Genomic DNA, 60948 nt, shown 5'->3' with positions numbered 1-60948 from the left:
CTCTTCTCTAATTATTATAGTAAGGATCATTTTAACACCCAGCTCTGAACAAATGCCCTCTTTATTTACGACCAAGCCATGGCTTATTCCTGTTCACCTTTCTGCTTCCTTCAATCACTCCCTAGCCCCTCCCCAGCCTTTTTTGTTTAATCCCAAGGATTATTTATCAAGTAAATCTATCATTAGGTAATGTTTTAATAACATGTTTCCCATCAGATAAATGGATATTACGTATTCCCTATAACCAGCCATGTTCTATGGTAAATATTACCCTAAAAAGGAAATTCATGACTCATGGTCAACTGAACACCCAACTGGGAAGCTGGGGAGCTCCCATCTATGAAAATTATTATTGTTTGATAGATTTTTAGCCCACCTGCTCCCTGAGGGTCCTCTGAGTCATGCTGTACACATGAGTAGCATGCAAACTGGCAGGGGCTGGTTAGTTAGGGATGAAGTCAGGGTTATTTAATAACCTGTATTTATGGTATCTACTTACAAGGGAAAAAAATCTCCTGTTTTATGCAGGTACCTCTAATCAGGAATTTGCTGGCAACACACACACACACACACGCACACACACACACTCACACTGGAACCCACACTTCACCTGCCCCGGCAGGCCAAGGGTGATGTTTCTCTGTTGCCTTCCTCCATCCCACTAGGGAGCTGTGGGAAAGATGCTCAGGTTTGGCAATGGTTTATGCCTAGTATGAACCCCCCTCCCATCACTTACTTGCTGTGTGACTCCAGACAAGTAACAAACCCTCTAAGCCTCAGTTTCCCCGCCCACAGAGCTATCATGTGGGTTAGATCAAATAAAACACTTGGTACATAGTAAAGTGCTCAAATTTTGGTCCTGCTTAGGGGGACATAGAAGAATGTGAGCCTTGGGGAAATTCTGCTCCAGGACAACAGCAGCCATATTTTTGAGATCATGTCTGGAGAGAGATTAGGGTCCAAACATTCTAGAACCATCGGTTGTCTGTCTACTTTGTATTGATAGGACTGGAAACATCCTCTCCTCCATCATCAAGTCTGAAATTCAAGTTACCTCTCCTTGAGCACTTACTGCATACCAAGGACTGGGATCGATAGGTGTAGGGTCATTTAGAGATGAATATCATAGTTTCCTTTCTACCACAGAGCTCACAGGCTAATCAGTGATTCCCTAAGTTATGTGTGATGTCTGGATCACCAGTGTCAGAGTCACCCTGATTCCTGGGCCTCTACCCCAGACTTCTTGAATTACAGTCTCTGGAGGTGGAGCCTCAGGGTCTGCATTCTCACAAGTTCCCCCAATTAATTTTATGTACACTAAGGTTTGCGAACAACTTGCCAGCAACTGGCAGCATCTAAGATTTATTATGCATTGACTATTCATTCCTTCATTCAACAAATATTTGTTGAAGGTATTTCTGTCCTAGGCACTGTGTTAAGTGCTTTATGTGCATTGATTCATTTAATTCTCTCAACATATCTATACAGCAGGTGCCATTAACTCTATTTTTCTAGCCCAAGAGCTAAGAAATGTACATACTTAACCTGACTATGTTAAGTATCTTAACAGAGATACATAAAATGTGCTCTGGAAATTCCAAGAAGATAGAAATTGCACTTAATTAAGAGAGGTAGTACAAGCAAGGAAGATTCTGAAAGCAGGACAGATCAAATGTCATTCCAGCTGAGTGGCATGGTTTTAGATTCCTTCAGGATGGGTAAGTCGCTACCTCACAAAAAAAGCCAATTTACTCACAGGCACAATGGTTACAGGTGCCTGTGAGCCATTCCACAGAGATTTCTATGTTCACAAGGCCTTTCAGTATCAGGTAAGCTTCTCAGACACATTTGAGAGTTGAATAAAAATATTCATATGCACTGTGAGGGAAGTATTTAATTCTTCCTTTTGATTATGAGGGGAAGTGAGGTGTTTTAAAAACAAATTGTCATTCTTCAACTATTTTAAATAAGGGAAATTCATTTTCTTTAAATAAAACTAGGTAAGTACCACATTTGTTGTTACAGAGCTATAAATGTGATATCAGGTAGACAAGGATTAAAAAGAGAGAAAGAATGTTGGTAAGGGTGCGGTGAAATGGACATTCTTAAAACTGCCGAAGTTGATGGAAGTGTAAATTGTTACACCATTGCTAGGATTTATTTAGCAATATGAATCCAGAACTCAAATGAATATTCATATTCTTGACCTTTATAATTTCCATTCTGTGAAACTCTCCTAATGAAATAAGCAGAGACTAGGATACATCAAGATTTACAAATCAGAATGCTCTCCCTCACACTGTTAATATTTTTTTATTTTTTAAAGTCATTAAATCAGAAGCAGTTTAAACATCCTACAACAGAAATTTGTTAGGTAAATTATTGTAAATTCACATGATAGATGTGAGACAAAATGTAAGCTCCATCGGAGCAGAAATCTTTGTCTCTTTTGGTTACTGCTTTATCTCCAGAGCCTATCACAGTGCCTGGCACAGAGTAGACACTCAGCAAATATCTCTTGAGTGAGTATAACACCATAGTCAGGCACGAGTACTTTGAAGTTGGACCTTCTGTCTCTCAATCTACAGTTGTGGCAACTTTTCCTCAGTAGCCTCATTTGCAAAATGAAGGTGAACATACAACCTTTTTCATAGGATTGTGTGGAGGACTGAAGGGCATGATAAATACATAAGGTGGCATGAACATAGAGACATTAAATAAATGTTAGTTGCCATTATTATCCATGGAGTCATAACATTCTCATGGCTAGTAAAAACTTGTATGTCAACTGTACTCAGGGAGATTCAAAATTTGCAATAGAAAAGTACAAATATATTTATATTTAAAAGACTAAATGGGTGCCTATTAAGCATGGTTATCTGTGGGCCATGAGGATCACCATAATTTTCATGAGCAGATAGACAGTGTGCCTCTGAAAGGTCTCTGGCTAATGCCTAAGTTTAATACATCTATACCTTAGTCTCTACAGTCATAATCTCAGGAGGAATCAAAGCAATTCAACAAAATCTGGAGGAAAAAAAAAAGAATTGTGCCGTAAGCAATTATTGGAATGGAAAACAGAAGGGCTTTAAAAACTTTATTTACATCAAGCCACATGTTTAGTGTTGATTCTTGATCTTTGTCTGCTCGCTGATAAGAGACCCATAAAATGAAATTTCATCCTTGGCATGCTTCTAGCATTTGTAGATAACATCTGCAAACCTCAAGGAAAGTCTTATCATTTGCTATTTCAAGGTTTTTCCTGAAGCAATTCTATGGCTCTAGACAGAGCACACACCCAGACCACCTTTCCAGAACTTTGTCTAACAACTTTAATTAGATCTTGCCAATCTAAAGATTCCAAAGGATAATTTGCGTTTTTAGGACTTGCCACAAAACTTCCTGGTGGCATGAGCAACTTATAGTAACCTGTAGTTCAGAGCAGTGGTATTGTCTGCGGTGGCTTAGGGCTTTAAGGAGTTACAGACAGACATCACACTATGAGGTTATGTTTCCCAGGCCACCAGCTTTAAATGCAATCTGGGAACCCCAAGGAAAGCCTATGTCAAAACTGTATTTTTGTAATTCTGCCTGTACTGCAGCATTGTGGGGCTGGTGATCCAAACTTTCCTTGTGCTCCAAGTGTGGGCTGTGGGGATAGATCGGGAGACAGACCAGTCCTGCACAAAGAATTCAAATATCAATTACTGAAATCAAGGGTGAGAGACCTGTGGCTTGAAGGACATTTATTAGAATATACCTAGATAATTTAGTAACCACAAAACAAGCAGCATTTTTTTTTTCTGTCTTTAGCTGTCTAAGAATTCAAAGTAGGGAGAGTTTGGTGAGGGGACATGCTAGTTGAAATACAGATTACCAGGTCCCAAACCAAGCCATTCTTCTTCACTGGATTTGGTGTGGGCACAGTTGTTTGCATTTTTAGTGAGGGTCCCAGGTGAAACCCACAAATCTAGGAAAACTTTCTGTAAGAAAGTAAATGTTCTGCTAAAAAAAGTTACTCCAATTGGCTTTTGGGGCTATGCAATTATAGGTGCTGGGGCTCCTCTTGATGGGAAAGGGCAAGAAAGGATGAGATTTACATTTTTCCTTTTATAACATAATAGGACTAGAGAGTTTTCCCACCGTCAGCCCCTGTCAGAGTCTTATGTCCTTGAATTAGGGAAAGGAACAAGGGCCCAGCCCCATGGAAGGAGGCTGCAGCCAAGAGCAAAGGGGGCAGTGAGTCACTGCCTTCAAGGGGCGGAGGATGAATACCACTGACATGCTGTCTGACATTTAGTCTTAATTTTTTCCTCTCCTGTGATGTGACTTTCCGCTTTTATGACCAAAACTTTGGTAAAATGCTCTATACAGAGCAGTGTCGTGTTGGTGGTGCATTGGGAGATAAAGGAGAGAGGCGCATGCAGGGATTTTCTGGTGAAACATGCTAGAGAGAACTGGGACAGCCATGAGAAGCAGGGATGAGGGAGTGAGAGATGGGTGAGAACTGAGATGGATGAGTTCATAGGGTGAGCTCCAGAAACTTGAGTGCACCTCTCTTGGGAACTCTTGGGAAGGCTTCTGGAAACTTTGGGTTTGTGGAATATCATTTATATACAAAAAAGTGTTCCCATTTTAAGTGTATGGTTGAATCATTTTTGACAAATGTATATACCTATGTAATCACCACCACAATCAAGAAAGATATCCACCATTGTCACCTAAAAATTATCTTTCTACCTAGCCAGTTGATCAACCCCAAACACCCCTAGCCACAGACAACTGCCAAACAACTTTTTGTCACTGTAGATTAGATTTGTCTTTTCTAGAGTTTCATATCAATAAAATTATACAGTATAGACACCTTTGTATCTAATAGTATTTCAGGTTCGTCCGTGTGGTTGCATTTTTCAGTAGATTGGTTGGTTGAATTATTTGATGAGGAGTAATGTGTTTACCCATCCACCTGTTGATGGTCATTTGGGTTGTTTCCAGTTTGGGAACTGTATCAATAAAGCTGTTATGAACATTTGTGTACGAATCTTTGTGTGGACATATGTTTTTATTTCTCTTATGTAAATAACTTTAAGTGGAATTGCTGGGATGTAAGATAACCACATGTTTCACTTAACAATTTCCCAGAGTGGTTATACTGTTTTAGTTACCACCAGTACATATCAGAATTTTAGTTGCTTTACATCCTTGTCAAAACTTGGTAGTATCAGTCTTTCTAAGTTTAGCCATTTTAATGGATGTGTCCTGATGTTTCACTGTGATTTGAATTTTCATTCCTCTGATAACTAATAATACTAGGCACCTTCTTATATGTTTATTGGCCAGTCATATATCTTCATTTGGAAAGTGCCTGTTCTCAGTTTTTGCCCACTTAAATTTTTTTTTCAGTCTTTTGATGAGTTGTAAGAGTTCTTTATAAAGTTTGAATACTTGTCCTTTGTCAGATTTATCTATGACAAATATTTTTCCCAGACTATGAAATGCCTTATTATTCTTTTGATTCTGTCTTCGGAAGAGCAGTTTAAAATTTAAAGTCCAATGTTTTCATATTGCATATTTTCCATTGAAATATTTGCTAACATGAAGATTGTAAATATCTTGTTCTGTATTTTCTTCTGGTAATTTCTAGTTTTAGATATAAATTTAGATTTAGAGATTTAGATTCAGATTTAGATCTATGACCCATTTCAAGTAATTTTTTGTGTTGTGATGTAAGGTAATAAGTTGATGGTCGTGTTCCTGATCTTAGGATGAAGGCATTTATTTGGTCATTCACCTTTTTGTATGTTAGTGGGTTTTTCACAGACACCCTTTATTAGGTTGAGGACGTTCCCTTCTATTTTTAGCTTTTGAGTGGCTTGCCTTTTTAAAGTAATAAATGGATATTGAATTTTATAGAATGTTTTTTCTGCATCCATTGCAGAAGTTTTCTCTTTTTTCTGTTAATATGTAAAATAACATTAACTGATTTGTAAATATTAAACCAACATTGCATTTCTGGAAGAAACCCTAGTTGGAGGCAGTATATTACCCTTTTTTATATATTGTTGGATTTTATTTACTACTCTTTAAAAGGATTTTTACATCTAGTTCACAAAGGATATGTTTGTAGTTTTCTTTTTTTCATAAATTCTTTGGTCTTGATAGTAGAGTAAGGCTAGCTTCATGAAATGATTTGTGAAGTGTTCCCTCCTCCACCCTTTTGTGAAATAGTTTGTGTAGGACTGGTACTATTTCTTCCTTAACTGTTTCATAATTTACCTTGGAAGTCTTTATTATTATTTATGGAAAGGTTTTAATAACGGTAACAAATTCTGTAATAAATTTAGAGCAATACAGATTTTCTGTTTTATCAGGAATCAGTTTTGGTAGTTAGAGTCTTCCAAGGAATTGATACATTTCATGTAAATTGTTGAATTTTTGGCATAAGGTTGTTTATAATATTACCTTATCATTTTAATTTCTGTAAGATATGTAATGATGCCTCCTTTTTAATTCCTTTTATTGAACATTCATATCTTCTTCCTCTGCTAGTTCATGACTCTACTGGAAATGTATCAATTCATTTATCTTTTCAAAAACTCAGCTTTAGGATTTGGATTCATTGATTTTTTTTTCTAAGTTTTATAATCTCTTTTTTTTTTTTTTTTTTTTTTTTGAGACAGGGTCCTACTCTGTCACCCAGGCTGGAGTGCAGTGGTGTAATCATGGCTCACTGCAGTCTCAACCACCTCCCAGGCTCAAGCCGTCCCCCACCTCTGTCTCCCAAGTAGCTGGGCTGAGACTACAGGTGTGCACCACCACACCTGGCTAATTATTTTTTATTTTTTATTTTCTGTAAAGATAGGGTCTCACTTTGTTACCCAGGCTGGTCTTGAACTCCTGGGCTCAAGCGATCCTCCAGCTTCAGCCTCCTAAAGTACTGAAATTACCATGTGAGCCACCATGCCCAGCCAATTTCTGTTCATATATGTATTATTTTCTTCAAATGTGTAATGATACACACTTGAGTTTAAGTCTATCTTCTTTTTCTAGCATCTTAAGGTTGGTCATTGATTTTGGACATTTCTAATTTTCCGATATAAACAAAGCCATAAACTCCCTGGTCACTGTCTTAGCGGCATCCCACAAATTATAAAGTGTGTTTTCATTTTCATTCACTACAATGTGTCTTCTAATATTCTTTGTGATTCATTTTCTGATTATTAGTTATTGAGAACTATCTTATATAATTTCCAAATATTTGAGAATTTTTCCAGACATGTGCCTAGAAATAGAATTTCTGACATATTCTTACTGTGGCCAAAGAGCATACTTTAAATAGTTTTAATACGCTAAAATTTACCGGGACTTCTTTTATTGCCTTGCATATAATATATCTTAAGTGCTCCATGTGCACTTAAAAAGAAGGTATATTCTGATATTGGTGGAATTTTCTATAAATATCAATAATATCAAAATGGTTAATAACTTTGTTGGAGTCTACTACATTCTTGCTGATTTTCTTTATATCTATGATATCAATTACTGAGAAAGAAGTATTGGAATCTTCCAGATATTATTGTAGATTATCTATTTCTTCTTTCTGTCAGTTTTTTTTCATGAATTTTGAAGCTCTGGGGTGGGATTTAGGATTATTTTATCCTTTTGATAAATTGATCCCTTTATCATTATGAAGCATCCTTCTTTATCTCTGGTCATGTCATTTATGCTGAAGTCTACTTTGTCTGTTATTATTATATCCATTCCAGCTTTACTATTATATTTTCACAGTACGTTTTTTCCACCCGTTTATTCTAAGACTTTATATTTCAATAGATTCCTAATAGACAACATATTGTTGAGCTTTGCTTTTTTATCTGATCTTAAAATATCTGTCCTTTGAGTGTTTCAACTAGGTTTAACTGAATTTAGCAATACTGTGGTGCTTCACATTTAATATATTTAGCAATATTATGATGCTTCAGTGTACCACCTTGCTTATTTGTATTTTTATTAGTCCCATCTGTTCTTTTTTCTTTCCTTGTTTTTTCCCACCTTCCTTTGGATTGAAAGTTTTTGCATTATTCCGTTTTATCTCTACTACTGCCTTATTAGCCCAGTATTTTATTTTATTTTACTTTTAGTTCTTGCTCTAAGGCAGGGTTAGCAAACTAAAGGCTGTAGTCAAGTCTGACCCCTCACTTGCTTTTATAAAGTTATATTGGAACACAGTTGCACTCATTCATTTATGTATTGCCTATGGTTGTCTATCTAGCTGACAAGTTTCATGCTGCAATGGCAGAACTAAGTTGTCACAGAGACCATGTGGCATGCAAAGCCTAAATTTATTTATTTATTTATTTATTTTTTAAATTTTATTATTATACTTTAAGTTTTAGGGTACATGCGCACAATGTGCAGGTTAGTTACATATGTATACATGTGCCAAAAGCCTAAAATTTCTACTATCTGGCTCTTTACACGTTTGCCAGTCTCTGCTCTAGGGTTTACTATAGGTTTCCTTAACTTATTACAATCTACCTTCAAATAATATTATACCACTTCACATATAAAAACCATAATATACTTCCATTTTCCCTCTCCTGTCTTTTGTTCCACATTTTACTTCTGCATATATTATAAGCTTTCAAATATATTATTATTTTTGTTTTGAAGGGCCCATTTTACATTTCCTTGCACATTTACTATACCTTGCATTCTCCATTTCTTTTCTACATCTAAGTTTCCATCTGTTGAAATTTCCTTTCTGTCTAAAGAATATTCTTCAATATTTCTTATAGTTTAAGTCTGCTGGCAACAAATTACCCCAGCTCACATTTGTCTCCAAGTATTTATTTAATTTTATTGCTGAGGAATATTTTTACTGGATCTAGAAATCTAAGCCAACAGTTTATTTTGTTCTTTCATTCAGCACTTTAAATAACATGGTCCATTGTCTCCTTGTGTAGTTTCAGATGAGAAGTCTGTACTTATGTTTTATCTTTGTTCCTCTATACATAATGTGTCTTTTTTTCTTTGATTACTTTTAAGATTTTCTCTAAATTGTTTGTTTTCAAAAATTTGGTTATAATGTGCTCCGGTGGAGTTTTTGTTTTCCTATTTGAGGTTCATTGAGCTTGTATTTTTCATCAAATTTGGATAATTTTAGCCATCATGTCTTCAAATATTCTACTGTTTTCCCTTGCCCCAGCCTCTCCTTCTGGAACTTTATGTTACACCACTCCAAATTGTCCCACAGGTCACTGAGACACTGTTCATTATTTTTTGGATCATTTTCTTGCATATGATTCATTTTGGATAGTTTCTATTACTAGACTTTGAGTTTACTAATATTTTCTCTTGCAATTATACTTTCAATCTTTCCAGAAGATGTTTCATTGGCATATACTGTATTTTTTTAATTTCTAGAAGTTTCATTTTGTCTTTTTAAAATATATCTTCCATTTATCTCTTTACTACATATATGTTTACTTTTTATCATTTCGACAGAGCTTAACAGCTGTTTCAAAGTCTTTGTCTGCTAATTCTATCATTTCTATGATTTTCTGATTGATTTTTCTTCCTGATTATAGATCATATTTGCCTACTTTTTGGCATGTCCAGTAATTTTTTATTGGATACTGAATATTGTGTTTTGAGCATCTGGATTTTCGTGTTGTCTTTTAAAGAAGTTGAAGTGTTTCCTGCCAGTTAGATAAGTTACTTGTTGATTGGTTTGATCCTCCCAAGGCTTGTTTTGAAGATTTTTAGGGCAAGTCTAGAGAAGAAATGACTCTAGGGATAATCCCACCACCCATTCATGACACTTCTGTGGTCTCTACTGAAGGTCCAGGTGATCCGTGAGGATGTTCCGCTCCTGCTGGTTGGAGTTTACATGTCTCTCACTGCTGTGATTTTTGGGGATTGCTCAGTCTCCAGCTCCCCATTCGTTGCCTGGCCTCATGGAGTTTTGCCCTAGGCATGCATGACCTAATATTCAGCAAAGACTCTGAAGTGTTTTTTCTATGGAGCTCTCCTCTCTGAAACTCTGCTCCACAATTTTGAGTCACCTCAGCCTCCCTGAACTAAATCTCTGTCCTCAACTTAGTGAGACTGCTGAGCTCTGCTGAGGATTCCTCAACCTGCCATGGGGTCCAGAATGAGATCCCAGGCAGAAGGCCAAGGGCTTACCTCACTTTTCCCCCTTTTCTTAGGAATCAAAATATTGTACTATCTGTTGTTCAATATCTGAAAACACTTGTTATGTCATTTTTGCCCAGTTTTCTTGTTGTTTATGATGGGAGAATATATCTGGACTTTTGTCATTCCATCATGGCCTGAAATGGAAGTTCCACTATTACACTTTTATTTATACATAAGAGAGAAGGGCAAGCCTCAAGACTGGAGGCAGAGATAATCGTGTTACAACAACCAAACAAGATGAAAAAGCTAGGTTGGTCTGCATTAATAGAGTATGGTGTCTGAAACAAGGAAGGTGATCATCCCACTGTTCTCCACACATGACTGGACTTGTTCATTTATTCACTTATTCCATAAGCATGCTTTGACCACCTCCTTTGTCAGCTTCTGTGGTAGGCACTGAGGATACTATGTTGCATGAGACATAGCCTTTGTCATTAAGAAACTCATAGACCAGAAAGGAATAGGCAAATAACATGGAAATAACAATGCATCATGTTAAGGAATGCAGTAGAGATAAACCCAGAGGTTATGAGAACCCAAAGCGGGGGATACCTATTCCAGCCTGAGCAAGGCTAGGGGAATCAAGATGAACTCTGTGGGTAAAGATGACTTATGAGTAAAGTCCCAGTGGAAGAGTAAGAAAGAAATCATCAGCTGAAGAAAGTGAGGGGAGTTGGAAGTAAAGCACACGTATTCAAAAGCTAATTTAATTTCTTCTGGGAATTGGAAGCATTTCAGTGTGGCTGAAGTGCCACAAGGGTAATAGAGGAATGGGGTGAGATTAGGCTGAAAGGAGATGTAATTGATGAATAACATAAGGTCTCATTAAAATTTTAAACTTTATCCTAGGAGAACTGAGAACTATTGAATAGTTTGTCCAGGTAAATAACATGGTCTCATTTATGTTCTGGAGAGATGTCATGGAAAGATGTTTGGAAAATGGGGCTCTAGGGGGGAAATAATAATCCATCAGGCAGCAGTAGCATTAATGCAAGCAAAAGATGACATGGGCCTGAGCTATGTTATTGGAAATGGGAATCAAGAAAGGTAGATGAATGAGAGATATTTACAGCATAGTCAACTAAGCTGGAAGACTGATTGGATATAGAAATTAAGGAAGAGGTAGCCATCATAGATAGCACCCAGGTTTTGACTTGGAAAGCTGGAGTATTCTATTAAGAAATATCATATTCCTTGGTTTTGTTAGGATTGACTCTTGTCTTGCCATCTATGTGATTTCAGGCTCTTTGTTGCCTGGACCTATGCACTTCCTCTGGATTTGTGAGTTTGTTTCCTGTTCTTAAAGTTGCCTTCCATCTCTTGCCTCTTCTCACAGTCAGAATCTGTGTGAGCCAAGCTCATGGCTTCTCTCGTGGCTCTGTCTGGGTCACCATGTCAGGTTCCTTCTTGGGTCTGTCTCCCCGACTGCGTGCTCTGGACTCTAATCTCCACTGTTACTATATTTCTTTCTATGACTCATGGAATATTGTGACATAGAACTGACAAAATAATACTTGGAGATCAGAGCTAGAAGGGAGTTAAACCTTTTTGTGGTACAATATACCAGTTTTTCAATTGAAAAAAATGAAAACATAGTTTCATCATGTCATTCATACATTCACTGAGCATATGTTGATTTTACTACCCTACCTGGGTCAAACAGGACTAATCAACAATTATAACTCTCCCATATAGAGGTGGATCTGTAGGTTCCTACAGTCTTGTATGAGGTAAGAAAGATGGTGATTTCCTTCTATTGTGGATATTAAGAGTAGGGAATAGAAGGTGCAAGCTATAAAAAGTAGACATAAAAAACAGGAGAACTTATCATGAAAGACTGATGGGACTGTGGCAAAGACTGCTAATCATCCTATAATATTGGTCCTCCTCTTTTTTAGTAACGGAGCCTTCAGTTTTTAGGTTGAGTACATGGCCCATAATACAATCCTTATACTTAAATGGATGTGTCAAAGTCCCCACATAATATAGATGATATATTCAAAGTAAAATAACTCCAAGAAAATTGATTTATAAAGGGGCTAATGACTGAGATTGGGTATGGAGAAACTTTAAGAGTAGTGTAGTAAGCAAAGCTCATGTCAGCCAGGCTGTTGTTAACTCCTTTGGGGCCTCATGGGATGGAGAGAAGGAAGAGTTACCAGAACCTGGAAAAAGAGAGAGTCAAGTAGTGTCATTCATTTTGCAAGGATCAGTTATCTTGAGTTGAGGGACACAGCCAGCCAATGCAACCTTGATGGGAGGGATCCAGAAAAATAAATACCCTGATCTCACTCTTCTCTTTTTCTGATCTCCTGCTAGAATCCCTACTGTCTGAGCTAGAACCATAGAAGCCAAAGGTTACGATAGCCCACTGATGTGGTTGACACATGCCAACCCACAAAGACAGACAGCAGACGATGAGGAGTAGGCAGTGCATTTGGGGAGGCAAATGGAAGATAATTGGCATATAGGAGTTATGTAACTAAGCAGAAATGGTGTGTTCAGCTTCTGGGATACATCTTTAGAGGGAGGAGCATGTCTTCCTCCTTCCTGTAAGCTAGAGTAATGACATGATGCCTGAAATTTGAGCAGCCATCTTGGTCCACGAGATGAAAGCTCCATCCTGAGACTAGTGGAACAAGAATCCCTGAGGGAACGTGAATCCCTGAGAACCAGGCAACTAGACCTGGTTGCCTACATTCCATTGAGAGAAATAAACTTGTACTCTTTTTAGGCCGTCGTTATTTTGGATTTTCTATCACTTGCAGCTGATGCAAATCCTAACCAACTCAGAGACAAAACAGGAAATTCTTTTGGACTACATTGGTCATAATTTTTTTTTTTTTTTTACTTGTAGGCATCTAAAATGGACTTCTTCTGCTTAAGCAAAGGAAACATTTATTGGAAGAATGCTGGGGGTGTCTCAGAGAATCAAAGGAAATGCTGAACTACCAAGATAGGAGGACCCAGGGCAATTCCGGTTTCTTGAAATTCTTCATGGTCTTTCTTTCACCCTTGAGGACTGCCACAAACATGACTCTTTCCCCAGCAACTCCCAATCTCTTCAGCAACTCATTCCAATTTTCATATTTCTATTAAAGAGAATCTGACTAAGGTAGCTTGGGTCAGGCTCTGGTGTCTTTGTGGGTTAAGAGGTCACAATACAGACAGGGCCATTGGTGGGGGGCACCTGAAATTCTTAAAACCATGGATGTGTAGTGAGGTCACCCCAGGAGGTGTGATTTAAAGTGACAAAGGCACCAACCTCTAAAACATTTGTGTAAGTATAGTGTATCTCCACAATGAAGTCACAGCTCTTTGAGAGTATATGTTTCATGCTTCTTCTGGAAGCAACTTGGACAACAAAAATGCCTGGTTTATAGTAGACGCTGAATAAAGGATCATTTCCTTTCACTTTCCCCCATAATCCCTGATATTACAAGTCTCATTACAGGAATAGGGGTGGCAACAACTGAAAGCCAAAATGTTTTGTAAATTTTGTGCAACCAGATTCACCAATTCTCAATATCTACCATATGCCAGGCGTATATTGAATACAATTCACAGAAGAAAATAGTAAATGTTTTTAAGAGCTCACAGTCTGGCAGGAAAGAGAACATGTAGATGAATCACAATAATAGTGAGTTATATGCTGTAGTAGAAATAAGTATAAGATGCCTTAAGAGTATAGGGGAGAGAGCAACTGAGAGAGTTGGAAGAAGTGACATTTGAGGTGGTGTGTGTGGATAAGTAGGAGTCCTGCAGGGATAAAATGGATGAAGAGAATTCTAAGCCAAAGGAATAGCATGTTCAATGGTACTGAGGCATAGAAATGCTCAGCTGTGTTCAGGAAACAGCTAAAACCTTCATGTGAAGAGACTCCTAGGCATAGACTAGAACCTTATTTAGTCATTTGATAATAACAATTGAGTACCTGTACTGTGCAGGGTTACTAGGGGGTCAAGGAAAAATGATAAAGAAAATGTGGCACATATGCATAATGGAATACTAGTCAGCCAAGAAAAATAATGAAATTATGTCTTTTGCAGCAACATGAATTGGAGGCCATTATTTTAAGTGAAACAACTCAGACACAGAAAGAAAAATACTGCATTTCTCACTTACAGGTGAGAACATAATAATGTGTACTCACGGGCTTAGAGTCTGGAATAGTAGACACTGAAGACACAGAAAGGTGTGGGGTGGCAGAGGGGTGGATAATGAGAAATTACTTAATGGGTACAATGTACGTTATTCCAGTAATCGATACACTAAAAGCCCAGACTTCACCACTACACAATATATCCATGTAACAAAATTATACTTATACCCCATAAATTTATACACATTTTGTATAATTGTACAAATTTTGTATAAATATCAGTGCCAGGCACTGTGCTATGGATTTTACATGTTATCTCATTTAAACTGAGGCTGATCTACAATTCTTACAAAGAAAAATGAGATGTATTTCTCACCTTCAGTGGGAAGGGCAACCACAATGACTATGATTAGATGAATGCAATACCAGATGGGGACAAAAACTTTCCTGTGAGTTTATAGGGGAGGGGACATTACCTATGGACTCAGGAAGAGGAGCCCAGAGCTCTAGGCATGGGTTGGAGATTTGAATGCCATGCAAAAGCTGCTTCAGTTTCTTTATCTTGCAGGTCATGGTGCCCTCTAAAATTTTTCATACATGTTTGTTAAGCAGGAAGGCTCATTTGCAGAGGTTGCTTTAAAACCTTCTGTCTCAAAAAAAGGACAATCCCATTTGTTTTATACTTGTTTACCAGGCACTGTGCTATGGATTTTACATGTTATCTCATTTAAACTGATGCTGATCTGCAGGTGGAGAGGGCTATGTGGCCAACTTTGGAGGTGAGCAAGGCAGAGAACAGAGAAGAGTGCTGTGTAGTGTCGGTGGGGATGGTTGGGCATGTTAATGCTGTTTTATGTGCAGGGTGCAGGGAATTAAATTCTCACAGTTCAGAGAAAGGTCCCTGCCTTGATCAAAATGGCTGCTATTCATTGAGTATGTATGATGAGTCCAAGCCTTAATTTCTCCATCAGCCAGAAATATGGTGAGCTGCAAATCACTTCAACTACCTACAGTCTACTTGTCTCAAGCCGTGAGAAGTCCAAGAAAAGCAGTCCAACAACACCACCAAAGACCCACTGATCATTTTTCTAAGACAGCCGTTGCATCTCCAGGTCTCTTTTCCCTATTCCAAGAAGGAAGAAAATGAAAGAAAGGCTTTTACCAAAAAGGTTTAGCTTTCTTATTCAGGACTAGATACCCTTCCCTGAGACTTATGCTTACATTTCACTGGCCAGAACAATGTCATGTGGCCACCCCAGGTGCTAGGGAGACTGGAAAATTGAATGTTTTAATAGGGTGTATGTGCTGCCTCCTCCACCCTAAATTAGGCATGAGTCACTAAGGAAGAAGGGGGATATGGGTAGCAAGTAGGCAACATATATAATCTCATTCCATGCTTCCAACAGTTCTATGAAGTAAAGTTATCCACATTCTACAGATAGGAATATGAATGCAGAGAGGAAAGTAAATTGCCCAAAGTCACCCAAATAGTGAGTCATGGAATAGAGATTTTAAAACAGGCCTATATCATTCCAACTGAAAGGATTATTTTATGATATCATCCTGTCTCCCTTAGCTGTGTGACCTTGAAGAATTTACCAAACCTCCCTGAGCCTCAATTTAAGATCTGTAAAATTAGAATAATCATCCCGGTCTCAAAGCTTCTTGAAGCATCAAGTTAGATGCAAAGGGTTGGAAAGGATAATATCAATGGGACCCTAATTATTATTGATTTACCATTTGCCAAAGTGTCTCATCTAAAGTTGACAAGCAATGAAGGTTCTCTGAACACAGCTTGAACGTTGGTATTTGGGGTTGGCACCAGTAAAATCTCTTCACTGGCATTTCCTATTTGGGCCTCATTATGGATTCCCAGGAATTTCCACTGGCTGGATTTCCTTTATCCACCTCAATAGCTGCATATGCAGATGAGTTATGAGCCACATTCCACAGCAGGTCAGATGAAAACAATGTGCAAACTATCCATTGTAGCTTTCTTGCCTTCTTTCCCCATGGCTGCTCCCCAACTAGAGCTAAACCCAGGCTGTTCCTTAGACTGTGCTTCTGGTGCCCCCTCCCAAGATGGAATAAACTGTCTGAACACCAAGGAAGTCATCCTGCTGCAGATGCACCACAGCTCACATGGTTTCGTGCCTCTCGGATTGGGCTCTTGTGTGCCTCTGCCTGGAAGGCTTTGCCATCATTGTTCTCCTAGTTAAGGCCCAGGCGAAATCTTAGGTCTCCCATTTCAGTGACACCTTTCCCCACTCTTCCTGGTGGGATTTTGTTATTGTTACATTTTTTTTCTCTATTACCAAAGGGTTTTGTCCATACTTGTGTTACACATAGCACTGTCATCACATCAAGAGTCTGGCTTTGCTTTTACTGGACACCAGGACTTTGAAAAAGAACAAATAAAGTAATAGTGATAACCCCAAAAAATGTGTCACTGTGGTATGAATGTTTGTGCCCCTAGCCCCCAAAATCATATGGTGAAATCTTGACCTTCAAAATATTAGTATTGGTATTGGTATTAGTATTGTATTAGGAGGTGGGGACTTTGAAAGATGATTAGGTCATGAGTGTGGAGCCCTCATGATTAGAATTAGTGTCCTTATGAAAGAAACTGAAGAGAGCTCCTTTGTTCCTTCCACCATGTGAGGATAGAGTTAGGAGGCGAGATCAATGAGGAAGCATGCCCTTGCCAGACACCAAATCTGCTGGCATTTGATCTTGGACTTCCCAGCCTTCAGAACCATGAGAAATAAAGGTTTGTTGTTTACAAACTACCTAGTTTATGGTATTTTTGTCATAGCAGCCCGAACACACTAAAACATTCATGTACATTATAATAGAAGAAAGGAAGGATGAGATGGGAATCAAAAATATAAATGAAAAAAATTATATTCTCCTTTCCCTTCCCATCTGTATCCCTGACAGCCACTTAGTTATTTCTCTGGTGTGGCACAAGCAAGGACCAATCCAAGCAGGCAAATAGCTAGAGCAGAGTGCTAGAGGCCTCCTGTGCAGCCAAGGTTCATTTTTTTAGGCCTAGAGTCTGGTCATCTTTTTGTGTCAATACATACAGACCTATTCTATTTGTTTTCATTGCTCCCTAACTATTGCATGAATATACCATTAAATTTTTAGGCCATTTTCCTACCTTGGAAGCATCCAGTGTTTCACTGTTACAAATGTTGCTGGAATGAATCTGCTTGAAAATATATTTGTGAGCACACGTGCTGGTATTTCTGAGTAATAGAATCCTAGAAACAAGGTTTGGGTGGAGACTCCAAAGTTGCACTCCCACCAAATAGGACATAGGCATACGTGTTTCCTCAAAGCCCCACTGAAATTAGATATTGTTGATTGTATTAACTTTTGTAAACGTTGAAAAACTATCTCATTACTTAGTTTGAATTTCTTTAATGGTCAATTCAGTTGAGCTTTGTTCTATATGTTTACAGGGGTTTTATTTTTCTCCTGTGCTGCGACTACTAGCATCAGAATCTTGACTGCAATAATCAGGGAGTTCTCCTCAGTCCTGAGGCCTAACTCTAACAATACCCCATGAAATTTTTCAACACAAGAGTATGTGATAAGAACACAAGAATTTGTTAAGAATGGCTGAGCCAGCACTCTGGAATTAGAGCCCCAAGAAGTTGTCCTTTGCCATTCAGTGAGGTTCTAGTGGCAACTTCTACACCAAACACTTTAAACATGTATTAAGGGTCTTCCTCTTAGGTAGGGAAGGGAAGGGTCTTCCGTTTTCTAGTTTGGGGGCTTTTGGGGCTTTGCTGGGTTTTCTGTTATTTTTTTGGTTGTTCTGTGCGTTGCTGTTGTCTGCTTTGTGCCAGTCTGGCAGAGTATCTTCCATGTGAAATGATGTCTAGCTCTGCAACATTCTGATGGGGGATGTCACCTTCTCAATTCAGAGCCTTTTCTATTAAATACAGTCTATTGCCTTTGCATAAGAAGTCAATTTTGTCTCATTTCAGATTCAAGGAGCACCTACTCTGTGCTAAACTTTGGGAATACAAAATTAGATTACACTAAGTCCCTATTTCAGGAAAGCCTCCAGTCTGGTGGAGCTGAAAGGGAAACATCATGGTCATATAATCAAAATGGAGTGATGCTTGGGATTCTCTGGGAAGATAGGACCAATCCCCTGCTTTCCAGTTGCTGTGATCTGAGTGCTTATGTTCTCCCCAGATCCATATGTTGAAATCCTGACCCCCAAGGTGATGGCATTAAGAGGTGGGGCCTTTGGGAGGTGATTGTGTCCTGAGGGCAGAGCCCTTGTGAATAGGATTAGTCCCTTATAAAAGAAATCTGGAAAGATTTCTCACTTCTTCCATTCTTGTGAGTTTACATGAGAAGACAGCCATCAATGAGAAAGCCTTTACCAGACACCAAATCTGCAGGCACCTTAATCTTGCACTTCCCAACCTCCAGAACTATGAAAAAAAAAAAAAAAAAAAAAACAGTTTGTTGTTTATAAGCCAACCCATTTACAGTATTTTGTTATAGTAGCCCAAACTGACTAAGATACCAGTGAGCAGGTAATAGAAACACTATGTGCCTCAGTTTCTTCATTTGTAATACATAGAACATAATAACACAACTGATAAGGTTATTACGAGTACTAAATGAATTATCCAAATAAAGTACCCAGAGCATGTCATGTAGTAAGTTATCAATGTGTTAGTTTTTAGTGTTATTATCACTGTTTCTCTTAAGTATTATTATCACTGTTTCTCTTAAGTATTATTATTATTATGATTACACTACAAAAAGGGATCTCACTCAATCTAGGGGTTACTGGAGAAGGTGCTGGCAGGGTCAAGTTTAGAAGAGCAGAGAAAGTGGATTTAGCCTTGATTGAGAGATGAAATGTTTTATTTATTATTTTGTGTTGCACAGTGACAACAGGTTGGACATTTAATCTCCATGATCTCATATACAAATGACGATGCTCAGACAGAGAGGTCACATAACTTGTCCAACGTTACACAACTAGTGAAAGGTTGGTGTTAAGACTTGAATGTATAGTATTTTTATTTCTTTTATTTTATAGATAACAGTGAAGTGCAGAGAGGCGTTGGGGATCAAAATTTAAATCCATGTTTCTCAAAGTCCTGAATCCATGTTCTTCCCACTACCCTAAGCTTCCCACCTAGGGGAATATATGCATCTTGTTTCTTTCAGATGTTGCAACAAGACATTAGGCTTCTTTATGATTTGGTTTTCTTATTTCTAAATCGGGCCTCTCTACACCTCTCCTCTCTGCAGACTGCCCCTGTTTCAGCCTCCAGGAGAGTCTGTGACAATGAGTGGGCTCCCTCTGCAAGGTGCTTGGATTCCTCTGAAGAAAGAAAGCAAGGAAACATGAAGCATGGTGATGGTGGCATTTTCAAGGGCGGGTGATGAATGGAAACTTCCTGACATTTCAAGCTACGACATCTGAAAGGAAATGGAATTTTCCTGAAGCACAGGCAGGAGGTCTCTGTCACAAGCTATTGATTTGGTGTGCACATCTTGCATTTAATCTGGTGATTAATTTGGAGGGAGGCTGCATGCATGCTGGGCTTTCATTTAGTGAATTTAAAAGCCCACGACTTCTGATTTATTTTGCTTCATTCATGAGGAGCTGTTTTATTGCAAAGGGTTGAATGACAGGTTTCCTGGCAGGCTGTAAAGACAGGTAAAATTTAAATAAGGAACATAAAATCTTTCAAGGCACTCTATTTATCTTTTGTAATTTATTAATCACACCTATTGAAGGCTGGTTGACCCTCTGGGAATAGTTCAGCAAAGAAAAACTATTGAGCATGTTAAGCTTGCCAATCCCTTGCTTTTCTTTTTCTTCATTTAGAGATGAGAAAACTAAGGACCTAAAATAAAACATCACTTGCTAAGTCATACCATGAGTTGGAACTGAAATTAACTCCTAGCTCTGCCCTGTGACTTCAAGACCACCAAAATACAAGAAATATGTTCCTAAAATATTCAAAGTATTTTAATAATAAATTGATAATTAACATAAGCACTCTCTAACTAACATCTTATCAATGGCTCCTCATTGCCTGAAGAACAATCTTTAAGAGCCAGCCTCCACTTACTTGGCAAGTTCCATTTCTTGTCCCCCTTGAACTCACCTCCATCCATATGAAACGTCTTTACCTTTTCCCAAGTAGAATATGGTCCTTCTTATTGCTGGGCTGATGCAAATGCTTTCCACTTGCCTGGATGTTTTTCCTGGAAGGAAGTAAAGAAGGGAGAAAGGGAGGAAGGGAAGAGGGAAGGAATGACCAAGAACATGGGTTTACAGCTCATTTTATTAGCAGGCATTGCCTCTTTGGGTTGGTGCTCATTCCAGCAATTCAAACTACCTCTGACCCACAAGAATTTTAATTTCTCTACTGTGACTTTATCATTTACCTGAGGTCCTCCCATTGTAATCTCTGGGTATGACATGGCTCCACTTATTTCAAGAAGTTACCATATTTCTCTTGGCAAAAGCTCCCCAACTCCTAAAAACCCAAGAAACTCTCTCTCTTTGATGCCTTAGTAGGTTGGAAAAAAATCTCCCCCATCTATAGCACATGGATTCCAAGAAATCAAACCAAAACTATATTGGGAGGTTCTGAAGGGGGAAAATGTAGGTAGGTCTCATTATCTTGAAGGATGGTGCAAACTCAAACAGCAGGCATTTCCAAAAGGGGCTGGGGACACATGCAGAACATGATATAAAAATGTCAGATTATTAAAGAGTAGCTAGAGATAACAGGGTCAGGGTTAAGGGTGAGCATGGAAAACATGTCTTAGACTGTGTGTTGGCATCATGGAAAAGAAAATTCTAAGATAAAGAGTGGAGGAATGGGATATTGGAAGAATTGAAGAACAGGGCACTTTGTTCATTTAATGGCACATTTTATTGAGCACCTACAATGTAACAGGGCCTGCTCTGTGAGCTCAATATGCAGGAGGAAAGAAAATGTGATCAAAAGACAGCTTTTGATGGAATTCAGTCTCATGGAAATCTGGACTTCAACTTCAGTTCTGTCACTCATTACGTTTTTGACCTCACATTGTTTGTTTCGGTTTCCTCATTTGTAAAATATGTGTACTCTTTTCTGTGTCTTGATGGCCTGCTATGCTGTTGTGCCAGGAGCCGTGCTAAACCCTGGACACACAGCAGTGAACTAGGCAGACACAGTCCCTGTGCACCCCTACCCTCACCCGCCAGAAGCTTATTGAGTAAAGGCAGGGACTGACATGTTACCACAATAAAGCATTTGCTGTGGGAGGATCTAGCAGGGCTGAGATGGCATTTCACATACATGGGCTCTTAGGATTCAATTAGATAAATGATTTTAATGGGCCACCATGATTTCTACAAGAGCACAGGCTCTAGAACCAGACAGCATGAGTTCAAATTCCAACTTTGTTAGTAAATCCCAACTATTTACTAACTATATCATGTAAGGAAGTGTCTAAGCCTCTCTTTTTTCTCGTCAGTAATAAGGGGATAAGAGTAATTAATTCATGTAGTTGTTAAAAAGATTAAATTAGTTAATATATGTAAAAAGTTTAAAATAGTATCTGGCACAAAAGTACACAATTAATAATAATAATAATTTTTATCATTATCATTGACACAGACCCTGGCTCATGGTGGGTGCTTACAATTGCTAGTTCCTGTCCTCTGCTACATGGCTCTTCTTAAAATCCCACAGGCCTAGCAGAACAGTGGCCCATGTTTCATATTTCATCATATGTCAAAGGCCCAAACTGGTAACTACAGAAAAGATTGTTCTCAGTATCACTTATAATTTATTCCTGTCTGAGCAAGTTGCCTTGTTGAGCCTTTGAAGAGCACAAGGGTCTTCCCTGTAGGGTGGACTAAAGATTGTCAGGGAATTAGAGCCACAGGAACAAGAGAACCTGGAAAAAAAACTTGGGTCCCAGATGGGTGACAGCTGGCTGTCTTCAAGGAGCCCCTTGGAGGAAAAGGCCACATTTTGTCATTCAACCACAAGCATGGTATTTGGGGTCTTATACACTTGGGGTCACTGCTTGACTCCACACTTACTTACAAAGCCATGTAGTCTTCTGGGTCATTTGAGAGTTGGGAAGGATCATGTCTACATCATATGATTGCTAGGAAGGTTATATGGAATGACTAGTTTTTAAATGCCTAGAAGTTAACAGAACTATTGTCCAGCCTTGTCATCAAATAATGTTGCTGACGTTATCCTTAGCACTGAGTGGTACTTACGGTACTGATGGTCAAACAAACTTCCTCCTCCAATGCTAGTAAGACTAGTATACCCTACAGAAAATAAGGTCTCAGAATTAGGGACCCAAGCTCCACGAATACAGGAACTGGTGAGTCTTGTTTCTTGTTGTATCCCCCAGATGATCCTCAGCATTCAGCAGTAATGCAATAAATGCTTCCTGAATGGATAAACTGTAAGAGGGACAGGCATAAAAATGCAGCATGTTTGGAAAGAGGCCAGCATGGTAATGGGACTCAAAACCACATTGTATAAGGCACATTGGTGGAAGTTGGGCCACACAACTAGTGATGGAAGACTGGGGCATTGAGGTCTTCTGAAAGATGGTTGTATCAGTCAGGGCTTAACCAGCAAAGCAGAATCACAGGAGAGATGGTTGGTTGATTGACTGATTGATTGACTGATAGATGAATGAAAGGATGAATGATAGATAAATGCATAGATAGATAATTAAATAAAATTAAATAACTTATCATTATTATTGTTTCAAGTATTATTAATTATCCTATGCAATTTGGGAAGCTGACTAAGCCACAGGGAAAGCAATCAGGAAGGGAAGACACACAGGGAAGAGAGAACAATTGCAAGTCCAGCTGCACTTGACACACTCAAAATCAACTGAATAGGAACTTTGATTACATCTGCAAATCCCCTTCACTGCAGCACCTAGATTAGTGTGTGATTGAATCCCTGGGGGATGGTGTGCATATGCTCTAAAGTGGCCTCTGCCTCCCATCCAACCTGCAACTCTCATGGAAGACTATCTCTTATGGCCCACCCTAACCAGAAACAGACCAGAGAGGGAATTCTGGGGTGGGTGGCTCGGCCTAGCCAAGTTGATGTTTTTCCTCTATGTCCCAAAACGTTGATGCTTTTCCTCTATTTCCCAAAGCCCTCACAGTAGTCATAAGGAAAAGGGAGCAAATTCCTATTCCTCAAAGACAGAACAAGGCTTAATGGGTGGGAATTTTGAGGAAAAGATATAGACCCACTTGAAGAAAGAACTTCATAATAAGTGAGAATAGGTGGCTAGAAGAGGTGTGTGAGCAGAACTGAATCCTTGATATTGGCAGAATGGTTGGGAAGGTGACCTGTAAAGAATCCTCCCATTCCCAAGACTCTGAGCCCACAAATCAGAGACATAGGCTCTAGGGCTGATACCACTATTCACAGGCAGGCTCAGTCACAATTTTATGACCCTCTGGATTCCAGGCACGGTGCTTGGCACCATAAGACCTTAGGCAGGAAGACCAGATGATGCCTGAATCACTTGTTTCAACATCTAATGAATCTTTTCCTAGGGATTGAGAAGGTGCTGCCCACACTCTTAAAATTACATCTCAGCAAAGGCACGACAGTTAAAATCATGTACACCAATCTGAGGCAGCACCAAATTGATGGGTCACATGGCCTAGGGAAAGAGCTTAGCCTGCACCTCTTGGGTAAACACACAGGCAGCCTGATTGCACGTGTCAGTCTGCAGTGAAGCAAGACTTCTAAATTCTGTGTGAGGATATTGATTCTCTCCAAATTTCAAGAATAGTTTCTACGCCCCTTTCACCACTCAATACCTTTGCACCTGCTGTCATTTCCTCTTCCTAAACTGCTCTTCTAGCCTGTTCTAGGTGTCTACTGCTGTGTAACAAGGCACCCCAAAATGTAGTGGTTTAAAACGAACAAACAAAAAAAGCCATGTATTTTGTTCAAAAATCCGTGGTTCAGGCAGGCTGAGAGGGAACAGCTGACACTCAGTGTCAGCTGCGGTGGCTCAAAGGCTGGGGGCTGGAATTATCCACCATCTCCGTCTATTGCTGTGATTTCTCCATGTGGCAGCTACAGGGTCGCTGGACTCCTCACATGTTGGCTCAGGGTTCCAGAGGGGTATATCCTGAGAGAGAAAGAGCCAAGCAGAAGCCTTATGGCCTTTTGGTGACCCAGCCTCAGAAGTCTCATGCATCATTTCTGCTACACTGTCTGGGTGGAAGGAGTCACACGCCCCCACCCAGATTCAGGAGAAGGGAACACAGACCCCCACTTCTCTGTGGGAAGCATGCCAGTCCCATTGTAAGAGCATGTGGGATGGGAGATATATCTTGGTGAGTCCATCTTCGGAAAGTACAATCTGCACCTACTCTTTTTCTATCTGAAAAACACTTCTTATGTTTCAAGTCCTAACTCAAATCTCCCTTCTTTAAAAAAAAGCATCCCTAGCTCTCCCAGAGCAAGATACCTCCTCCCTGCAGCCCTATAAGCACTTTGTATGTCTGCTTTCAAAGTACTTTGTACCCTAAAATGGCATTCTTTGTCACTTTCTGGAGACTGTGAACCATGAGCTCTTCAAGGTGTGTGGTGGTATTTCTATATCCCAAGCTTTCAGCATTGGGATAATGCTTACTTAGGAAATAGCTGTTACTGCAGGCTAAGGTTTCTTGTACACCCTGGACTATCTACATCAGAATGCCTGAGTGCTTGCTCAAAATGCAGACTCCTGGGCCCACATCAAACCTCGTGGATCAACTCTTGGGAAGAGGGCTTGAGAAGCTGCATTTGAACAAACTCCCCAGATGATTCCAATGAATATTAACCTTTGCAAGCTATTGTGTCCCCAGTGCCTAGTACAGTGCCTGGCACATAGCTGGTACTCATAAATACCTAATGAATGAATGAATGAGCGAGTGAGTGTGTGAATGAATAAATATTTTTAGAGTGGATCAGGCACATAAGAGTCAGTTTTCTCTTTTGGCTAATGTGATGTCCAGTTCTGGCTCCAGAGTCAGATAAGCAGACATCCCTCTAGGTCAGACCCAGGTGAGACTCAGTGCCCTATGTCTCCCTTAAATGGGTCAGTCCCCTGGAGGAGGTGGCAGAGGCCATAGAAGGGAGAGAATCCTGGTGGTTGCAAAGTTGGTACATTATCTCACCCTCTACCAGCAGGCTCCTTCACCATCCCCACCTCCTCCTTGGCTCCCCCCACCCCCTCCTTGGCTCCCCCAACCCCCACGCATCCTGTCACATCCCAGATCAGAACCATTCTGGAAGCAGTATTTGCTAGTTTGAAATTTCAAAATAGCATCAAGGAAGCTAAAGATAGCTAGGTTACAAGGGAGGTTAAACATCTTGCCAAATGACACTGAGCAAATTAGGTCTTCTCCATGTTGATCCAAAGAGTACACTGATGTTTCTCCTCTATTTGGAGGAGTAGAAGCATTGGACGAAGAGGAGAAAAGAGATTGAACCAAGAACCAAAGCGCAGAACCTGTCTCAATTCAGTGGACAGTAAAGGAGTGCATGTATTTCAAAGTCTCAGTTACCAGACTCTGCTTTCTCTAGTTGTCTGAGACAGAAAGCCTGACATAGTAAAACCCTGCTCTCCGGACTATCTATACAGCCCCCGTATTCTCTTGTGCATCTGGTTTCTGCTCAGACAAACACAGCCAAGAGTTATTTGAGTTGAGGAAGCAGTTTGTGCATCTGAGACAGTTAAGAAAAAAAGTCACTACCCTTTTACTTCCTTTTCTTTTCTTCCTGTCTCACCACATTTCAACTAAATTTTCCAAAGCCACAAACATATGACTGTGGATGTGCAGAGTTGGAGGCCAGAGCCTGGGGTCTATGGAGAGACACGGTGTTCCCCAGAGATCAAGCATTTACGAAGATGTCAGCTTGTATAAATAATAACACGTACCATTTAGGAACTGTTCACCATTTGCCAAGCACTCGGCTAAGCCTTTCACATACTTTACTGCATTTACTATCACAATAACCCTATGAGTTAGGTAGCATTGTTCTCCCATTATAGAGGAGGGATTGAGGGTCAGGGAGGTTAAGCAACTTGCTTTGGGTGCCATAGCTAGTAGACTACAGAATTGAGATTCAGCTCAGCGTGTCAGACTCCAAAGCCTGCTTTCTTCCCAACCATGTTAAATCATCTTCCTTTAAAAACGTAGACAAGGGGCTGGGCGTGGTGGCTCACACCTGTAATCCCAGCACTTTGAGAGGCCAAAGCAGGTGGATCACTTGAGGTCCAGAATTCAAGATCAGCCTGGCCAACATGGTGAAACCCTGTCTCTACTAAAAATACAAAAACTAGCTAGGTGTGGTGGTGTGCACCTATAGTCCCAGCTACTCGGGAGGCTGAGGCAGGAGAATCACCTGAACCAGGGAAGCAGAGGTTGCAGTGAGCCGAGATCATGCCACTGCACTCCAGCCTAGGTGGCAGAGAGAGACTCTGCCTCAAAAAAAAAAAAAAAAAAAAGAGAGAGAGAGAAAAGAAAAAGGTAGCCAAGGGATATCCCCACTGCATGCTGTGAATTAAATCCATTCCAGGAATCACACTGGCCTCAGAGAGGGGAAGAGATGCCCCTTGAGATAGACAGGCAACCTGAGGTAGAGTGGAAGGCAGGGAAACTCACTCTCAGTGACTCAGCAGCCCAGCCCACTGTCTGGCCTTTTCCCCATATCACTGATATCTACTGAAAGGGTGATCCCTGCTTGTGTCCTGAAGCCCCAGGGATAAGTGGCAACCTGAGTCACAAGAGACAGATAGAATGTCAGGGTTGAAGTGACTCTCTGCCTCACCCACTCTGAATGTGACTGCCCCTGCCTATGCAGTGGTGGTGGTGCTGTCACACCCAGAACATGTTGGCAGAGAGGTGGGCAGGGTGCCTGAGGGGGCAGGGTGCTGGTCATCTGGCTAAAAACAGGGGCTGGGGGTAGGGAAGGCCACTCAGTTATGCCTGGCTTTGGTTCCAAGCTCTATAATATGATTCAGGTGCCTCCCATGGCCCCCTGCCTTCCCGGCAAATTCACTAAGAGCAGAGGGAGGAGGCACTAATGGTTTCCACATTTGAGGCCCTCTGCAGCGAGGCCTTTCAAGCTCTGGGGCAAAGAAATCTAACCTCACCAGAGCTCTGAGTAGATCCTTGCTCTGTGGAGTGCAAACGTGTTCATGGAGTACCTCTTAAAGGTGAGGGTCTTAGGCCTTGTGGGCAAGACCCTGAGAATATGACAAACCAGCAAACAGAGAAGCAGCCTGCCCAGAGCTTACAGCCGGTGGCAGAGACAGAAAACTTACCAGAAAATTACAATATGGGGTGAAGAGGACTGTGGGTGCACTAGCAACAGAGGAAGGCACCTCTTCCTCTGTTAGGGGTTTGCCCAGCATGGTGGCTCACACCTGTAGTCTGTAATCCCAGCACTCTGGAAGCCAAGGTAGGCAGATCACTTGAGGTCATGAGTTCAAGACCAGCGTGGCCAACATAGTGAAACCCTGTCTTTACTAAAAATACAAAAATTAGCTGGGAGTTGTGGTGCGTGCCTTAATCCCAGCTACTTGGGAAACTGAGGAAGAAGAATTGCTGAACCTGGGAGGCGGAGGTTGCAGTGAGCCGAGATCATGCTACTGCACTTTAGCCTGGGCAACAGAGGGAGACTCCCTCTCAAAAAAAAAAAAAAAAAAAAAACAGAGGGGAGGGCTCAAGAGAAGCATCTCTGTGTTAGTGACTGAGCCCTGCAGGCTGAAAAAGAGTTACGGCAGGGAGGGGTTTGGAGATGCAGGCAACAGGGACAACTGCACATGGAAAGAGCCAGGGAAGGTGGGTGGGTGAGGATGAGGTGGCCAGAGCACAGGGTACAAGGGCACAATGTGTGAAGAGGTGAAAGGAGAGCCAAACAGTTGGCAAAATCTTCAGGTCTTGAAATCCATCAAGGACGGACGGCAATGGAAGAATTATAAGCAGGCCCGAGATAGGAGATCCATTTAGAAATACCAATCTGGCTTCTGAGAACAGCTGGGACATAACAAGATACATGCAGGGAGAGCTGTTAGGAGGCTGAAGCAGTGATTTGGGGCAGTAATAGTGGTATTCTGGAGGAGGGTGGCGGCTGTGGAGATGGACAGGAGCATGAGGGTAAAGGGTGTGACGAGGCCAAATCAACAAATTATATGGTCCTTGCTTTCAAGGAGAAAAAAATTTTAGTTGAAAAAACTCTTTTCTCTCTTAATTCATCCCAGTTTTCTGTGACTAGAAGGACACTTAGAGGTCACTTAGTTCAATTTTCCCCTTGCAAGAAGTCCAGGGATTTTGAATTCCTTCATGCACACAGGGAGTGGGCGAATATTAGGCAGCAGGGGGAATACTCTGGGTGGGCAGCTGAATTGGACACAAGCTTTCTCAAAGTTCCAGAAATTTCCGGACATAGAAGTGTGTATTCTGCTGGCCAGGCCCATGGCTCCAGGCAAAGGGGTGGTTTTGAGATGACACTTCCTCTGCTGGCTATGATGGAGCACTCTCCTGCCCTCCCCAGGCAGAACTCCCAGCAGGGGTGGGGGGGCACAGAGGCTGGCATGAGGCTGAGGGCTCCTTTCTGCCAACAGACCCAGCCACAAGTGCTTGCTGAGTGACTGCCCTGTACCCAGCCTTGTTCCTGGAAACTGCTGTGATAACACTTTCTGGGTGAGAACCAAGATTCGCTGACCTTTTACATAGGCTGAATCTCCAGGAAAAGGTCATTCTTTTTAGAGGTTGTTGAAAATTTAATGACAGCAATCCCTTAGGCTTGTAAAATCCTTTTAATGTTCTCAAAGCACAGACAACAGCATCTTCTCTTACACTGAGTGGTGTTTTACAGTGTAAAGCACTTACACAGTGACATGCTTGATCCACAGGAAGCCCTGGGAGGGATTCAGAGATCATGGGCCCTAGAGCCCAAGTGACCTCAGTTCAAACCTTTTTTATTCTACGCCTCGAGGCTGTTGGGGTGTGGGCCTTGCTTTACCTCTTTGAGTGTCTTCCTCTGTAAGATACATATAATATACAGTCATGTGACAGTTAACGAGGATTCATTTTGAGAAATGTGTCCTTAGGTGACTTTGTCGTTGTGGAAGCATCATAGTGTGTACTTACACAAACCTAGATGGTGTAGCCTACTACACACCTGGGCTACAAATCTATACAGCATGTTACATTACTGAATATTATAGGGAATTATAATACAATAATATTCATGCATCTATAAACTAATAGAAAAGGTATTATAATCTTATAATCATAAAAATATGGTATTATAATCGTATGGGGCCACCATCATATATGCAGTCAGCCATTAACCAAAACAGTATGCGGCACATGACTGTACCTATTTTGAAACGTTACTATAAGCATTAAATAAAATGATGCTGCCTGGCCCAGTACTCAATAAAGGCTAGCTTCCTCCAACTTGTTTCTCACCCATTCCCATATTCCAAACAAGGACATATCTAGGGTTGCCACACTAGAAGTGGTACCTGGCACATAGTGGGTCTGAAATAAATGTTAGTTTCCATTTTCCTCCCTTTAAAGCCCTAAACTAAAGCTATTTCTTCCCTGGGTTTTTCCTCACCCAGCCCCTGGTATTTCCTGGAAAACCCCTTTGACAATATCACAGAGCCGTGGAGCCTCTCCTTTGAGAAACGCCCATATATATATAAAGAGGCACCACACACACCCTCTCACCCACACAATTTTGCTTATGATTTTAAGAAGTTCACATTCCCTGAAGCTTAATTTAGAAGCCTGTGATAGCACCCATATGACACAAAATATCTTGTCACAAAGTATAGTTCTTCAGTTATCTGATTTCCGTTTGTAGATTAAAAATTACAAGGAGTTGGAGACCAGCTTTTCTTCTTGTCCAAGTCTGTGTTCTATATGGTGACCGGAGGGTGATAAATACACGGTGAATGTTAATTTAATGCCTTGGTGGACAAATGGATGGATGAACGGAAAGGTGGGTGGGGAGGTGGATGGGTGAGTAGGTAGTTGAAGGGACGGTAGTAGATAGGTGGGTAATTTGGGTGGCAGAATGGATGGGTGGATGGATAAGGTAGGTGGATAAGATGGTGAAGGGGTTGCCAAGCTCAGAGAAAGGCCCAGGCAAGCAGTAAGAAGATAAATTAGTGGTCATGGGGGATCTTAAAACTCCTGGCAGAAGACATCTGATATAATCTGTAGAAAGTATGGGATCTGGAGGGTTCAAAGCAGAGAATGAGTGGAGAAAACAATGTCTTAGCAGGTTGGGTCTGAAGGAGGGCTCTTAGCTGGGTGGAACAGGAAGAATCTGAGTCAGAAAGCCAAATAGGAAACAGGGCAGGAGATGGGGGAACTCCTGGCCAAGAAAGCAGTGCTGATGCTGAATGGAAAGCAGAAGCTGCAAGACCTGTTTCTAAGGAAAAGTGGAGAGCGGACAGGATCCAGGGCGTAAGGGAGAGGACTGAATAGAGACACAGGAATTCATGGCATGTGGGATTCTCTGAGTCATAAGTTCAACGATCATTTGTTGAGTTCTTCCTGTGTGTCAGGGGTTGTTTTAGGCACTGAGGATAAGTCCTTGGTGTCAAATAAGAAAGACAGAAACATTAATAAAAGTTGAGATTTACGGAGCATCTGCTATGCACCAGACACTATTCTAAGGGTTTAATGTGTCTCTTCCAAGCAACAATTGTATGAAGGAGGTATCATTATCATCATTGCTTAACAGCTAAGGACATTGAGGCACAGAGACAGTAAGTCATTTCCCCAACACAACTAGTTAAGTATCAGAGCCAGGATTTGAACCCAGTTTCCAGGGCCTATGTGCTTCTTTGCTGTGCTATACTGCTGCCGTTAAACGAATAATTAAACAATAGTTGTACTGCAGGGTGATGAGAGATATGATGGCAGGCTTTACAGGTTACTGTGGGACACAGAGCGGAGGTGGTAATTGACTTTGGTTGAATGGGTCTAAATGGGTTTTAGAGAGAAGACTCTTTGAAGCTGGATTTTGGAAAATGAGTTTCTTAGGCATCCCGTAAATAAGGAGTGAGGTTTAAAGACGAGGAAATGAGGAGAAGGGCATTCCAAGCAGAGCAACCAGCCTGTGCAAAGTGCACAAGCACCGAGGCATGAAACGGCAGGGACCTAGGCAGGAAACCATTAGTAGTTCTATCAGGCTGCTTTGCAAGGCTAAGAGCTGCCAGGAGGAAAGCCATGCTGCCTACTGGGAATAATGCTTAGGAATGTTCCCCTCAGCCTTTATAGAAATATATGGTGTTCAACAGGCTTTTTATCTCTTTTATCATCCTGAATAACCCCAACAAGTGGGAAAGTCAAATATTAAGACTATTCCTATTTTGGGACTAAGGAAACAGCTTGGAGAAGTTAAATGACTGGTCTAAGATTACACCTCCAATGTGTAGCAGAGGCCAAACTAGATCCTCTGACTCCTAACTTTAATAATCTGGACACACTGGCACACAAAACATTTTGATGAGCGCTGCTAGTACAAAGAAAAATAAGATTGAGTTCTCAGTTTTCTGCTACAAAGGCAATGATGAGGCAGCTCAGATCTGCAAAGGACTGGATATGAAGCCTTGACAGAAGAGTAACCACCAAGATTAATCAACATGAGCGCAGCGCTTCACAGCTTGCAAAGCACATTTACATACAGAATCTTAGTTGACATTTATGGAGACACTGTGGCAGATTGTACAAATAATGTTCTTGTTCCCATTTTTCAGATGAACTAGATATATTAATTGATTTGTTTAAGTCACACAGCCTGTAGGTGATAGATTTAAGACTCAAATTCAAGTCTTTCTAATGCCAAATGTATAATACCCATGGGGGCTGTTAATATAACGGCCAATATTTATTGTGTGATTACTATGCGCTAGTTGCTATGTTAAATGCTTACATGCAACATTTCATTTCCCTTCTACAAATATGCCATGAGGTAGATACCTGCTTTAAAATAAAGAAAATTGAAACTCAAAACAGTTAAGGTCCCGTAGCTAGGATGACCAGCCAACCACCACTCAAAGCCCCCTGCTTCTAGCACTATGCAATGTTGTCTCCATTGTCTTTAGACCTTAGTCTAGTCCACCCAAACTAAGGAAAAAAATACTTTGAGCTTTTCACAAAACTTGTGTAAAAGCAGGTACATTTGAGGATAAAAAGTTTAACTATTTTATTCAAAACTCTTTATTCCCTTTGTGAATGGTGCAGTGAAAAAGGCCAAGCTTTCCACGTTACCTGCGAGGAAGGCCCAGAGACATCATGAGACCTAAGCAGTAACACACAGCAGCACCAAATTCCTAGTTCAGTGCTCAAAAGTTTAAACCCCAAAAGCCATTCAACTCCTCCTCCCTCCCCTCTGTCTTCTTTATGACCTGGCCTTGTAGGGTAATGGGAACCAGCATGGAAGGCAGTCAAGCTGGGATCTGAATCCTGGACATAGAATTTACCAGTTGTAAGCACTTGGGCAAGTTGCTTTGTGTCTCAGCCTCAGTTTTCATAGCTATAAAATTGTTATATAACATTGTTATATACTATTATTCAACTTGAGGGGAGAATTGAAAAGGTTAAATGAGGTAATGTCCATCATTCTATGTCATTAATTTCTTCCTAGCATTGAACACTACTTATGATTATTTTATTTGTTCGTGAGTTTATTGACTTTCTACCTTTGTCTTTCCATAGCTGTTCTCCAAGTGTCTAGAATTGCAGTGATTAGCACAGTGGCCACTAGCCAATGTGGCTATTAAGCATTTGAAATGTTCCTAGCAGGAACTGAGATGTGCTGGAAGTGTAACATACACACTAAGTTTCAAAGACACAGCATTAAAAAAAAAAGTAAACATAAAATATTTTATTGATAATTTTTATATTGATCACATATTGAAATAATATTTAAGGCATATTGGGTTAAATTATTAAAATTACTTTTACGTATGTCTTTTTACTTTCTTTAATGTGGCTGCTAGAAAATTTAAAATGTCGTATGTAGTTAATATTATTTCCATTGACCAGTGCTAGTCAAGAACAATGCTGGCACACACTAGGTGCTCAATAAATAGTTGAATGACTGAATATTTTTCTTTGAACGAGTGAGTGGCACAAAAGTGAAAGTACGTGAGTAATAGTTTATCTCAAGTAGGTGACCTCCATAGGATAAAGCTGTCTGCTTTAGGTTAATAAACTAATTCTGGTTGAGGTGTTAATAGCTGATAACAGCTTAACTTGCTGGCATGAGTCAAGGTAAGATGTACATTTTAATTGCAACTCTCTAGAAGTCAGATAAAAGTAGGCTTTTTAATTTTACTGTGAGGTCTTCCAGAAGAAAGGTTCCTTTAGATTAAATTAAAAAAAAAAAAAAAAAGAAGAGGAGGGAGGGGACAAATGCTGGGAGTGGGGATGGAGCAGAGGATGGAGGGAGATGGGGAGAAACTTCAGAGCGGCAGGTGCCTTTGTTTCCCGTTACCTGCTGAGTCTAGTCCCTTTCAGGGCACACAGTGGGCGCTTAGTAACCGTAGAAAGAAGTCGAACGAAATCGGAAGGGGGAGAGGCAGAGGCCACAATCAAGACACGGAAACGACAGTCAGTCGAGGCAGCGGAGAGGGTTTCACGCGGGCCAGCGGAGGCGCAGGGCTGTTGGAAAGGGAACTTGCCACGGGCGGAGGGGCCGCGCTCCCCACCCGCGCGGCGCGGGGGCGCCAGGCCGGGGACCGCCAGGCCAGGGACCGCCGGCTGCGAGCAGCGGCAACGGACCTGCCCCCGGTAGCAGCGGTTTTTCCCGGGCGGGGCTGAGGCTGCAGGGAGGCGGGCGTGCCGGCGGAGGGTCACGGCCTCGCCGCCGGGACTTTCCTGGGGTGGAGGTGGGAGCACGTAGCAGCCTTCGCCTTTCCAACTTCCCAGGTCAGACTGGGGCTGGGACCACCCTGCGCGGCCTTTGATGCAGGGAACCAACCCAGTGCTAGTCCGCCCTCGCGGGGACCTGTCCTCTCGCCTGACCTATGAAGTCCGTCCCTGCCTCTAAGGCTCCAACAAAGTCCCTTCTTTCCCCCAGAGTAGCAGTTCTCAAACTTGAGTGCATCAGCATCACCCAGAGGCTGTATTCAAACACGTTGCTGGCTCCCTCCATGGTTTCTGATTCTGTGGGTTTAGGGTGGTGATGCTGATTCCTCTGGTCGAAGGACCATCACTGGAGAGCCACTGCCCTTTAGGTAAAGATTTTCCCCTCATTTTTCTTCTGAACTCGGTCAGCACCTTGTTCAGCCTCCCACTGAGCCTGGAACCCTTGACAGCTGGGGAAACAGGTGGGTTGCTGCTAAGCCAGGAGGGCACCTAGGAATCCCAGCTTCCAATCCAGGGCGTTTTCCTCTGCATTCACTGCTTCTTTTACTCTCTTGGGAGCCTATGTGTGGGATCCAGAACAGGGCAGAACCCTGAGTAGTAAAAGCTGAACGGGAAGCGAGGTTAGTTAAATCCAACTGCAGGAGAGGAAAAAAGAGTCCTTTTCTTCAGGAGAGGAGAGGGTGCACAGAGGATGCCTGTCCATTGACCAAACCTGCCCTGAGCATCACCACTGACACTTTCATTCATTCAAAAAACAAAGTTGATTGAGCAGGTGCTCTATGCCAGGCACTGTCTTGGTATGGGGGATAATGAAGGAAATAAAACCGAGATCTCTGTCTTTGGAGAACATACTTCCTAACAGGGAGATTAACAGTAAACACAATAAAAGGTAAATCATTGAATATGTTAGAAGGTAGTAACAGTTACAAAAAGAAAAACAAGAGTAGGGTAAAGGAGTGCAATTGGAGTTGCAATTCTAAATAAGATGGTCAGGTAGGCCTTACTGATGAGGTGAGTTAAGATAGTAAGCCATAGGATAGCTAGGGGAAGAGTGTTTCCAACAGGGGGAACAGCCAGCGTGAAGGTCCTGAGTCAGGAGCATGCCTGGTGTGTTTGAGGCTCACCAAAGAGGCCATTGTAACTGGAGTAGGGGCAGGGATGGGGAAGACGCTGAGTAGGAGATGAGACTAGAGAGGTAAAGGGGCGGGCAGGAAGATGTTAGAGGGCTGGCCCAGCCATTGTTAAAGGATTGACTTTTACCTTGAGATGTTCCTCCAATTTGATTTACTGTTTTGCCCTAATGATTCTTGCCTCGTCCATCTACAAAATCTGCCTCAAAAACAGCCGTTAACCATCCCCTGGCTCACAGCTGGAGCTTGTTTTGAGAATGATACTGTTTTCATAAGTCGGTGGGCCCCAGCCTCTCAGATTTGGGGCTTGCAAAGGTTGCAATGACCCTTTCTGATCTGCAGATTAGAAAGTTGGTAATTCATATTTGCTTTCAGCATTTTTTTTTAAATCTTGTCTCATCATTCTCCATACCTCCTCTGGGTTCTTGTTCTGACATACCTGCTCCCTGAGGCTTCCCAGATTTCTAGAGCAGCACTGTCCAATCAAAATATGATGTGAGACACATATTTAATTTTAAATTTTCTAGTGGCCACATTAAGAAAAGTAAAAAGAAACAAGTAAATTTCATATCAATTACATATTTGATTTAACCCAATATACCCAAAATATCATCTCAACATGTAATCAACATAAAAAATTAACACACTATCATACATATTTTCTTCTGTACTGTCTTGAAACCTAGTATGTATTTTACATTTATAGCCCACCTCAATTCAGCCTAGCCACATTTCAAATGTGTCATAGCCTCACGTAGCTAAGGATTACCTGGCCAGCACAGTCCTAGACCACTCCCCAACTCCCTCTCCTTAATATAATTTCTGTTTCCAGACTGAGCTGACACTTCCTTCAAGAAGCCTTCCTTGATTTCTCTGCTTCCTTCATATGCCTATGAGAATGAAATGAGTTAATATATGTAGATTGCCTAGGATAGGTACTGGCACATAGTAAACAATGGAAGTGTAGCTATCATTATAATACCATTTACTACAGTTGTAATAAACTGATCAGTTGTGTAACTATTACTTCACATTTTTCTCTCCCTGTTATGCTCAATGATCCACAAGGAGAAAGGACCCTGCCTGCCTGTCTTTTTCATTGCTCTTTTCTTGGGACCCGGGTCTGGCACAAACAGATGAATATTCAATATAAATGTATTGAATGAATGAATAAATATAAGGAAGTATGCTTGGGGCTAAGCTTAAGCATTCTAATTCTAATGTTGCAATGGATTAAAATCATAATCCTGGATGACAATGGTATCAGATTCCATGTTTATAGAGGTTCAGACTAGATCCTAAGGAGAAATGAAATCTGGTCTCAAAAAGGGAAAGAAAAAAGACAAAAACAGCACAGTGTGGCAGAAAGGGCCCAGACTTTGAATTCAGATACACCTGGGTCTGAAGGCCTGCCACCTCACGTACTATTTGTATGGCTTTGGAGATGTTACTTAACTTCTCCAAGTCTCAGTTTTCCCATCTGTAAAATGGGATCTGAGCATCTTGTTGCGTTACGTACCTACATGTACAGTAAGTTTGTAAGTGGCAACAACACAGGCCCTAATCTCGGCTCAGCCACACTCAGTGAGGCTACTTAAGCTTTCTGTACCTACTGTGTGTGTGTGTGTGTGCGTGTGTATTCTTTTAGTAGTTAATGAGATATGATACTATACATGTAATATTTTCTTCAATTTTCATTCAACAGGATGTGATCTTTCTTTTTTTCACTCCACTTTTCCCCCATCAAATGAGGAAGGAAAGCTCAAGCAGTTTACTATTTTGGGAAAATTGTGCCATCGTGCTTAGTACATAGTGTGTATCAGACTTAAGAAAAGGACAAGAATGAAACTATTAAAAAAATTTCTCCAACTAGCAATTAAAAGACAATAGGAAAACTGCTTCTATGTTTAAGAAAAAATAATTTAACTCTTAATTTTATTGCCACTTATCTACTTTTGACCATATATTGAGGATTCCCCCCACCTTCTACCGCCAGTGGAACTGGGGAATAAAACAACAAAGATTGAAGATGTAATGGAGAAAAGAGTGGAAACAACTCAAGACAGTGATGAAGGGGAATCTCATGAAATCATCTGTGTTGCAAATCTAGAGAGGTATGATGTACTGCAGTGGAGTAACTGGATGGATGGAATTCACCTAAAAGGAGATATTCAGGGAAAAACAAAACAAACAAAAAACAAAAACAAATACAAAAAATGCTCAAACTATTACACTAGGTTATATATATACATATATTTTTTTTCTCTTCCTGTTTTCCTTTCCAATTTTACGTGTTTCAAATTTACAAATAAAAATTGTAGATATTAAAAAAAAAAAAAGAAAGGGCCCTGGGGGAAAACTGTAAAACTTGCCACTTTAGTCTCCACACCCTTTCAGCCTTCTTCAGCCTTCTTCCAGAAAGCCCTCTCTTGTGCCATGTTGGTTCCTGGAATTTTCTTCTCTCTCTAGTTCTCATAGATGAAGTAGTTCCCAACCACACTCTATGAATTTTGCTGCTTGTTGAAGAGGAATGCCAGACACCTAAAAAGGGTTGGCACTTGCAGCTCAGCAATCTCAAAGCTCTCTATAGAGCTAAAGTGCTCTGCTACAGGGCTTTTTCCATTACATCCTTAATGTCCATTAATGCATTTTCCCCACTAGACCCCTGAATGTTATGGGCAGATATAGCCCATGTCTATCTCTGGATCTGAGCCCTTAGCAATCAGCTGCACACACAGTAGGTATGGCTAAACCTATGCTAAATGCATATGTGAATGCATGATGCATAAGTGACTGTGATTGCTTCCCCACCAAAATGCACAGAAGACTGACAGATGTGTGCGGTGAGAAGCTAGAATGGGAGGAGGTTGGTTGCTTGTTTAAAAATGAAACTGAACAGGCTGAGAAGCTTACTCACGCATCTGCTTTCCTTCAGTGTCCTCTGAGGATGAAGGGGAGGGAGAGGGGGAGTTGGGAGCCTAGGAGGGCTGACAAGGTGCCCTCTTCAGCACTGAGTCAGCAACACCCGGCCCTGTGGACACAGGAAGATCCTGATTTCAGGGGCTGAGTCACATGAATAACTGGAATAGTTGTTTAGATCATAATGAATTCCCAGAACCTTTCCAAGCCAACCAGCAGGCACAGGCTCTCTCCCTACCCTCAGCACTTTCTAGCTTTGTGACTTAGCAGAAAGAAAGAGGCCGAGCCTGGATCCTGGGAGAGGACAGGCTGCAAGGGAGTAGGGCACAGGGATCCTCACCACTTCCATTGCCAAGCACTGCAGGTTGTTTCTGGACCTTTTTGTGTTTCAAGGAAGATGCTGAAAGACTGGCATTGCAGGGATGAATCCTACACAGAGTGCACAGCTGTTGTGTTGCCGGGCAAATGTATGGGCCAGGGCCCTGGCACCTCACAGTGAGTGGTTAGGGTGTCAGTGATACTAAATGCCCTGGGAGTCCAGGCAAGTATCCTCTGTGAAATGTCATTAGAGGTCTGTGTACCTTGGATGAAACAAGATATCTAAACTATAGCCCTAGAAGAAACTGTATATGAGAGGGGAACGGCCAGCCTCTGAGGGATTGGGGAATGATGCATGATTCTACAGGTTGCATCTTCTAAGCTGCAAGTCAAGAGCTCAGCATCTCCCAGAAATGCCTGTTCTGAGCTCCACGGAAGTCCTACGTGAGTGCCTTGTCCAAAATATCGGCTCAGTTCAAAGTTTATGTCTCAGTGTTTCCTTCCTGAGAGCATCCAAAGAAGATCTCAGCCTTCTATGATTTTGCTCTCCCCTCCTTGATATCACATCCACTATGAATGTCTCACCCAGGCCAGTGAACAGACCCTATTGCCACATTATTCATGTTTATGCTTGCTCTAGGGCAGTGGTTATCAAGCTTGAGCACACATCAGAATCATCTGGAAGACTTATTAACACAGATTTCTGGGTCCTACTCCCAGAGTTTCTGTTTTAGTAGGTCTGGGATAGGCCCTACATTCGTAATAATACCCAGGAGATGCTGATGCCACTGGCTCCAGGATCACACTTTGAGAACCACTGCTCTAAAGCAGTGTTCACAAGTGTATTTTTAGATCAAAGACCCATTGGAGAATCTGTTGAAAAGCTTTTCTACCACTTCCCAGTAAACAATACACAAATGCTAAAAAATCATTAAAATTTCTTTACAATTTCAGGGTTCACTAGATTTGCAGAAATTCATCCATGAACTTGTGGGTTAAAAATAAAAACTTCTGATTCTGGTCCAAACCAGAATTAATAAGTGGGATGAAGATTCATAAGGTACAGGAAAGCAGATTTTATCACTAACAGCAGAGGAACTGATTGAGCAAAGTAAGCATTTGTTTTGTAAAACTAGACTACCTGGTTTCAAATCCTGGTTCTGCCATTTGCCAGCTGTGAGCTGTGCTGCAGTTTTTGCATATGTAGACTTGGATTGACAATAGAACCTACTTAGTTCATACATGCAAAGTGCATAGAATAGAGTCTGGTGCATAGCATAAAAGCAATAACTGTTCCCAATTTCTTTAGCTTGATTGACTCCTATTGAGTCAACTTCCTGATCTATTCCAGGACTTCCCTACATCATCCCAACATCCATAGATCTAGTTTAGGTACTATGTCTAGTCTACTATATGGCAATATCCTCCCAAGTGTTCCCTTTATTCTGATTTCTCCCCTTCTCAATGCGTCCTCCAGACAGGATCCAGAGTGACCCTTCTAAAACCCATCTGCTATAGTTTGGATGTCTGTCCCCAGAAACCTGTTAAAATATGATCCTCAATGTTGGAGGTCTATGTTGGAGGTGGGGCCTAATGGGAGGTGTTTGGGTCAGGGAGGTGGATAGCTCATGAATAAATTAATGCTCTCCAGCATGGAGAGAGGTGAATGAGTTTTGCTCTCTTACTACCGCTCTGAACTGGTTGTTTAAAAGAGTTTGCTCACTCCCTTCTTGCTGTCTCTGGCTTCCACTCTTGCAATTTGATCTCTGCACATGTAGGCTCCTCCTTGCCTTTCACCATGAATAGAAGCAGCCTGAAGCTTTCATCAGGTGTCCAGTCGTCCAACCAGCAGAATCATAAACCAAATAAACCTTTTATTTATTTATTTATTTATTTATTTATTTATTTATTTTATTTTATTTTTTTTTTTTGAGACGGAGTCTCACTCTGTCGCCCAGGCTAGAGTGCAGTGGCATGATCTCGGCTCACTGCAAGCTCTGCCTCCTGGGTTCACGCCATTCTTCTGCCTCAGCCTCCCAAGTAGCTGGGACTACAGGCGCCCACCACCACACCCGGCTAATTTTTTGTATTTTTAGTAGAAATGGGGTTTCATTTCACTGTGTTAGCCAGGATGGTCTCGATCTTCTGACCTCGTGATCCGCCCGCCTCAGCCTCTCAAAGTGCTTTTGTTTGTTTTTTAAGAAATTTCCCAGTCTCAGGTACTTCTTTATAGCAACACAAATGGACTAAAACACCATCTCATTTTGTTGTCCTTCTGCATGAATCCTTCCAAAGGTCCCCCATCACTTAGGAGAAAGTCTGGACTCTTGAGCATGTTATATGAGACCTGCCTTGACCTGGGCCCTGCCCCCACTCAAATAGCATTGTTCACTCTGCTCCTTTTTCTCCCTTCTGTTTCTTGTCTGGAAGTGCAGGATGGTTCTAGGTGCACTATGCTTGCCTTGTCTAACACATAAGTTTACTCTGCCCTAAATGTCCTTTAGCCCTCTTTAAGGCAGACTTCTACGGGATATTCTTCAAGGCCCAATCTGAGTGTTTTCTCTGCACTTTGTTTGAATCTCCAGATAGAACTGGTCTCTTCCTTCTTTGTGACCTACCATGCTTTACATAGTGTGCATAAGTTTGTGACAGACACTGTTAGATATTCCCCCAATATCCACTCTCATCTTCTATACTATGAGTCCATTTTCCAGACTTCCTTGCAGATAAGGTTCTGGATGCAAATTAAGTTCCACCAACAGTTACACACATATAGGATATGAAGCAAAGCAAAGCTTCTTGCTGCTTCAGGTATTTTCTATTGATGAACAGAGTTGTGGAGACATGAATTTTTTTTTTTTTTTTTTTTGCATCATATTCTAGTAACAAATCGACAGTTTTACAATCGTCAAGAGTTAGTTTTAATAGCAGCAGTAACAGCTTCCTATGCTGGAATTCTGATTCTTAGAATGCAAGTATGTGGTATGTTACAGATTCAAGAATTGAAAACTCAGTAGTTCAACAGTTTCGGGCTACTACATTCTCCCTTCCTGTTGGATCACAGGTAGTAGCTGTCTCTGGAAGTCCTTGCTAGAGCCTACAATCCACTCTTCCAGCCCTTGGGATGATTTTATAAACATCCAATCTCGCTGTTAAAATCCTTTCTGCTTGAAATACCTAGAATGGCTCCCATTTCTTGAATTGAACACTGAATGATAGTACTTATTTCCCTCACCCTATTGGGAACTAGTAGTAGTCCAAGACTGTGACTCATTTATCTTGGTATTCTTAGTATTCAAAATTGTCAAGACGGGCTTCTGGGAAATGAACCCCTTATTCAAAATTGCCAAGAGAGCCTTCTGGGAAATGAACCCCTTAAAGAAGTGGGCAGACTGGCCAGGCACAGTGGCTCATGCCTGTAATCCCAGCACTTTGGGAGGCCGAGGCGGGTGGATCACAAGGTCAGGAGATCAAGACCATCCTGGCTAACACGGTGAAACCCCGTCTCTACTAAAAAATACAAAAAATTAGCCGGGCGTGGTGGTGAGTGCCTATAGTCCCAGCTACTTGGGAGGCTGAGGCAGGAGAATGACATGAACCCGGGAGGCGGAGCTTGCAGTGAGCTGAGCTCGTGCCACTGCACTCCAGCCTGGGCCACAGAGGGAGACTCCATCTCAAAAACAAACAAACAAAAAAGAAGTGGGCAGACCACTAACCTAAGTTGGAGAAGGGCTTGTCAGTGGACTCAGGGCAGGTCATTTATCTTCATTCACCAAATGAAATTTGAGTACAGAGCTGCTCTCAGACCAACAAACCAGCAAACATACACACCACCAGCAAAACAACAAAAAATAGGGATTGAAGGAATGACTGGAACCAGCAGTGTCAGGTCTGAAACAGGAAGACTCAGACCCTGCTCCTCATGGTGGGAGCATGGTAAGGAGGTACTGTCCTCCACAAGGGCCCATGACCATCAGGGGACCTGTCAAGAGTCCAGGAGAGGAGAGGGGAAACTCCATCTCCCCAAGGAGTAGCTCCAACCAGCTTATGAGTCTCTTCAGAAAAACTGTGAAAAATGGAGAAAACAAGTATGGGTGGGCCTAGCACAGCCTCAGGGTCTGACGCACACATAGCTGGAGACCAGAGGGGTTGCTAAAAAGCATGCAGGAAAAAATCCATGAGCTTTGGACATCAGACAGACTTGTGATGAAATCCTAGGTATGTACAAATCACTTTGTTATCTGAGACAAATTCTCCAAACTCTGTGAGCCTCTATCCCCTCACTCATAAGCTGAAGATTATAATCTTTATTCCAAAGGACTGTCATGAGGGTTGAAGGGGAAGATGTGTGAGACTAGGCCTAGTATAGGGACGGCCTGGCACTTTCTCAGCCCTCAGCAAGTCTTCTTTCGTATCCTCACTCTCTGGATGTGCCTTGAACTCTGTCTAGTATTCTTTCTAGTCTTCCCACTTTGCTCTATAAAATATTAATTTACTGCAAGGCACAGTGGCACATGCCTGTAGTCCCAGCCACTTGGGAGGCTGAGGTGGGAGGATCACTTAAGCCTAGGAGTTCCAGGCTGCACTGAGCTATGATTGCACCACTGCACTCCAGTCTGGGTGACAGAGCAAGACCCTGTCTCAAAAATTTTTAATTTAATATTTTGTTTTGTTTTTTAGTTATTTTGTCTGAAGGTAAGGCACTGAAGTTTCTGTGAAGGGTAATTTCTCAATCCATTCATTTGTCTGAAAAGGTTTGGGGCAGGAAGTAAGATTCCCGGAAATTTTTAAGCACAGAGAGGATGGGAGGTAGGAGGGAGCTGTTCCAGGAAGATTGCTCCTGCCAGCTGGAGAGAGAGTGCATAAGTTGTCCTCGCAGTCTCTGTGTATTCATGTAGTCTATGCTCATCAGCAGGGCTATTAGCATTTGAGTCTAAGCCAGTCTTTCTGTGGCATCTTGCAGGACTCTGGGTTTAATGCAACTTCTCCTTCCATTGTGCCCTTTGTAATCTATGCCTTTTTGTGTGTGAATTTCTCCACGAAAGGAACTAGATTTCCACTTAGTGAGAGAAATGACTGTCTCAGATATCTCACTGACCTTTTCAATACAATATTTCAATACAATATTTCCTCAGAGTAGAGAATACCAAAATTCTACGGAAAAGGCCTAAGCCCCAAAACACTAGGAGGACAATGCATTCTTTTTGTTGTTGTTTTAAATGAGACTATGATATTCAAGGACCCCTTGGCCCCTTCTACAAAGCCAGCTGTTGGGCTCGTCCAGGATGGGTAGGTCTCAGGGAATGAGCCTCACAGGAATTAAAGGCATGAAGAAGTAGCCCCTGGGAGGATTGTGGTGATGACACATATAAAACCTCAGTGACATCAACCACAGAGCAACATCAAGAGATGGCCCCAATACCTGTTTGAGGGTGGAAATCAGAATGAGGAAGAAAACCACCATGACAGGGCATCCATTACATGCACAGCATTGTATCGCAGGGGGTTTTGTAGCTCATGCAGACTGGGCATGAAACAGTTAAGCTGTCAAATCCTGAGCTTCTGCAGCCACCGGGAATATTTGATGTTACTGCACAGGAAGCATAACCTAGAGTGAATAATTCCCGCACAGCAGGGGAGCCTTTTTTCAGGTTGAACCCTGTCTGGAGGCTGCTCTTTTCTTGTCAGAGAGCCAGGGGCAATAGCTATTGCCCGAGTCTCCCAACCCTGCCCTTCCCCCACCAAGAACACAGCAAAGGCAGCTCAGCTCCCATGGAAACTCATGGGAAAGAGTAGAGATCCAGAGAGCTACTACTAAGCTTTTTGCACAATGGAGGGAAACAAACCTTCTTGTTAGCTGTTGATGACCATCTGTATCTTAAGCCCCTGCGGACAGAGAGACTGGGAATTCTCTACCATTGCTTTAAAAAATAACACACATTTTTAAATGACCATTTTGTTTTTGTTTTTGTTTTCTATCTGAGCAAGATATAAACAAGGAGGGACTCAGAAAGAGATGAGGGCAGTGGGAAAAAACAGGATGTCCAAAGAAGAGGAGCCTCAGATCAGAGGGTTCCTGAATCCCTGGTGAGAGACTGGTACCACAGCAGGTAGTATTGGGGTGTGGTATTATTGGGGTGTGTCAGGCGTGTTTATGTATAATAAACCTCTTTCAAAAAGTGTATTTAAGGCTGGGCATGGTGGCTAATGCCTGTAATCCCAGCACTTTGGGAGACCAAGGCAGGCTGATCACTTGAGGTCAGGAGTTCAAGATCAGCCTGGACAACACGGTGAAACTCTGTCTCTACTAAAAATACAAAAATTAGCCAGGCATGCTAATTTTTAATTAATTAATTTTTAATAGGTGGTACACTCCTGTAGTCCCATCTACTGGGGAGGCTGAGGCAGGAGAATCACTTGAACCTGGGAGGCAGAGGTTGTGATCTTGGCAGTGAGCCAAGATCATGCCATTGCACTCCAGCCTGGGCGACAAGAGCAAAATGCCATCTCAAAAAAAAAAAAAAAAAAGAAAGAAAGAAAGAAAAAGAAAAAAAAAAGAAAAGTGTATATATTGTATGTACAAAAGGGAAGAAGAGAGAAAATAGGAAATAATAAGCACGATGCCACTCCAGATATTTTACATGAATATCTGGCATTGAAGGGATTCTAATCATTCTTACATTTGTTAAAGAAGAGTGTTTCACTTATTTTTTATAGAAATACTAGGAGGTAGGTTCACTAGGTCCACTTTACAGACAAGTTACCTTAAAGCTTAGGAACATTAACTGAGTTGCCCAAGGTGACATAATTTATCAAGTAGCAGAGCTAGAATTCATGTCCAGATATACCTGATCATTTCCAAACTTGTGCCCTATCTACTAAACCATGTGTACCTCCTTCATATGTGTTCTAATTTGTAGAATATCCTCTTCAAGAAAAGGAAGCAAATTCCAAAGGGAAGAGCTAGAACCAATAATAATAATAAAATGAAACTACCAAATATAGATAAAAGGGACAAAATATTTGAAGAAGCAAAGAAGAAATGTAGATGGCAAACAAGCACTGAAAGGATGTCCAACATCATTATTCATTAGAAAAACACCAGTTAAAATCACAATGAAATACCTCTGCATACTTGCTAAAATGGCTAACATTAGAAAGACTAATTATATCAAGTGTTGGTGAGGGTACAGAGCAACTGGAACTCTCAAACACTGCTGGTGAAAATGTAAAATAAAACAACCACTTTGGCAAACCATTAAGCTGTTTCTTAAGAAGTTAAACATACACCTACCATGCAACCCAGACATTGCATTGCTAGATATTTATGTAAAGAACATATTTACATAAAGACTTGGACATAAACGTTCACAGCAGTTATAATTGTGCTGTGATGTATACCACCATACATAGGAGCAGTCATATAATGAAATGATAGTTACATATAAAAACAAATTATTGATCATAGATGGATCTCAAAATAATTATGCTGAGTGGAAGAAGACAGAAAATAAAGAATATATACTGTATGCTATCAATTACATAAAATTCTCAAAAATGCAAATTGATCTATAGTGACAGAAAGGAGATCAATGATCACTTAGAAATTGGAGTGAAAAGGGAAAGGGATAGATTACAGCAACATGAGAAAAGTGTGGGTGGGGAGTAATGGATATGTTCCTTCTTATCTGAAGTGCAGTGATGTTTTCATGGATGTAAACATATGTCAAAACTCATCAATTTGAACTGGCTGTTGTATGTCAGTTGCACCTCAAAATATTGGTGGAAGTAGGCTGCCAAGAAGATGCAGTAGTAGGAGATAGGAGGGGGAACAAAAGCAAAATCCTGTAAGGTAAGTTACCTAAAAAGAAATACAATATAATAGGTAAGAACCCAAACCATAGATTCTCAGTTCAACTTTAAGCAAGGCACTTAACTGCCTATGTAAAATGCAGACAGTAATAGAACCTACTTCATAGGATAGTTGGGACAATTAAATGACTCATGAACACAAAGCTTTAGACCAGCGCCTGGCATATAGTAAGGAATTAATACATATTAGCTATTATTATTGTTGCACAAATTACTTCATTTCATCCAAAGTCAATAGTTTCCCAATAGGAGAAAACTTAAATCCCCATCCAGCTGCCAACTCCAGATGCCAGTGATTTTCAAGCCAAGTTGTCTGGTGAATGCTGATTCTTCCTCTTTAACATAGCTCACTGAGACTTCTTGAAATTTTGCAGCCTACATGATAAATAATGCACCAAATCATAACTACCCAATATATTAATTATCCAAAGATCACGAAAATAAAGGATACGAAGACTCTCTTAATGAGGGCCGGGGAAGCAACGTGATACTGAGTCACCAGGACAGAGTGTCCTCTGGATTCTGTTGGATCACTCACTCTCATTGATATCTGTTTGTTCCTTGACCAGTCATTCAGGCCACCCTGGGTTCTACCCACCTGGGAAGACTTCCTTTGGCCAGTGTCAATTAGTGCCAAAACCAAGAGGAAAATTGAGGAGGATTTCATTATAGAAGACTATACCACCTGAGTAATTCATTTCTATTTGGATCATGAATGTGGACTAAGGGCTGCTTTAATGTTTGAACAAACAACCACAGGTCTCTGTTTACCAAGCTTGAACATTTCTTGCAGTACAACTATTTTAAGTCCTTTGTCATCCAGACCTATTGATTACATGGGGAGGGCACAGAAGACACACAGACTCAGTTTGCTGGCAGCCAATACCAGAAAAATTACCAAAGTTTCATTTTTGAATTTGGATCTTACCTTTGTAGCATCAGTTTCTCAGTATCAAATCTGAGGACTCTGCACATCTCTCTAACTCTTAGCTTATTGGCCTCTGCCTCTAAGTTTGAAGAACAAAAGGCTGGAGTAGTAGGGCAAAGCTAATATTTCCTACCATGTGGCTGCTGTCTCCACTTCACTATTCATCTAAATGTGCATTTTCAACTTTTCCAGACACAAGGATACAAGAGCAGAGTTGCTGAAGCAATCTTGGAGCATCAGGTCTCTCTGATTCTTCTGAATCCTTCCAGACATCCAATATCCTAATCAATGCACTAACAAATATTGAGGCTGTATTCTTAAGGCACTTGCTTATCTGATTCAGTGGTTCAAATTGCCAACTACAGGCAGAAACAAATTAATTCTTTAAACAAAGCTGTAAACCTACCCAGCTATTCTCTATCTGATATCAAATGAGCCAAAATCAATAACTTATTAGAAGTAGGAAATATTTTGACATTTTCTATCAGGTCACCTAATGTTCCTATTTTATGAATAATGCTCTGAGTTCACAAAATGCAGAGTTTAGCAGACAACTGATAATTCTTTAACCGACTGATTTTCATACCACCTAACAAAGATGGCAAATATCCCAATTCCATATGGCAGCATCCTAACAACTCCCTATGGGGGGCTGTCAGTGGGAACGTTCCACTTCCAGTACCCATTTCTTTACTAGTCAAAACTCCTTTGATTGGAAGTGACAAACACCCATCTGAAATAAGCTTAGGTAAAGGGATGACTTATTAGAAGGATATAGGAGACCATATATACCTGAAGGGGGAAAGCATAAGATCTCTGAGGGCAGTGACTCCCAGCTTAGTCCATTGCTCCATGCTTGATGCCTGGAATCCAGCCTGTTCAATGTTAAATGAATGAATGACCAAACTGCAGTAAAGGCAGGGTTGCCACTTAGCCTTGCTAATAGCCGAAACTAGCACTGAATGCCACAAGAAGACAGAGGAGATGAGACTTTATAATAGATACCTTCTGGGTTGTATCCCCAGCCCCTCTATTCTCAGAACTCCCCTGCTTCATCATATACATGATGTACGGGGATAAGCCCCAAGAAGCCCAGTTCATACTCTGTGATCCTTCTGTGATCTGTGCAGAGCTGGTTGTTACACCACTGGGCACAAGATCCAAGTGTGGCCAATCACATCTACTCTTCTAGAAATTTGTATTGGGCTTAAGATTCAGTCTCTTCCCTGGTGGTTACATTTGTCATAAAAATATAGACAATGACAAAGTCTATTTTTCAAAGACTTTGAAAAAAAGTCTGATTTTTCAAAGACTTTGAAAAAAAGTCTGTTTTTTCAAAGAAAGAGAAGTATGAAGCACACAGAACAGCAAACATTGGAGAGAAACAGATTGCCAAATGCATTTGAGATCTTGGTTTTAGGCCACTGCAAGGCTCAGCTAAATTCCTGTATTTATAATAATGGTGTCATGAGACACCCCTTATTCCTATAATAGTTTCCTCTCATTCTTACAAGTTAGCTTCAGTTCTTTTCTGATACTTTCAACCAACAAATATCTCCCACTAATAAAAATATGAACACTGAGAATTCTGGAAGTAATAAGATTTGCCTGTTGCCTTAGGCTAAGACTAAGATAGTCTTAGCTTGACTGCCACTGGAACAAAATACTTTAGACTGGGCAATTTATAAACAACAGAAATTTATTGCTCAGAGTTCTAGAGGACGGGAACTCCAAGATCAAGGTACCCGTCAGTTTGGTGTCCGGTGGGAGCCCATTTCCTGGTTCATAGATGACACCTTCTATGTGTTGTGACATGGCGGAATGGGTGAGGGAGCCACTTCAGGCCTCTTTTATAAGGGCACTAATCCCTTTCATGAGGGCAGAGCCCTCATGACCTAATTAAGAGGCCCTACCTCTTACTGCCATCACCATAGGGGTTAGGTTTTAATATATGGATTTTGGGGGGACACAAACATTCAGACCATAGCACCTGTTCATTAGAAAATGGACAATAAATGCCATAGTCTTTACCCTCCAGAGAAGTACAGTATATTAGAAGTGGTTTTGGCTACAGATAACAGAATGCCAACTAATAAAATCTTAGGAAACAGAGAACTTAAGTATTGAATTTAGGAGTGGGGAGGCAGAGAGCTCCCAGATTTGATGCTAGCCCCAACAGAATTCCCAAGTATCCAGCCACCCTCAACTTACTGGTTTTCTATTTTTGTGCCTCCAGTCCTAGAGGGCCACCACAGATCTGGGCATCCTGATCAACATTCAGTGGCAAGCCTGGAGGGGCAATGCTTGCCTCCCATTGTATGGTAGGCCAGATATGTTCCTGGCCCATCAGAAGCCTCCTTCTGGATGCAGTCTATAAGCCACTGTGATGGATGAGAAGAGCCCAGGATGGAGGTGAAAGTCTGAAACTGGAATCTGAGCCCTTATTTTTCTGACTCACTGTTTTAACTTGGAAGAATCACTGAAGTTTTCTGCATCTCTGTTTCCTCATATGTTTAAAAGAGAAAGCACTTAACCTTGGTGGTTGTGAAAAATAAATGAAATAATTTCTAGAGATGTGCCTAGTTCAATACATTGAAACCCACCTACATTAAAACCTTTCTCAAAGATGTTTGAGCCTTTTCTTCTTTCTTCCTTTCTACATCCTAGTTCAAGGCCAGTTCAATAAAATCATGGGCTTTATAGTCAGGCACATTTCATTTCAAGTCCTGGCTCTAACATTTATTAGCTATCTGACTCATTCAAAAATACTTACTGGGCACCTACTACGTGCCAGGCACTGTTCTGCCTGCTAAGGATCAAGAAAAAAAAAAAAAAAAAAAAAAAAAAAAAAAAAAAGGACACAGTTCTTGCTCTTTACAGATTAAATTCTAGTTTGTTCATTTTAAAATAAGGATAAAAATCACTTACATTCTATTGTTGCTATAATGATTAAATAACAACATTTATGAGGAAGATTTATGAATAATAAATGCTTCTCTCCTTCTCTTTTCTAAACTTTGAAGGATGCTGGGAAAAGTATTAAGTTGGATGTTAGGAACCTGGCATTCTAACCCTAGCCCTGCCATTAACTAGCTGTGTGATCTCAGGCAAATGTCTGATCCTTTCTGGATCACAATCATTTCCTCCATGAAAGAATAATGTTGTACTAAATAATTTTAAGAGACCATTTGTTAGGATGGGATTCTGTACTTCTCAAAATTAGTCATTAATCTTGATACACTGTGAAAGAGTAGGTATATTAGACTGTGTTGTGATTCAAAAACAAATTTGTAGCTAGCATTCATCAAGGACTTACTAGGTCCAAGCTGTCCAAATCCTTAAAGCTTTTTGCTTTAATCTCACAACAAGTTCATGGGGCAGGCATTCCTACCTTCATTTTCTATGAGCAAACTAAACCTCAGAGAAGTGAATTTGGTAAAGTCACCCAGCCAGTCAGAGGCAAAAGTGGTATTGACACCGACATCTGACTCAAAAAGCCATTCTCTCTGCCCTCCACTGTTGCTGGATAGTTGTCAGAGCTTGTCCTAAGACCAATCGAACATACTTAGTGGCTCCATAAATTAATCAGTATGTCATGTGGGCAAAGAGTGACTCCTGCATGGTTCATCCACGGGAGACACAGAACATAAGCCTGGCTCCATTCTGTTCTCCAGCTCCTATTCTTGGCTTCCCCACAGCTGCCTCTCCCTACAGCCATTTCTGTGGATGAGTCCACGTGATTGATGGGAAACCAAACATTATTGTTCAGGAATGATGTTTTTTCAAATTGGACAGCTGCTGCTTGTTTGGCTGGGAGTTTGGCAAGTGTTTAAGTATTTCACTTTGTCACGGTGGTCAGACCTAGAGGAAACAATTAGGTGGTCATGGCAACCAGCATCCCAGGCACACCACAGTGACGCCCAGGAGGAAGCATTGAATGGAGAGTCCAGACATTGACTCTGCCCTGAGTACTCTGGCCTCAGGTTCCTCAGCAGGGCTGCCCCTTTAGGTCTAAAATCTCTCAATAGGAGAATGAAATACCTAATTCTATCCTGAAAGATATAGGTCTTAACGGACATGAAGATCAAAACTCACACTAAGCTGTTAAAGACTAAGGAGTGGGGACAGAAAAAAAATCTCAAGTGAAACATCTGCTATGTGCCTGGAGCTGTGCTGTGTGCTTTATACTATTGTCTCAGTTAATCCTCACAACATTCTCCTTTGGACAGAGGAAGAAACTGAGGCTCAGAGAGGTGAAATGACTTGCCTACGATCACATAGCTAGATAGTAAAGGAATTAGGATGTGAACATTGGTCTAGCTGATCCTGAAGCCTTGCTACAACACCTATACTAAGTGCCATTAGGACCTTTCCCAGAAGCACCTGCTGCTTGAGGTATACAAAGGGACTGGGTGGAAGACACTAGAGTGTCCTAAAGGTGATGTCATTATTTGATGTCCCCTCCTCTACACTGCCCATCTTGGTGGGAATCTGGCTTCTGGTGTAGCTCCTAAATCATTCTAGCATAGGCTATACCTCTCTTCTTCACCTCAGTTATTTCAAACCCACGATCTCTCTACAGTATTTCTGAAGTGTCCTAGGCAGTACATTGAAATTGGGTCTGAGCCCAACTCTTTCTTTCTTTGCCTTATTGGAAAGATGACAGAATCTGCCTGATGTTCTCCAATTCCTGGATTATATATCTTACCTCTGACTCAGAAGATGAATTGATTGTTACCTTATAGATCTTTGAAAATTACAGTGCCTCATGGGCAGGTTCAGAAAAATCCCAATCATCAGGGATTTTTCTCCCTTTTCTGAATTCCTGAAATTTATTTAGAGTCTCATAAGATTATCCTTTACGGGGTGAGGGCAGCTCATCTGCCACTTCATGCCCAGTAAGCTCTACACCCCCAAACATCTGAGGTTCCCTATTAGAGGAATCAGAGCACCTGCCCTTGACTCCCGTTTCCACCACTAACTCATGGTATTACCTTTGAAAAGCCAATGGACATGTGTGAAATAAAAGTTCTGTCAAACTACTGAAGATGTCTTTCAATTCTAATATTTGGTAATTCAAGTCTTCCTTCTAGTAAGCAAAATTTCAAATTCTACTTGAAAATTAAGATTATTCAACCCACTCCTCACTTCAGAATGAAGAGTATCACCTCTGAGATTGACACAAATTCACAGACTTTTGCCCCAAGGTTTTGACTTTTCTAGCTCACATTTTTTTCTCTGCGTTCTGCAGAGGTAATTTACGGATTTCTAGAGAGCTGTCTTTCTGTCTCCTGATGAACAGGATACTAGATGAAGGGCAAATAAAAATGGTGATGATGCCAGTGAAGAAAGTAAACAAGTTAAATGATACCTTTAAGGAACTGAAGACAAGGGTTGCCTGAGTCATGCTGCCCTTGCTATTACTATATTTCACTGTGTTTTGGCTGCATTGGATGACGGTGTCATAGGAAGGGCATAGCCTTTGGATCTGGCTCTGTCTCTTCAGTAGCTGCATAATCTTAGACAAGTTACTCAGCACTTCCAAGCCTCAGTATCCTTTTCTGTTAAATGTGAACACCGGAATCTTGATGGTTGTTGTGAGGATCAGGGATTAGATAAATACAATGCAAAAGCATTGAATCTTAAGAGATATGTACTGATGTATTTACAGGTGAACTGACATGATGTTGGGGATTTGCTTCAAAGTAATTGGTGGAGATAGACAATTGATTTTCTCTCTGTTTTTTTTTTTAATTTAACTTCTTTTTTAAGTTCAGAGGTACATGTGCAGGTGTGTTACACAGAAACGTGTGTCATGGGGGTTTGTTGTACAGATTATTTCATCACTCAGGTATTAAGCTGAGTACTACTAGTTATTTTTCCTGATCCTTTCCTTCTTCCCACCCTCTACCCTCCGATAGGCCCTAGTGTATATTGTTCCCCTCTATGTGTCCATGTGTTCTTATCTTTAGCTCCACTTATAAGTGAGAATATGTAGCATTTGGTTTTCTGTTCAAATTTTAATTTGCTAAGGATAATGGCCTCCAGCTCCATCCATGTTCCTGCAAAGGACATGATCTCATTCTTTTTTATGGCTGCATAGTATTCCATGGTGTATATGTACTACATTTTCTTTATCCATTCTGTCATTGATGGTCATTCAGGTTGATTCCATGTCTTTGCTATTGTGAATAGTGCTGCAATGAACATATGCATGCATGTTTCTTTAAAATAAAAAATGTATATTCCTTGGGGTGTATACCCAGTAATGGGATTGCTGGGTCCAATGGTATTTCTGTTTTCAGGTTTTTGAGGAATTGCCACACTGTCTTTCACAATGGTTGAACTAATTGACACTCCCATCAACAGTGTATAAGCATTCCTTTTTCTCTGCAACTTGCCAGCATCTGTTATTTTTCGACTTTTAAGTAAAAGCCATTCTGATTGGTGTGAGATGATATCTCACTGTGGTTTGGATTTGCATTTCTCTAATGATCAGTGATGTTGAGCATTTTTTCATATGATTGTTGCCTGCATGTGTGTCTTTTGAAAAGTGTCTGTCCATGTCCTTTGCTCACTTTTTAATGAAGTTGTTTGGTTTTTTTCTTGTAAATTTATTTAAGTTCCTTATAGATGCTGGGTAATTAGACCTTTGTCAGATACATAGTTTGCAAAAGTTTTCTCCCATTCTGTAGGTTGTCTGTTCACTCTGTTAATAGTTTCTTTTGTTGTGCAGAAGCTCTTTAGTTTAATTAGATCCCATTTTTCATTGTTTGCTTTTGAACACAATCCTATTCACAATTGCCACAAAAAGAATAAAATACCTAGGACTACAGCTAACCAAGGAGATGAAAGATCTCTACAAGGAGAACTACAAAACACTGCTTAAAGAAATCAGAGATGAAATAAACAAATGGAAAATCACTCCATGTTCATGGATAGGAAGAATCAGTATCGTTAAAATGGCCATGCTGCCCAAAACAATTTACAGATTCAATATTATCCCTATTGAACTACTATTGGCATTCTTCACACAACTAGGAAAAAACCTATTTTAAAATTCATATGGAACCAAAAAAGAGCTTGAATAGCCAGGACAATTCTAAGCAAAAATAACAAATCTGGAGGCATCACACTACCTAACTTCAAACTATGCTACAGGGCCACAGTAACCAAAACAGCATGGCACTGGTACAGTAACAGACACATAGACCAATGGAACTGAATAGAGAATCCAGAAGTAAGGCTGCACACCTGCAACTATCTGATCTTCAACTAACCTGACAAAAACAAGCAATGGGGAAAGGATTCCCTATTCAGTAAATGGTACTGGGATAATTGGCTAGCCATATGCAGAATATTAAAACGGGATCCCTTCCTTACACCATATATGAAAATTAACTCAAGATGAATTACAAACTTAAATGTAAATCCCAAATCTATTAAACCTCTGGAAAAAAAAAAACCTAGGCAGTACCATTCTGGACATAGGAACAGGAAAAGATTTCATGATGAAGATACCAAAAGGAATTGCAGCAAAAGTCAATTGAGTTTTCAATAAGTGAGTCAAGAAAATTCAATCATTTAAAATAATATTCTTTTCAACAGATGGTGCTGGGACAACTGGATGTGCACATTCAAAAGGATGAGGTGGGACCCTTACCTCATACCATGTACAAAAATTAACTCAAAATTCATCAAGAACTAAATGTAAGAGCTAAAACTATAAAACTTTTCTTAAAAATCAAAGGCAAAAATATTTATGATTTTGTATTAGGCAAGTATGTGTTAGATATGACACTACAAATACGAGCAACAAAAGAAAAAAATAGATAACTTGGAATTCTTCAGAATTAAAAACTTTTGTGCTTCAAAGAACACCATCAAGAAAGAGAAAAGACAACCCAAAGAATTGAGAAAATATTTACAAGTTATGTATCTGATAAGGGACTTGTATCTGGAATATATAAAGAACTTATACATCTCAATAATAAAAAGACAACCAATATAAAAAATGTGCAAATTATCTAAATAAATATTTCTGCCAGAAATATATACAAATGGCCAATAAGCATAACACAAGATGCTCAGCATCCTTAGCTACCAGGGAAATGCAAACAAAAATCACAAGGTGATGCCACTTCACAACCACTAGGATAGCTATAATTAAAAATACAGATAATAACAAGTTTTGGAGAGAATGCAGAGAAACTGGAACACATATACACTGCTAGTTGGAATGTAAAATGGTGCAACCACTGTGGAAACCAGTCTAGTAGTTCCTCAAAATGTTGAACAGATATACTATATAGTGCAGAAAATTCTGTCCTAAGTATATATCCAAGATAAATGAAAATATACCCACTTGTGTATGAATGTTCATAGCAGCCTTCTTCATCATAGCCAAAAAGTGCAAACAACCCAAATGTTCATCAACTGATAAATGGACAAATAAAATGTAGTTTATCTGTACAATGGAGTATTATACAGCAATAAAAAAATGAAGTAGATATATGCTACAACTTCAAAAACATTATGCTAATTGAAAGAAGCTAGTCATATATGCACATGTATGTTTATTGCAGCACTATTTACAATAGCAAAGACTTGAAACCAACCCAAATGACCATCAATGATAGACTGGATAAAGAAAATGTGGCACATATACATCATGGAATACTATACCGTCATAAAAAGAATGAGTTCATTTCCTTTGCAGGGACATGGAGGAAGCTAGAAACCATCATCCTTAGCAAACTAACAAAGGAACAGAAAACCGAACATTACATGTTCTCACTCATAAGTGGGAGTTGAACAACAAGAACACATGGACACGGGGAGAGGAACATCACACATGGGGGCCTGTTAAGGGGTGAGGGGAAAGGGGAGGGAGAGCATCAGGACAAATACCTAATGCATGCAGGGCTTAAAACCTAGGTGACAGGTTGATAGGTGCAGCAAACTACCATGGCACATGTACACCTATGTAACAAACCTGCACATTCAGCACATGTATCCCAGAACTTAAAGTAAAATTTTTTTAAAAAAAGAAAGAAGCCAGTCATAAAAGACCACATATTATATGATTCTATTTATGTAAAATGTCCATAATGAGCAAATCTATAGAAACAAAATAGTTTACTGGTTGCTTAATACTAGGGGGAGGAAACTGTCATGGGGGTAATAGAGGATACAGGATTTCTTTTGGGGAAAATATGTGCTCTGAAATTACAGTGGTGGTTGCACAAGTCTGTGAATATACTAAACACCATTGAATTGTACATTTTAAATAAATAAATCGTATGTTATGTGAATTATGTCTCAGAAAAGCTGTTCTTAAAATAACCTGAGTAAGGGTGAGACAGGGGAGTGTAGGTGAGCAAATAAAGGAAACAAGATTGATTGACTAGGATTTCACCATGCTGAAGCTTGCTAATAGTAAATGCAGGTTCATGATACCATTCTCTCTACTTTTGTGCATGTTTGAAATTGCCTGTAATAAAAATAAGTATAAATAAAAAACAGAAGACCATATTAGACTGTCAATAAATGGCACTGTTATTGTTACATCACAGAGCCAAGCACCAAATTTAAGAACTCAGGCACATACCCCTGAATAACCTATCATACAATTCCCAGTTTTCCTTTAATTTGCCTAAAGTCTCTTTGCAGGATTCAGCACTTTTCTTTCCATCCTGGCTCCAGAGGGACAGAGAACAACTGGTCACAGACATAGAAATAGTTCATAACCCTGACTCAGCCCCTTCTTTATCTCTCTGTGGCCAGTCAGCCACCCACTCTTGCCAATTTTCCTTCCAAAAGACCGTTATGTTTACCCATCCTTCATACCCACTGCCACTTATCTAAACCAAGCCCTTTGCAAATTCCACCAAGGTCACAGCAACAGCTGGTCTTCTCCACAGCCTCACATAGACTCCCAGTCCCACATCCATCTCTCCTCCATACCACCAGCAGACTCTTTGCATGTGTGCCTGTATGTGTTCCTCTCCCCTACTCAAACATTTACAGGCTCTGTATTTCTTATGGGTTTCCATCATCTGATCTCATCCTATGAGTCCAAACATTTTTCACCATTTCACAATTTGTACCCATTGCTCTGACTAGCACTTCCACCCTCTGTGTTCATTCAAATAACCACATGCTTCAGGTAAGGTGAATCTTGTTCAGTCTTACTGAACTATGTTATTCCATTTTTCTTCCCAATGATGGGTTTGGGAATGAGCGTTGGATGGAATTCTGGAGAGTAATGCATGAGAGGGGGAAACTCTTCTCTCTGGATAGTAATGTGTGAGTTGGGGAAAACCACTTCTTAGGAAAAAAAAAATTGCTCCTAAGAAAATATGGAAGAAGAGACAGAGCCTTTCCCCCTGCCCCCCACCTTCAGACCTTTTGGCATTGAGGAACAAAATACGATGCCTGGAACTGCTGCAGTCCTCCTGTGACCCTGAAGACAAAGCCAAGAGAATGAGAGCAATGTTGTTGATCTGGAGTCACAAGTCACTGAACTGCTGAATTAAACCAGTCCTGGAACTGAGCTACCTCTGCTCATCTTGCTAAATGAAATAATAGCTGTCTTTATTATACAAGGCAATTTTACTTCAAATTCTAAAACTTCTGTGAGCCCTCGCATTCCATAGTCCTGTGACTTTGGTTTAGGAATCAGTCAGGTTCTGATTTCTAAGCCTCACTCTGCCCCTCATTAGCGCTGTGAACTTGGGAAGTTACTCACCTTTAATAGTCCAGAGCTTCTCAAACTTTGGCTTACATCAGAGTCACCAGGGGGGCTTATTAGAACATAGATTTCTGAACACCACCCCTAGAGATTCTTATTCAATAGGTTTGTGGTGGAGCGGGAGAATTCGCTTTCTGACAAATTCCCAGGCAATACTGTTGCTCAGAGGACCACACTTTGGGTAACATTGTCCTGCACTTAAGTTTCCCCATCCACAACATGAACGTGAGAGGTATTCTGTAGCAGGTTTTATGAGGATCAAATGTGATAAAATAGGTACAGTGCTCGGCACAATGTCTGTCACAGAATTATGGCTCAGAGATGGTAGCTATTATTATTAACTTGGGAAAATGTTCATCTTGAAGTTGAGGGCTTGGTTTCTGCAAATTCTAGGTACAGACTCATTTTTCTGGTGTTCTGGGGCCCTGTGTAGCAGCCTTTCCCAGACAAAAGAGCCAAAAGAAACCTGTTGACTGGGAATATTAACTAGGTGGCTGTGGGAGAATGACATGAGTGATTTGCTGGGATTATTGAAAATCATCCGAAATACTGCTGGTTGAGAAGCAGACGGGAGGAAAAATGGCCTTCACTTATCAGCCCTCCATTAAAATGTTTTGTAGTGTGTCTCAGCATTATCCAAATGATTAAAGAGGTGAGACCTTGAAAGGGGGTGGGGGTGGGAACAAGACTGGCCAGCTTTAAAAATGAGGAGGCAATAAAAGATTAGTTATTAAATAAATGAAGTTCAGGAAATGATCCAATGTCTTGGGAGTGTTCAATCACAGGAGATGGGAGGCTTCTAACCTTGTAGAGTCAAAGAAAATTCACAGAGAAGCACATTACCTGAGGCACACCGTTCTGTTGTAGTTTCTCAGGATAAGGACAAATTTAAAAGTCTGAGAAACACGAACTTTAACATTTTTTATGAATTCTTCTTTTCTCTAAAACACCTGATATATCTTACCTTTTAAAAAATTTCCCAGCAGTAATGTTTCTATTGCTGTAGTCATTGATATCTGTCATAAATACAGCCACTTATGGAGTCCTTAATGCATGTGAGGAACGATGCTAAGCATTTAACTACATTATTTCATTTAATCCCCTTAAAAATTCTATGACACAGGTTCTGTCTTCATGCCTTTCACAGATGAGTAAACAGCTTCAGAAATGTGAAATGATTTGAGTCATATGGCTAGTAAAAGTGACTTTAAGCTGGACCCAAATGGTACTTTAACCTTTCAAATTATCTGTATCTCTATTTTCTCAATTTATTCTCCCCAGGAAGTCAGGTAGGTATTTAATAGTCGTGTTTTACAGATAGGGATCAAAATATTTAGAGCATTTAAATGACATCTCCAAATGTAACTATGGATTTGAAGTTGTGAAACCAGAATTAGAACTCAGGGTACTGTCTCTACTATATCATACTGCCTTAGAAATTGTTTTTAAAATTATTTTTAAAGGTAATTTGCATGATACATATATTTATAATTCCTTTCCCATGAATAAATGAGACAAAAGAGTTTCCAAAATCTTTTGTCATATGTCGGTTTCTTATAGAGTTCACCTCCATTTTCATTTTCTTTCTCTATTTCTATTTCCATTTCCAGAGTAGGTTTTACCCCTCCAAGCAGGTCGTTTTCTGACTTTCCTGTGTATTTCAGGAGAGCCTGAATGACTGAGTCATAGATCTTTCTCTTCTTTTTTTCCCCCCTATATTTCTTTTTAATTAGTCCTCACCACCTGTGACTTGCAAAAGGTCAGGTATTATTATCTCTGTGCAAAAGATGAGGAGATTGAATCAACAGAAAGGTTAAGAAACTTGTCCAAGTCCACAGAGTTAGTGAGTGTTCTTCCTGATCTCAAAGCCTGTACCCTATTTAATTATTTACTTTGAATTGGCCAGAAATCTGACTTTGAGAACAGCCCGTTTCTGCCCAAGATCAGAATAATCTTAAGCAAATTTCTTATTTTCTCTGGTCTCAGTTTCCTCTTCTGTTAAATGGAATTTCTGTAAAGGTTAAATGAGATAACGTGTAAAGTATTTGCCACTGTGCCTTCAGTAGAAGACATCAACAAAAGTAGATTGTGTGTGTGTGGGTGTGTGTAGATACTACATACATATGTTTATATATCTTTATATATACCTATATAGTCATTATCATTATGTATTGTCATTATATAGTGTTGTATGTTTTATGAGCCTCATTTGTTTTAGAGTTTAAAAGACTTTTAATTGAAGTATAATATACATACAGAGAAGTACACATATAAAGATATGGCTTGATGAATTTTCACAGAGTGAATAAATCTTAGCAATGAGCACTCAGATGAAGCACCCCAGGGCCCCTTCATGCCTCCTTCCAGTCACTATTAACCATCACCATGCCACTAACCTAACCTCTAGCAGCACAGACCACCTGTGTCTACTTTTGTACTTTATATGTGTATAATCATGCAGAATTATTATACTCTTTTATGTCTGGCTTCTTTCATCAACATTATGTTTGTGACATTGCATAGAATTATAGTCTGTTCATTCACATTGTTGTATAATATCCATTGTGTGAATATACCTCCATTTATTTATTCTTCATGGGCTGATTTCAGACTTTCAAAACACCCTGTGAGCTAGAAAGCAAAGTACTGCTATCCTCACTTAATAGATGAAGAAACTGAAGTTCAAAGAGGCATTTTCATTTGTGAAGTTCAAGTAAATCATATGAGGGCCAGGCCCAAAACTCTTGCCTCCTAATTTCTAAATCCCAATTTTCA

The 60948-nt window shown here is 40.5% G+C and overlaps 1 long non-coding RNA gene across 1 annotated transcript; it reads right to left on the bottom strand.

Annotated features, from left to right (window-relative positions):
- Positions 1 to 19183: 19183 nt before the first annotated feature.
- On the bottom strand, positions 19184 to 34169 carry LOC129009905 (uncharacterized). Its single transcript, XR_008492875.2, has 3 exons — positions 33880 to 34169; positions 20461 to 20560; positions 19184 to 19994 (listed from the first exon to the last, which is right to left on the bottom strand). It is a non-coding gene; the product is annotated as an uncharacterized LOC129009905 (long non-coding RNA).
- Positions 34170 to 60948: the final 26779 nt, after the last annotated feature.

Source organism: Pongo pygmaeus, chromosome 1 (assembly GCF_028885625.2).
Source record: "Pongo pygmaeus isolate AG05252 chromosome 1, NHGRI_mPonPyg2-v2.0_pri, whole genome shotgun sequence".
Lineage (NCBI taxonomy): Eukaryota > Metazoa > Chordata > Mammalia > Primates > Hominidae > Pongo > Pongo pygmaeus.
Note: the sequence above shows the minus strand (reverse complement) of the source record. Positions and strands in the feature narration are given on the sequence as shown.